We start from the raw sequence: 72,089 nt of genomic DNA on the forward strand, positions 1-72,089 counted from the left end.
CTTCAAGTAGGGTAACTGTTTTGTGTATAGGCCTCTCTAGATATGTTGGCTTGGTGAGGCGCTTTCCTTGGTCATCTAATGCAGAGTCACTGATCAACAATTGAATCTTTCTCACACAACCATCTTCACCAGGGAACACCTTGGTGACCTTGGCCAGTTTCCATTGATTCCTTGGTGCAGTGTCGTCTTTTATAATCACTATGTCGTTGATCTGCGCATTTCTGCGTGTCTTATGCCATTTTTGTCTTTGTTGCAGATTTAACAAGTATTCCTTCTTCCACCTACACCAGAATTCATTGGCTAAATGTTGTACTTTACGCCATCTTTTGCGAAGATAAAGGTCTTCTCTTACAAAATCTCCAGGAGGTGGCAAGATTACTGAAGATTTCATCGTCAAAATGTGATTCGGTGTAAGTGGCTGTGGCCCAGCTGGATCATTGAGCAAGTGTGCAGTTAAAGGTCTGCTGTTTATGATCGCCATGACTTCATAAAGGTAGGTTCGTAAGGATGAACCATCAAGTCTCCGGGAAGACTGATCCAAAATGGATGTCAGTACACTCCTTATCGTCCTGATTTGCCTTTCCCAGGCTCCACCCATATGGCTGGCAGATGGAGTGTTCATAACAAATTCGCAGCCTAGTTGCTTTAAACTTTCTTGATCCATTTCCTTGACAGCTTCCAGAAATTCACGTCTCGCACCTATAAAGTTAGTGCCCTGATCTGACCGAAGTTGTCGAACATTTCCACGAAGGGCAATGAAAGCACGAAGGGCATTAATAAAGGCATCGGTTGTCATATCTTCAAGCAGTTCAATGTGCACAGCACGAGAACACAAGCATGTAAATAGCAGACCATAGCGCTTCAGCTCTCTCCTCCCCTCCTTGATGTAGAATGGACCAAAACAGTCCATCCCACAATATGTGAAAGGAGGAGTTGGTTCCATGCGTTCTCTGGGTAAGTCTGCCATTTTTTGTTCTTCTGTATACCTTCTGTACTTTCTGCATTTCACACATCTGTAGATGTAAGAAGACACAGCCTGACTGCTTCCGAGGATCCAGATGCCGTTTGATCGTAGCTCATTCATTGTCATGCCACGCCCTTGATGTTGTACTTGCTGATGATAATGTTTGATCAGTAGCTGCGAAATGTGGCTGATCTTTGGCAAGATTGTTGGATGCTTTATGTGCGGATGCAAAAAAGCATGCTCCAGTCGACCTCCAACTCTGAGGATGCCTTGCTCATCTAAGAAAGGATTTAATCTGTGTAGCCTGCTGGCCTTATCTTTGATTGCTATCTCCTTCTTACATTGAAGACCTTGAATTTCCTCAGAGAAAGCTGCCCTTTGAACAATACGTATGATAGCCAGTTCTGCATCCTTTCTCTCTTCGAGGCAAGTAGCTTCATTGGTTCTTGATGCAAAACCCTTAACCTCCTTGATCCGTCGTCTGAGTCTGCCAATTGCTTTAACTAACCTTGACCAACTGGAAAACCTTTGGAAGCGGTTAAGAAGTGAGCCTTCTGTTGTCAAGGTCTTGAATGCATAGGCCTTGCGAACTTCTGAGTCTTCAACTACAGTGCCTTCCACATTGATATCTCCGCTGAGAGGCTCATCATGCCAGAGAAAGTCTGGACCAGTAAACCAGTTGGAAGCAATAAGCTCCTTCACCTTGAGACCCCTTGACGCGTGGTCGGCAGGATTTTCTTCCGATGTCACGTATTTCCATTGACTAGACTTGCTACTTTCCTTGATGCGTTGAATGCGGTTTGCCACAAACACATGAAAACGTCTGGCATCATTGTTGACATATCCCAGGACTACCTTTGAGTCTGTCCAAAAGAATTCCTGGGCATCTAGTTCCAATTCCTTTCTTAGAAAGTCACTTGTACGGACAGCAATAACCGCTGCTGACAACTCAAGTCTTGGTACTGTGGTGATTTTCGTGGGGGCCACTCTGGCCTTCCCCATCACGAAAGAACAGTGTACTTGTCTTGATGTACTGATCACTCTCAGGTATGTACATGCTCCATACCCTGTGACACTTGCATCTGAAAAATGATGGAGTTCGTATCCTTGTACTTCTTCACAGTTCGATGGAAGATAACATCGCTGAATCTTTACCCCAGCTAAGCTCCGTAAGTCCAAGAGCCAGGACTCCCATTGTGACCGAAGATCATCCGATAGTGGATCATCCCATGCCAACCTTTCTCTGCACATTTGCTGAAGTATCTGTTTCCCAGCTAGAATGTAAGGTGCTACGAACCCGAGTGGGTCATAGATAGAGGCTACCGTTGATAAAACTCCTCTCCTGGAGAACGGGTGTTCACTGACTACTACCTTGAACCTGAACTGATCTGAAGCAACACACCATTTAACCCCTAGTGCTCTCTCCATTTGTGGTTCACCCAGGGCTAAGTCTTGGCTTCTTACTGTTTCAGCGCATTCCTCTTTAGGAATCGATGCAAGTACATTTTGGCTGTTAGAAACAAACTTGTGAATGTGCAGCTTGCCAGTGCTGCAGAGCTGCCTTGCCTCACTGATTAACTGTATGGCCTTATCTTCCGTTGATACACTAGTCAGGCCATCATCCACATAAAAGTTTCTTTCAATGAAGTGGATTGTCGCATCATTGAAGAGTCCTCGTCCTTGAGCAGCAATGTATTTGAGGCCGTAGTTCGCACAGCCAGGTGATGAAGCTGCCCCAAACAAGTGCACCCTCATTCGATAGACTGATGGTTGGGATTCAATGTCACCATTCTCCCACCATAAGAATCTTAAATAGGTTTGATCTTCTGCTCTTACATGGAATTGATGGAACATGCGTTCAATATCACACATTATTGCTATTGGCTCCTTGCGAAATCTGCAGAGAACGCCCACCAAGGTGTTTGTCAGCTCTGGTCCTGTAAGCAGATGGTCATTCAATGACACTCCTTGAAATTTTGCTGAGCAGTCGAACACGACTCGTATTTTACCTGGCTTCTGTGGGTGATAAACCCCATGGTGAGGGATATACCAGGCAGGGCTCTTGTCAATGTCTTCTAACTGCATCTTCTCAGCATCTCTGCGAATTATCGTTTCATTCATGAAGGCGGTGTAATCCTTACGATAATGTCTGTCCCTTTCAAATCTCTTTCTTAAGCACTCAAGTCGGTGATTCACACATCTCCTATTGTCTGGCGGACATGGCCTGTCTTCCTTAAATGGCAAAGGCATTTCACAATGGCCGTCAGCATTGATCCTAATTCCATCCTCCATTATCGCTATGAAACGCAGATCTTCCTGAGAGAGGTTAATATCCTCTACTGTTCTCTCGCTGAAGTCCGATTCAAGCACTTTTAGCACATCTAATGAGGTGACTAACTCCTTGACTTGTGTTCGACATATGTATCGAACTTCACTTGTTAGATCAGTGTTCACCTGTACATCTGGTGACACTTGCCTCACCACAATCCTATGACTGCTTCCAATAGCATCACCATAGTCAACGCCGGAATTGACGCAGCCAACTACACTCCAGCCAAGATCTGTTCTTTGTGCGAATGGCTCATTATCTTTACCTGCCACAACCTCTCTGGGTAGCAGGGCTTGAGAACAGTTATAACCTATGAGCAACCCAACATCACATTCAATTAATGGAGCAATCTCTTCAGCAATGTGCTCTAGGTGAGGCCATGCCCTTGCTGTCTTGGGTGTAGGAATGTGACTTAAATTGGCAGGAATAAATTCTCTTGAATACGTTACTGGGAGAGCAATTTTCATAGATGAATAAAACCCTCTGACCTGCAGCCCAGTTAACTTCAGACTTGGAATGATTGTGCCTCTGGATGACAATGTGGAGAGCTTTAACTGCACAGCTTCCTTCTGAGTATCCAGAGTTTCTGCCTTTTCTTGTATGATGAATGTGGTATCACTTTGGCTGTCAATGAGTGCATACGTGAGAATTTCATTCTCTGGATGCCTTGTTGTGGACAACCATACTGGAACAACTGTAGATGTATAGGTACTGCTTATGTCTTGCACCACTCTGTTAGATGTCACTTCATTAATTGGTTGAGACTCTGTTTGTTCATTTGATAGTTCTTTCCTTTTGCCTTCTTTGGGGCGATCTTCATGTAAACATGTTGGATGCCTTCCCTTACATAAATTACAGGCACTCCTTCCATCACAGTTCTTCGAATGATGTCCTGGTTTCAAACAACCGAAACACAATTTGTTGGTTTGCACAAACTTGACTCTTTCTGCAATCGATTTGTCCATGAACTTTCTACATGTGTGAATGTCATGATTTGACTTCTCGCAATAAATGCACCCTTTAGAATGTGGCTTTTCTTCGGTGATGCTTGCCAATGTCTTAGCACCAACACTTCGAGTCTTTGGTGTCTTACTTCTTTCATCATCACCAGACTTTAGAGCATGAAGAGAAGTCACCGGATTACAAGCTATTTTAGCTTCCCTTGTGACAAACTCAACAAACTGACTGAAACTAGGAAATGCACCTGTTGCTTCTTCGATATCAACCACCTTTCTGTTCCATTGGGCTGTTAGCCAATCAGGAAGCTTGGTGAGTATCCTTTGATTTTCACTACAGTCATTCAAGACTTCAAGACCAGTAATCTGAGACATTGCTGATTGACAACCTCGAAGGAAATCTGTGAACTCTCTCAATTCTATACTTTCTTTAGGTCCAATTTTGGGCCATGAGATGAGCTTATCCCTGAAGGCCTTAGCAATCACGAAGGAACTTCCATATCTTTCATCCAGGATGTCCCATGCTGCATGATAGGCTGCATCTGTGCCTAACAAGAAATAACTCTCAATAGCTTTCTTTGCAGGTCCACCAACATATTTGCGGAGATAGTAGACCTTCTCATTTACTGGAATATTCTTCCTATCTATTAAAGTCTGAAAGGACATTTTCCAGTCTTTAAACCTTAGAGGGTCTCCACTGAATACACAAGGCTCTGGTATTGGGACACGGCTTGCACTGATGGACTCTGCTATTTCTTTAGCAAGTTCTTTAATGCTATCATCTTGCTGATTACCAGTAACAGGTTGCACACTTGTAGTTACTTGTGGCATAGTAGCAGACTGCACATGTGTGACATACTGCGATGGTGCCGTGCGTTGCACTAGGTGTTTTCTTGGTTTAGGTACAGGTGTCTCTCGCCTAAACTCACAATTGTGGAGCATTTCTGATACCTCTTCATCTGAGCTCACATCTTGTTCATAGGCTTGAAGACGTGCCTTTGCAGCATTTATCTTCTTAACTGTTTCTAAGCGCTCTATTTGCCTACGCTTCTCTTCCAATGCATTTTGTCTTGCAGCATTTTCCGCTTCTTGTAGTGCAAGTCTCTCTCTGTTCTCAGCTTCCAGATTCTCAAGCTCTTCTCTTTCATGCTCCATCTCTTGTAAAACCTTAAGAGTGGCCATGGATGCAGCTAGCTCTGCTACAGCTTCTTGCTTCTTTAGAGATGACAGGCTGGAATGTCTTGACTTTATACTTGATCTGGTTTCAGACCTTGGACCTTTAGAGCTTAAACAAGACATCCTAGATGAAGTTGATGAGAACACTGACTCAGTCTCAATCCAGTGTGCTTGTTCCTTATCTTCACACCTTTCATTCTCTTCCAAACGATTCCACCCATATTCCAAGATGTGACTTGAGACAGCATCACAAGTGTCTACTCTGCGGCGGATTTCTCCATCAGGGCTAATGTACTGACGTAAGTCTTCATAAGCTTGTTTTACATGTGTTGATGCGCAGCGAGTCTCATTCATAAGATCTTGTAAGATCTCGTTGGAGAGAGGTCTTTTGAATGATTTCTTAATTTCTTTAGCAAGAGCCTTCCATTTGGTATAAGAAACTGTGAAGCGATGCTGAAGCCTTCTAGACTTAACCTCTTGGAGCTCTTGACCCTTTTCTGTCAGCCTTCTGGATCTCTGGCTTCTTCTTAGTCCTTCTTCAGCAGCATGAGTCTTCTTATCTATCTCAGTCTCCCATAATGGGTTAATGTCTGAAAGTTTGTCATCACTGTCTTTAAACTGCTGCTGTAACTCTGCAGTTTCATTGTTACTGTCTGGGTCCTGTTTAGCTTCATACTCAGCCATTCTTGGTATTGCTTTGATAACTATTTTAGTTAAATGCACTGACCTTAATGAGTGTAATATATGATTTGCAACTGAAGTGCTATTGTAGCCAAAACTACCTTTAGTTTAAACTGGCTATGTTTAAACAATGTGTGTCATATGTGATTAACTGCCTTTAACAATACAGGTGAACTTTTTTAAATTTTAAAAAAATTTTAAAAAACCACCTCTTTTAAAAAACAATTTTAAAAAACCACCTCTCTTTAGAACATAACAAAGTGCGTTATTAATGGTTATATTAAGTTAATCCAAGTAAACATCATTTAAACTATGTTATCCAGATTATTTGAGCTAAGTATATGTACATAACAACCAAACACTTTACTGCTTTAGCACTTATAGAGTCCCCTTAATGCAGATCACGAGGCTACTCCAAACCTTAACATTTAACTTGCTTAAACGTCTTGCTTTGCTTGTCGTTGGCTTAACCAAGCGATGCTCTCGGACTCCGCTTGCTACTGCTCTAGTTGCTGGTGTATGCACAGTCTTATCTGTTTGACGCTAGAGTTCGATGAAACTCCGGTAAAGTTGCTTGCAGTTCTTATGACAGCAGATGCAGGCTCATCACCTCGCGTCGAACAAGCTCTGAGTTCTCACTGTAACTCCCTCCAAGTTGAAATAACGGACACAAGGCGTTCCTGATTTACTGGCATTTAATTCGGACACAGGTGTAACCAACGATGCCGTGAGAACTGTACAAACATACAATAATAGATTTTCATACAGTAAGGGATTCTCATAGAGAATAGACAATAAGAATATGATTCAACAACATAAATATTCACAAATCAGTAGATTGGCTTACAAACAACATCAGTAAATTCGGAATAGTCCTTGAGACTAAATAACTAACTGAAACTTAACAATCCTTCATAGATAAACATCTTATTTCCCATACACATATTAAATACAAATTACATACCTCATTGGCCGCATTAACTTGAAAGGGTTAACTTGAAACAAAACCACATCTTCTTTAAACATCTGCCGGACGGTTATTTCCGTTACTGTTTAAATCAACGCCGTCGTGTAGAGAGCGGCGCGCGACCAAAATATAGCTCTATCCCAAACAACTAATTAAACATTAATTACACCCTGGAAACATTTGTAGAACCTTTAAACGTGCATTTTAAACAATACATATTACAATCAGATTTAATAAACAAATGATTTTACCTTACCTTAACTTATTTATTGTCACTTCAATCATGAAAATAACAAACTGCATGACTGCCACTGACGGCAGCCACACCCCTCAAACAATTAGTAAGACCTTTCAGTTATACTGCTATTACTATTACTGTTGTTATTATATTTTGAACATTATCTGTTTTGCTTGAGAAGGTGTTTGTGGTTTTGTTGCATATAACACTAACAGCTTGTTGCGTCTACCTATTGTCTAATAAAAAAGCCCTAGTTAATGTTCATTTAATCTGTGATACAAACTTGTACTGAAGATTTATTATCATTATATTATACATTTCAGGGCAATCCAACTTGTCACCCCCATTAAACACTTCTCAAGCAACAGTTGGTAAGTATATTGCTAATAAAACATGAATGACTTGGTTACACTTATACATTCATCCTATCTCTGATAAGAGATAAGAGACATGCACAATAATATTGTACTATTTAATCATTCTACAACTGTCATTTACCAAAAGTAAGGTAATAATTATTAAATTATTTTATATTTGCAGTAGAAATAAGTCAACAGAAAGAGCAAGCTTCAGAAGAAGAAAGGGTATTTTAGATTTAATTATAAATGTACAGTAACGGTGGTATTGTCTTTGATTATACTGATATGATTTACATATAATCATGAAATAAAATAAAATTTCACACAGACGCACATTGGTGAAGGAATTTACATCAATACAAATCAGTGGAAGAGAGTCCAAGGAAACAGCAAGGACAGCTTGTTTGTGAAGGAGCTGGCAGTGTGCATTTGGGGCACAAACATTTTGGCCAACCGGAGTCTGGAGGGTAAAAGTTGTCCAACAACAAAGACAACCCCCAGGCCCCCTCTAACCCCTCACAAATTAAGAGCACTAAAAAGTAAGTAAGAATGTTGATAAAGAATACTAATCTGAAAATGATGGAGGATATTACTGCTGCATGAAATATTACATGTGTCTCTTTTGGACCAGGACACTTGAATTTTATTAAAATTTCTCAATGACCTGCTAATAATCTTATACATATCTTCTGTGCAAAATGTTGACATTTAATAAAACTGTTCATAATAATAGTCATGTGGCCTTTGAGCAGGTTATCTAGTCTTCATATAGGCTAGAAGTTTATACCTCACATTTAGGAGTTTAGCTCCTCTGAGAAGGCCTATACATGCAAGTAAATGATTTGTACTTTGTTTCAAGTAAATAGTTTTTGAAGTCTTTAGAAAACTATATGATTTTATTGTTGTGCAGTAACATGCATATTTTATGCATATTAAAGTTTTCTCATGACATTTTGCTTTATTTTGTTTTGTTAAAGATTGCTTCCAAAAGTGGCTCGAGACAAAAAACCTGGAAGAGTTCGAGCTAAGGACCAGGGGTGGGTTTCCCGAAATGTTCGTAGCGCTAAGTACTTCTTAACCTCGTACGTTTCATACGAGGTTACGAAGTACTTGGCGCTACGAACGTTTCGGGAAACCCACCCCAGAGCAGGAAAATTTGGACGTTATGTTACAGAAAAAATCCAAGACATCAACAAAAAACAAAAAAAACAAAATCAATAAGTACATGATTTGTTATTTGATAAAATTATATTACTTGTTTAAAATGTCGTTTGTACAAATAGCATTTTATTAAAGCAGCTGTTATAATAATTTCTCAGTAAATTAAGAAAAATAAATATTTTTGAGTTGTCTTTTAAAATTGTCTTTGTTTCTTGCCTATTTTGCAAACTGGTCTATTAACAGTAAAGCATAGGTGTTAGGGCAGGTGTGCACATGTTTAAACATTCCCTGCTTGTTTTAGTGTTGCTCTCCTCCAGCATGCCTAATTTAATTGTCATTTAGGAAAACATCAAAATGTTCCAGACAGAAAATCCACGACCATGGTTGAGGCACATTGTATAATATTCTGGTCACTTGACAGTTCTGCAACAAGCTATCAAAGGTTAATTGTAAATTTAAAATACTAGTTATTTTACAGAATACCAGGTACAAGCTGGTTTTGGACAGTAAAACCACCCACCAGCAACAAGATGGTTTAAGATGGTGTAACCAGCTATAAACCAGCTACCACCTATGAACCAGCTAACAGCTGGTTTTGAATGGTTTAACCAGCTACCAGCTACAAACCAGCTACCAGGTTCCAAAACACAGCTTAAGCTGGTCAAGCTGGTTAACCAGCTTGACCAGCTTAAGATGGTATGAGCTGGTTTTTCCAGCAGGGCAGACTTTAAGCTGGTTTATACTTGAAGCCTGGTTTATACTTGACGCGCCGCGAGCGGCGCGAGGGTCCGCGCGGCGAAAATGACGTAATCGCTGAGGCTCCGCCCGTGCGCGTGTGCCTCGCGCGCTGTCGCTGCACGAGGTCGTGCACCTCTCGAATTTTTCAACTTCGCGCGCGCGCCGCGCTTCAGCGCGATCGACAAAGTCATGTTTGCAGGGTTCATACACCTATACAAGGTGGAATTAAAGCACTTGTACGGCACTTTCAAGGTCCATTTCAATATTTTCCAGCATGATAAACATAATTAAGTTAAATATTGACACGCCGCGAGCGGCGCGAGGGTCCGCGCGGCGAAAATTACGTAATCGCTGAGGCTCCGCCCGTGCGCGAGTGCCTCGCGCGGTCGTGCACCTCTAGAATTTTGTAACTTCGCGCGCGCGCTGCGCTTCAGCGCGATCGACAAAGTCATGTTTGCAGGGTTCATACACCTATACAAGGTGGAATTAAAGCACTTGTACGGCACTTTCAAGGTCCATTTCAATATTTTCCAGCATGATAAACATAATTAAGTTAAATATTGACGCGCCGCGAGCGGCGAGGGTCCGCGCGGCGAAAATGACGTAATTGCTGAGGCTCCGCCCGTGCGCGAGTGCCTCGCGCGCTGTCGCTGCGCGAGGTCGTGCACCTCTCTAATTTTGCAACTTCCGCGCGCGCGCCGCGCTTCAGCGCCATCGACAAAGTCATGTTTGCAGGGTTCATACACCTATACAAGGTGGAATTAAAGCATTTGTACGGCACTTTCCCACTGCGCAAAGATACGTTGAAACGACGTCTTTTCCAAGTCATTTTTGCACGTCGGATTTTGGTCCCCTGAAGGTGCAGACTGTGACGCCAGATGACGTCTTTTTTCCGACGTCTTCTGGACGTCGTGTATCGACGACCCCGGGACGTCCGGATAAGGGCCATTTCTAGTCCAAATGAAGTCTTGTGTAGGTCTTTTTTGCGTAAAACGTTGACTCCTTTTAGACATCGTTTTTATAAGCCTACCAACAGCTATTTCTAAATAGAGCTGTAATATCGAAGGAAATGCTTTCTTAAAACACAATTTCCATGGGGATTCATAGTTTCTGTGCACAACTAGTGCCATTTTAGAAGGTAGCATTTTGTCCTGGTAAATTTTCCTAGCTTCCTTTCCGTCGCAGCAGATAACTGGAAACGTATACAAAAGTGTAAGGTTCAAATCTGCTGAGCCTAACGAACTTCAGAAAGATGAACGGGAACAATAAACAGGTCCGCCACCTTCTGGCACCAGTTACACACGTTACAATTGTATATGCTTTACAAATAAATCACATGAATGGCATTTCCAATTTCTTTCCACCTTCATTTTTATTGATCACTGGCCAAAACGCCAACTTATAAAAGTAGTAATGTCTGTGGTAAATTCCATCCAATACGTGAGTAGCTAGCTAGCCTTTTGGCTAACGTTAAAACGTAACAAACCTTACAAAAATCCATTACAAAAGTACAAGGTAATGTGATTATATCTATTGATCTGTTACTACAACATATAAACATTTTAGGTTAATATTTTGAGGTTTGTTAAAGACCAGTTGTTAATGTTACCTTGAAATCGCCAGTAAATAACTGTAAAAAGTAACGGATTTCTTTTTAATTTAAACTCCTAAATGCGCGAGGCAACTCGCTCGAGCTTTTTATGTAGGCTCACTTTTGTATCATAGTCAATTGATTGTATTTAACATAATAGTTATACATAAATATTATATATAAACAAATATTTTGATAATACATACATTTTCTTATACGTGTCTACATTAAATAATGTATAATAATATGGATTTATTACAGTTCACAGGCTGCACCATTGAGGACATGGAGTTTTAGGTTGACGGAGTCGAGCAAAAGTGTTTATCGCCCAAAAGACAAATTTTCTCATACCGCTTTACTCAACATTTAGAAATGTTCATTAATATAAAAAAACAAATATTATGTATCATGTACATTTCTGTACCCTTCTTAGACGTCTCCGTGACGTTGAAATTCCGACGTTCAAGTGTTTAACTGCATATCGACGTCCAAGTGGGGTCATAGTTAGACGTCCAAATAACGGACCTAGTTTGCACGTCGAGTAGAAGTCCAGAATTGGTCTTGGACCGACGGACGCAATATAGACTTGATCTGCACGTCCATAAGACGTCTAATGTTTAGTGGGTTCAAGGTCCATTTCAATATTTTCCAGCTTGATAAACATAATTCAGTTAAATATTGACACGCCGCGAGCGGCGCGAGGGTCCGCGCGGCGAAAATTACGTAATCGCTGAGGCTCCGCCCGTGCGCGAGTGCCTCGCGCGGTCGTGCACCTGTCGAATTTTGTAACTTCGCGCGTGCGCTGCGCTTCAGCGCGATCGACAAAGTCATGTTTGCAGGGTTCATACACCTATACAAGGTGGAATTAAAGCACTTGTACGGCACTTTCAAGGTCCATTTCAATATTTTCCAGCATGATAAACATAATTAAGTTAAATATTAATACATATACTCGAAATGATTCAAAATAATTCGCTTTTTTATCACATTATTTGATGGTTGTTTATTTTCAAAACGCTCAATCTTAACGTCTTCACGTTCTCTCATGTTTCGTCCTGGAATTACAAGAGGCTCGTATTTGTTAACGTAATTTCAACATTTTAATGTACTTTAGCCTAAATTCCAGCACTTTTCAAACCTGAAACTCAAAGCAACATTAAAATGCGTCAGGTAAATGTTCATGAATATATATACAGATAAAAACGGTCTGCAAGCGAGTTAAATTTAATTAGTGGTCGGCCGTTATCGGCGTTAACGGCCCACCACTAATATATATACACATATTCACACGCACGCACACACACACAGCATAATTATATATGTATGTGTCTGTGTGTCCTCATTATTGCTGGCTATAAAATCGCATCACCGTGTCATACTTTAATGTCCTGCACTGATGAGCTGCGCGAGCCTCAGAATTGTTCGAATGGAGGCTGCGTTCGAATACCATTACAAGTTTGTTAGCCACCTAGCTCTCTCATATTTTTCCTTGTTCTTTCCTTAAGATTTTTTCGCATTAATAAAATGTTTGCCTACGTACAATACATCGAAGACGGAGTAAAAAATATTGTACATATTAAAGACATCAAAAACTTTGACCCAAAAAATACAGAAGACTATTCTGCAGTACACGCATACTGGATTCTGTGGAAAGGGGAGTTATTCGCTGGCCAAATCTTGATGCTAAAAGGTAAGTAGCTAACGTTTTTATAATACAGAATAATAGTATATCGTATAATAATAACAATTCAACATTTTGTTTGACGTACGACGTGAGTTAAACTTGTCGCTATCTGATACAATTTGGCTACAAGTTACCCGAACCGGGATCTACAAAACATTACCTGTCGCAGCGATCAAAATCGTCCGTGGTCTGTTCATTAAATGTTACTTTGATCTGTCTGTATGAAGCTGTCTACACTGTCAAGACTGGATATTAGTTAGCAGGTTGTGCTACTCGTGTTACCATTAAGAGGGTTACTCAGCAACATCATCTACGAACCTAATAAGACCTAATAAGCCTTTATATAGTTAGTTGTGTCGCGTGCGGTAGCCTGGCGACCATGGACCACCTTGCTCGTTAAAATATATTTATAAAACAAAAGACTTACCTTCTGCACCAACAGCCGATGCAACATCCCATGCGTTGTCTTTCATTTTTTACATTCTTATAATTAGTCTGGTCTGAGAATCATATTAGTTGATCAAGTTTAAAAGGGCACGATTTAACCGAAAGGCTGCCTTCTACCTGTTCTTGGGTAATACTTAACTGAGAATGTTGGTGGAGAACTTTTCACTTCCCTTTTGAGGACCAAAATGCCGCAAGCGCACTGACAATATCTGCTCTTTAATTATAATTAAACACGGAGGTCTGTAAACTGTGATTTTCATGTTTTAGCTGAGCCATTTGTATAAGACAAATACTGAACATTCAATGATTAAACTATCATTCTGGGTTCGACATTCAGCATGAAAAAGAAACTGAGCATAATATAAATGTTTGTATTAATTTTTTGTATATAAATTTTATATAATCATATATAAAAATTATAAGAGGGAAGACTTGAGTGTGCCTGACCAGTATTACGGTTTAAAGTGTTACATATTTTTCTTCACAGACACTTCTGAAGAAATAGAGGACATTCTAGGTGCAGGGAAAAGGATTCGGGTTCCAAAGTTACTGGAGAGAAATCCTGTGGAGAGCCAGAGAAACTCAGAAAGGAAAGAAATTGAAGATACTGCTGTAAGTATATATGTGCATGCATATATATATATATATATATATATATATATATATATATATATATATATATATATATATATATATATATATATATATATATATATATATATATATATGATAAGAGCAAGTGAGATGTTATGTGCTATTATTATTTGCAGATGTCACAAAAGGCAAGCATTATTGAGGGAAAGCGGGCCTCACTAATAGAAATTTTAAAAGAGCGGCAAAGCCAGAAAAGAATCCAGCCACTGTGTGCCTCTAATAGTCAATCAAAGAGGCAGAGGATTCTGCTGGATGATGAAACATCTAGTGGCAGTGATGATGAATTAATTGCCAAATCTGAATTTGATGAATTAAAGAAGAAGCACACAGTACTTGGGCATAAATATCAAGAAGCCATTAGTGAACTGGAACAACTGAGAAAATTGAACACTGAACTCCAAAAGTGTTTGGTCTCCAAAATCCTTCCTGGTAAGTTTGTAACACTCACCCTTCTTTCCTAAAAGGCTGCCTCACAAAACACAAAACAATCGTTATCATTTTATCTAAACTGGAATTTAAAGCTGTACTATTTATTGAATGTAATGACAGTGAATTACATTTAAGGTCTCATTTATGTTATAGAGAATAACAGCCTTCCTGATTTTATGGACACCCCTCAAACAATTAGTAAGACCTTTCAGTTATACTGCTATTACTATTACTGTTGTTATTATATTTTGAACATTATCTGTTTTGCTTGAGAAGGTGTTTGTGGTTTTGTTGCATATAACACTAACAGCTTGTTGCGTCTACCTATTGTCTAATAAAAAAGCCCTAGTTAATGTTCATTTAATCTGTGATACAAACTTGTACTGAAGATTTATTATCATTATATTATACATTTCAGGGCAATCCAACTTGTCACCCCCATTAAACACTTCTCAAGCAACAGTTGGTAAGTATATTGCTAATAAAACATGAATGACTTGGTTACACTTATACATTCATCCTATCTCTGATAAGAGATAAGAGACATGCACAATAATATTGTACTATTTAATCATTCTACAACTGTCATTTACCAAAAGTAAGGTAATAATTATTAAATTATTTTATATTTGCAGTAGAAATAAGTCAACAGAAAGAGCAAGCTTCAGAAGAAGAAAGGGTATTTTAGATTTAATTATAAATGTACAGTAACGGTGGTATTGTCTTTGATTATACTGATATGATTTACATATAATCATGAAATAAAATAAAATTTCACACAGACGCACATTGGTGAAGGAATTTACATCAATACAAATCAGTGGAAGAGAGTCCAAGGAAACAGCAAGGACAGCTTGTTTGTGAAGGAGCTGGCAGTGTGCATTTGGGGCACAAACATTTTGGCCAACCGGAGTCTGGAGGGTAAAAGTTGTCCAACAACAAAGACAACCCCCAGGCCCCCTCTAACCCCTCACAAATTAAGAGCACTAAAAAGTAAGTAAGAATGTTGATAAAGAATACTAATCTGAAAATGATGGAGGATATTACTGCTGCATGAAATATTACATGTGTCTCTTTTGGACCAGGACACTTGAATTTTATTAAAATTTCTCAATGACCTGCTAATAATCTTATACATATCTTCTGTGCAAAATGTTGACATTTAATAAAACTGTTCATAATAATAGTCATGTGGCCTTTGAGCAGGTTATCTAGTCTTCATATAGGCTAGAAGTTTATACCTCACATTTAGGAGTTTAGCTCCTCTGAGAAGGCCTATACATGCAAGTAAATGATTTGTACTTTGTTTCAAGTAAATAGTTTTTGAAGTCTTTAGAAAACTATATGATTTTATTGTTGTGCAGTAACATGCATATTTTATGCATATTAAAGTTTTCTCATGACATTTTGCTTTATTTTGTTTTGTTAAAGATTGCTTCCAAAAGTGGCTCGAGACAAAAAACCTGGAAGAGTTCGAGCTAAGGACCAGGGGTGGGTTTCCCGAAATGTTCGTAGCGCTAAGTACTTCTTAACCTCGTACGTTTCATACGAGGTTACGAAGTACTTGGCGCTACGAACGTTTCGGGAAACCCACCCCAGAGCAGGAAAATTTGGACGTTATGTTACAGAAAAAATCCAAGACATCAACAAAAAACAAAAAAAACAAAATCAATAAGTACATGATTTGTTATTTGATAAAATTATATTACTTGTTTAAAATGTCGTTTGTACAAATAGCATTTTATTAAAGCAGCTGTTATAATAATTTCTCAGTAAATTAAGAAAAATAAATATTTTTGAGTTGTCTTTTAAAATTGTCTTTGTTTCTTGCCTATTTTGCAAACTGGTCTATTAACAGTAAAGCATAGGTGTTAGGGCAGGTGTGCACATGTTTAAACATTCCCTGCTTGTTTTAGTGTTGCTCTCCTCCAGCATGCCTAATTTAATTGTCATTTAGGAAAACATCAAAATGTTCCAGACAGAAAATCCACGACCATGGTTGAGGCACATTGTATAATATTCTGGTCACTTGACAGTTCTGCAACAAGCTATCAAAGGTTAATTGTAAATTTAAAATACTAGTTATTTTACAGAATACCAGGTACAAGCTGGTTTTGGACAGTAAAACCACCCACCAGCAACAAGATGGTTTAAGATGGTGTAACCAGCTATAAACCAGCTACCACCTATGAACCAGCTAACAGCTGGTTTTGAATGGTTTAACCAGCTACCAGCTACAAACCAGCTACCAGGTTCCAAAACACAGCTTAAGCTGGTCAAGCTGGTTAACCAGCTTGACCAGCTTAAGATGGTATGAGCTGGTTTTTCCAGCAGGGCAGACTTTAAGCTGGTTTATACTTGAAGCCTGGTTTATACTTGACGCGCCGCGAGCGGCGCGAGGGTCCGCGCGGCGAAAATGACGTAATCGCTGAGGCTCCGCCCGTGCGCGTGTGCCTCGCGCGCTGTCGCTGCACGAGGTCGTGCACCTCTCGAATTTTTCAACTTCGCGCGCGCGCCGCGCTTCAGCGCGATCGACAAAGTCATGTTTGCAGGGTTCATACACCTATACAAGGTGGAATTAAAGCACTTGTACGGCACTTTCAAGGTCCATTTCAATATTTTCCAGCATGATAAACATAATTAAGTTAAATATTGACACGCCGCGAGCGGCGCGAGGGTCCGCGCGGCGAAAATTACGTAATCGCTGAGGCTCCGCCCGTGCGCGAGTGCCTCGCGCGGTCGTGCACCTCTAGAATTTTGTAACTTCGCGCGCGCGCTGCGCTTCAGCGCGATCGACAAAGTCATGTTTGCAGGGTTCATACACCTATACAAGGTGGAATTAAAGCACTTGTACGGCACTTTCAAGGTCCATTTCAATATTTTCCAGCATGATAAACATAATTAAGTTAAATATTGACGCGCCGCGAGCGGCGAGGGTCCGCGCGGCGAAAATGACGTAATTGCTGAGGCTCCGCCCGTGCGCGAGTGCCTCGCGCGCTGTCGCTGCGCGAGGTCGTGCACCTCTCTAATTTTGCAACTTCCGCGCGCGCGCCGCGCTTCAGCGCCATCGACAAAGTCATGTTTGCAGGGTTCATACACCTATACAAGGTGGAATTAAAGCATTTGTACGGCACTTTCCCACTGCGCAAAGATACGTTGAAACGACGTCTTTTCCAAGTCATTTTTGCACGTCGGATTTTGGTCCCCTGAAGGTGCAGACTGTGACGCCAGATGACGTCTTTTTTCCGACGTCTTCTGCACGTCGTGTATCGACGACCCCGGGACGTCCGGATAAGGGCCATTTCTAGTCCAAATGAAGTCTTGTGTAGGTCTTTTTTGCGTAAAACGTTGACTCCTTTTAGACATCGTTTTTATAAGCCTACCAACAGCTATTTCTAAATAGAGCTGTAATATCGAAGGAAATGCTTTCTTAAAACACAATTTCCATGGGGATTCATAGTTTCTGTGCACAACTAGTGCCATTTTAGAAGGTAGCATTTTGTCCTGGTAAATTTTCCTAGCTTCCTTTCCGTCGCAGCAGATAACTGGAAACGTATACAAAAGTGTAAGGTTCAAATCTGCTGAGCCTAACGAACTTCAGAAAGATGAACGGGAACAATAAACAGGTCCGCCACCTTCTGGCACCAGTTACACACGTTACAATTGTATATGCTTTACAAATAAATCACATGAATGGCATTTCCAATTTCTTTCCACCTTCATTTTTATTGATCACTGGCCAAAACGCCAACTTATAAAAGTAGTAATGTCTGTGGTAAATTCCATCCAATACGTGAGTAGCTAGCTAGCCTTTTGGCTAACGTTAAAACGTAACAAACCTTACAAAAATCCATTACAAAAGTACAAGGTAATGTGATTATATCTATTGATCTGTTACTACAACATATAAACATTTTAGGTTAATATTTTGAGGTTTGTTAAAGACCAGTTGTTAATGTTACCTTGAAATCGCCAGTAAATAACTGTAAAAAGTAACGGATTTCTTTTTAATTTAAACTCCTAAATGCGCGAGGCAACTCGCTCGAGCTTTTTATGTAGGCTCACTTTTGTATCATAGTCAATTGATTGTATTTAACATAATAGTTATACATAAATATTATATATAAACAAATATTTTGATAATACATACATTTTCTTATACGTGTCTACATTAAATAATGTATAATAATATGGATTTATTACAGTTCACAGGCTGCACCATTGAGGACATGGAGTTTTAGGTTGACGGAGTCGAGCAAAAGTGTTTATCGCCCAAAAGACAAATTTTCTCATACCGCTTTACTCAACATTTAGAAATGTTCATTAATATAAAAAAAACAAATATTATGTATCATGTACATTTCTGTACCCTTCTTAGACGTCTCCGTGACGTTGAAATTCCGACGTTCAAGTGTTTAACTGCATATCGACGTCCAAGTGGGGTCATAGTTAGACGTCCAAATAACGGACCTAGTTTGCACGTCGAGTAGAAGTCCAGAATTGGTCTTGGACCGACGGACGCAATATAGACTTGATCTGCACGTCCATAAGACGTCTAATGTTTAGTGGGTTCAAGGTCCATTTCAATATTTTCCAGCTTGATAAACATAATTCAGTTAAATATTGACACGCCGCGAGCGGCGCGAGGGTCCGCGCGGCGAAAATTACGTAATCGCTGAGGCTCCGCCCGTGCGCGAGTGCCTCGCGCGGTCGTGCACCTGTCGAATTTTGTAACTTCGCGCGTGCGCTGCGCTTCAGCGCGATCGACAAAGTCATGTTTGCAGGGTTCATACACCTATACAAGGTGGAATTAAAGCACTTGTACGGCACTTTCAAGGTCCATTTCAATATTTTCCAGCATGATAAACATAATTAAGTTAAATATTAATACATATACTCGAAATGATTCAAAATAATTCGCTTTTTTATCACATTATTTGATGGTTGTTTATTTTCAAAACGCTCAATCTTAACGTCTTCACGTTCTCTCATGTTTCGTCCTGGAATTACAAGAGGCTCGTATTTGTTAACGTAATTTCAACATTTTAATGTACTTTAGCCTAAATTCCAGCACTTTTCAAACCTGAAACACAAAGCAACATTAAAATGCGTCAGGTAAATGTTCATGAATATATATACAGATAAAAACGGTCTGCAAGCGAGTTAAATTTAATTAGTGGTCGGCCGTTATCGGCGTTAACGGCCCACCACTAATATATATACACATATTCACACGCACGCACACACACACAGCATAATTATATATGTATGTGTCTGTGTGTCCTCATTATTGCTGGCTATAAAATCGCATCACCGTGTCATACTTTAATGTCCTGCACTGATGAGCTGCGCGAGCCTCAGAATTGTTCGAATGGAGGCTGCGTTCGAATACCATTACAAGTTTGTTAGCCACCTAGCTCTCTCATATTTTTCCTTGTTCTTTCCTTAAGATTTTTTCGCATTAATAAAATGTTTGCCTACGTACAATACATCGAAGACGGAGTAAAAAATATTGTACATATTAAAGACATCAAAAACTTTGACCCAAAAAATACAGAAGACTATTCTGCAGTACACGCATACTGGATTCTGTGGAAAGGGGAGTTATTCGCTGGCCAAATCTTGATGCTAAAAGGTAAGTAGCTAACGTTTTTATAATACAGAATAATAGTATATCGTATAATAATAACAATTCAACATTTTGTTTGACGTACGACGTGAGTTAAACTTGTCGCTATCTGATACAATTTGGCTACAAGTTACCCGAACCGGGATCTACAAAACATTACCTGTCGCAGCGATCAAAATCGTCCGTGGTCTGTTCATTAAATGTTACTTTGATCTGTCTGTATGAAGCTGTCTACACTGTCAAGACTGGATATTAGTTAGCAGGTTGTGCTACTCGTGTTACCATTAAGAGGGTTACTCAGCAACATCATCTACGAACCTAATAAGACCTAATAAGCCTTTATATAGTTAGTTGTGTCGCGTGCGGTAGCCTGGCGACCATGGACCACCTTGCTCGTTAAAATATATTTATAAAACAAAAGACTTACCTTCTGCACCAACAGCCGATGCAACATCCCATGCGTTGTCTTTCATTTTTTACATTCTTATAATTAGTCTGGTCTGAGAATCATATTAGTTGATCAAGTTTAAAAGGGCACGATTTAACCGAAAGGCTGCCTTCTACCTGTTCTTGGGTAATACTTAACTGAGAATGTTGGTGGAGAACTTTTCACTTCCCTTTTGAGGACCAAAATGCCGCAAGCGCACTGACAATATCTGCTCTTTAATTATAATTAAACACGGAGGTCTGTAAACTGTGATTTTCATGTTTTAGCTGAGCCATTTGTATAAGACAAATACTGAACATTCAATGATTAAACTATCATTCTGGGTTCGACATTCAGCATGAAAAAGAAACTGAGCATAATATAAATGTTTGTATTAATTTTTTGTATATAAATTTTATATAATCATATATAAAAATTATAAGAGGGAAGACTTGAGTGTGCCTGACCAGTATTACGGTTTAAAGTGTTACATATTTTTCTTCACAGACACTTCTGAAGAAATAGAGGACATTCTAGGTGCAGGGAAAAGGATTCGGGTTCCAAAGTTACTGGAGAGAAATCCTGTGGAGAGCCAGAGAAACTCAGAAAGGAAAGAAATTGAAGATACTGCTGTAAGTATATATGTGCATGCATATATATATATATATATGATAAGAGCAAGTGAGATGTTATGTGCTATTATTATTTGCAGATGTCACAAAAGGCAAGCATTATTGAGGGAAAGCGGGCCTCACTAATAGAAATTTTAAAAGAGCGGCAAAGCCAGAAAAGAATCCAGCCACTGTGTGCCTCTAATAGTCAATCAAAGAGGCAGAGGATTCTGCTGGATGATGAAACATCTAGTGGCAGTGATGATGAATTAATTGCCAAATCTGAATTTGATGAATTAAAGAAGAAGCACACAGTACTTGGGCATAAATATCAAGAAGCCATTAGTGAACTGGAACAACTGAGAAAATTGAACACTGAACTCCAAAAGTGTTTGGTCTCCAAAATCCTTCCTGGTAAGTTTGTAACACTCACCCTTCTTTCCTAAAAGGCTGCCTCACAAAACACAAAACAATCGTTATCATTTTATCTAAACTGGAATTTAAAGCTGTACTATTTATTGAATGTAATGACAGTGAATTACATTTAAGGTCTCATTTATGTTATAGAGAATAACAGCCTTCCTGATTTTATGGACACCCCTCAAACAATTAGTAAGACCTTTCAGTTATACTGCTATTACTATTACTGTTGTTATTATATTTTGAACATTATCTGTTTTGCTTGAGAAGGTGTTTGTGATTTTGTTGCATATAACACTAACAGCTTGTTGCGTCTACCTATTGTCTAATAAAAAAGCCCTAGTTAATGTTCATTTAATCTGTGATACAAACTTGTACTGAAGATTTATTATCATTATATTATACATTTCAGGGCAATCCAACTTGTCACCCCCATTAAACACTTCTCAAGCAACAGTTGGTAAGTATATTGCTAATAAAACATGAATGACTTGGTTACACTTATACATTCATCCTATCTCTGATAAGAGATAAGAGACATGCACAATAATATTGTACTATTTAATCATTCTACAACTGTCATTTACCAAAAGTAAGGTAATAATTATTAAATTATTTTATATTTGCAGTAGAAATAAGCCAACAGAAAGAGCAAGCTTCAGAAGAAGAAAGGGTATTTTAGATTTAATTATAAATGTACAGTAATGGTGGTATTGTCTTTGATTATACTGATATGATTTACATATAATCGTGAAATAAAATAAAATTTCACACAGACGCACATTGGTGAAGGAATTTACATCAATACAAATCAGTGGAAGAGAGTCCAAGGAAACAGCAAGGACAGCTTGTTTGTGAAGGAGCTGGCAGTGTGCATTTGGGGCACAAACATTTTGGCCAACCGGAGTCTGGAGGGTAAAAGTTGTCCAACAACAAAGACAACCCCCAGGCCCCCTCTAACCCCTCACAAATTAAGAGCACTAAAAAGTAAGTAAGAATGTTGATAAAGAATACTAATCTGAAAATGATGGAGGATATTACTGCTGCATGAAATATTACATGTGTCTCTTTTGGACCAGGACACTTGAATTTTATTAAAATTTCTCAATGACCTGCTAATAATCTTATACATATCTTCTGTGCAAAATGTTGACATTTAATAAAACTGTTCATAATAATAGTCATGTGGCCTTTGAGCAGGTTATCTAGTCTTCATATAGGCTAGAAGTTTATACCTCACATTTAGGAGTTTAGCTCCTCTGAGAAGGCCTATACATGCAAGTAAATGATTTGTACTTTGTTTCAAGTAAATAGTTTTTGAAGTCTTTAGAAAACTATATGATTTTATTGTTGTGCAGTAACATGCATATTTTATGCATATTAAAGTTTTCTCATGACATTTTGCTTTATTTTGTTTTGTTAAAGATTGCTTCCAAAAGTGGCTCGAGACAAAAAACCTGGAAGAGTTCGAGCTAAGGACCAGAGCAGGAAAATTTGGACGTTATGTTACAGAAAAAATCCAAGACATCAACAAAAAACAAAAAAAACAAAATCAATAAGTACATGATTTGTTATTTGATAAAATTATATTACTTGTTTAAAATGTCGTTTGTACAAATAGCATTTTATTAAAGCAGCTGTTATAATAATTTCTCAGTAAATTAAGAAAAATAAATATTTTTGAGTTGTCTTTTAAAATTGTCTTTGTTTCTTGCCTATTTTGCAAACTGGTCTATTAACAGTAAAGCATAGGTGTTAGGGCAGGTGTGCACATGTTTAAACATTCCCTGCTTGTTTTAGTGTTGCTCTCCTCCAGCATGCCTAATTTAATTGTCATTTAGGAAAACATCAAAATGTTCCAGACAGAAAATCCACGACCATGGTTGAGGCACATTGTATAATATTCTGGTCACTTGACAGTTCTGCAACAAGCTATCAAAGGTTAATTGTAAATTTAAAATACTAGTTATTTTACAGAATACCAGGTACAAGCTGGTTTTGGACAGTAAAACCACCCACCAGCAACAAGATGGTTTAAGATGGTGTAACCAGCTATAAACCAGCTACCACCTATGAACCAGCTAACAGCTGGTTTTGAATGGTTTAACCAGCTACCAGCTACAAACCAGCTACCAGGTTCCAAAACACAGCTTAAGCTGGTCAAGCTGGTTAACCAGCTTGACCAGCTTAAGATGGTATGAGCTGGTTTTTCCAGCAGGGCAGACTTTAAGCTGGTTTATACTTGAAGCCTGGTTTATACTTGACGCGCCGCGAGCGGCGCGAGGGTCCGCGCGGCGAAAATGACGTAATCGCTGAGGCTCCGCCCGTGCGCGTGTGCCTCGCGCGCTGTCGCTGCACGAGGTCGTGCACCTCTCGAATTTTTCAACTTCGCGCGCGCACCGCGCTTCAGCGCGATCGACAAAGTCATGTTTGCAGGGTTCATACACCTATACAAGGTGGAATTAAAGCACTTGTACGGCACTTTCAAGGTCCATTTCAATATTTTCCAGCATGATAAACATAATTAAGTTAAATATTGACACGCCGCGAGCGGCGCGAGGGTCCGCGCGGCGAAAATTACGTAATCGCTGAGGCTCCGCCCGTGCGCGAGTGCCTCGCGCGGTCGTGCACCTCTAGAATTTTGTAACTTCGCGCGCGCGCTGCGCTTCAGCGCGATCGACAAAGTCATGTTTGCAGGGTTCATACACCTATACAAGGTGGAATTAAAGCACTTGTACGGCACTTTCAAGGTCCATTTCAATATTTTCCAGCATGATAAACATAATTAAGTTAAATATTGACGCGCCGCGAGCGGCGAGGGTCCGCGCGGCGAAAATGACGTAATTGCTGAGGCTCCGCCCGTGCGCGAGTGCCTCGCGCGCTGTCGCTGCGCGAGGTCGTGCACCTCTCTAATTTTGCAACTTCCGCGCGCGCGCCGCGCTTCAGCGCCATCGACAAAGTCATGTTTGCAGGGTTCATACACCTATACAAGGTGGAATTAAAGCATTTGTACGGCACTTTCCCACTGCGCAAAGATACGTTGAAACGACGTCTTTTCCAAGTCATTTTTGCACGTCGGATTTTGGTCCCCTGAAGGTGCAGACTGTGACGCCAGATGACGTCTTTTTTCCGACGTCTTCTGCACGTCGTGTATCGACGACCCCGGGACGTCCGGATAAGGGCCATTTCTAGTCCAAATGAAGTCTTGTGTAGGTCTTTTTTGCGTAAAACGTTGACTCCTTTTAGACATCGTTTTTATAAGCCTACCAACAGCTATTTCTAAATAGAGCTGTAATATCGAAGGAAATGCTTTCTTAAAACACAATTTCCATGGGGATTCATAGTTTCTGTGCACAACTAGTGCCATTTTAGAAGGTAGCATTTTGTCCTGGTAAATTTTCCTAGCTTCCTTTCTGTTAAAAAGGCTGCCGAAAACTGTTGTACTGGACCTTTAAGGGGCGGAGCTTAAAGCACATGTGAGCCACATGCAGAGCACATGTGAGCTGCAGGCAGATGAGAAAGGAGCTGCACTGAATCACAGTTCTAAGTTGTTGTCGCTGTTTTACAGTTCGTTGCCACCCCGTCGTGATTGTGTGCGTGGATATGAAAGTAGGTAATATTAAAGTTCAAATTATAGTCTATTTCGCTGAATATACCTATTTTCACTCCCCTTTATGCTAGGTTCTGCTCGTGTGAACATTTAAATGCGGGCTACCTGTGGGGAATTTGTGTTACATCCGTTTAGGGACAGAGTATTTAGAAATGTTAATATTGCAGTCATTTTATAATGTAATTGTGATATTACTTTAGTTAGTTAATTTGTCATTATTCAGACACTGATTTATTTATTTATCTGTTCTAGAACCACACATGTCACTTAAAGTGAGAATAAACAGCAAACGCAAGTTAAACCCACTGGAGTGCGACTAAACCTTTCTTTGGAGTTCTAACCGGACTCACAACAGCGATTTGAACCTCCCAACTAGCACATCACGAATTATAATATTTTTTAATGGTCCTTCGAGCCGGATAAGCAAATTGCTGTTTAAAGATGCAGAATCAAGAGTCAGCAGTAGCAGACGCTCGACCCAAACGAAATCTATCAGTACCTTCCTACCTATCACATTATGACCTCAGTGGACCTGGAGCTCAGAGTCAATTTCGTTCACCATTTATAAATGAAAAGGGAGCATCTATGGATCAAATAAGGTCAGAGCCTCCAGCTACAAGATCTCCATCACCACCAATCAGTCAGAGCTCGATGAGCCTGGGGGAGAGTGAGGAGCAAGAATCTGAGTTTAGCCAATCTAGGGGACTAGTCACCGGAGAGCAGCAAACCCACCACGTTTCTGAAGTCAGTGCTGCTCTCAGAGAGATCCGTCAAGAAAATGCTGAACTCCGTAAACAGTTCCAAAACCTGATGGTTGCTTTACAGCCCCAGCCAGCAGCCCATCACTCTCAATTCCTGCCTCCTCCACCTCAAAGTGTGTACAGTGGTAGTTATGGGCTCTACCAGCAGCAACAATATCCAACACTCAGCAACCAAGGAAATCTGTTACAAGACTTAACTCAACTTCGAGTTACCCAACCATCAAGAGGTCTGCCCTATAACTATACAGCTACACCCCAGCAGAGTGCACCTTTCTTTCCAGGTGGAGATTCTTCATTTTTCCAATCACCCTGCCTAGATGAACCACTGAGAGAGACTACATACAGGGGGCCTAAACCCACCATACCCAGCCTTACATCACCAGACCCCAGAGAGTTTGCACGCATGAAGATTGCATTGGATAATCTGTTACCAGTCAATGGCACTGAAAGATACAAGTACCAAATCCTGACAGATCACCTCCAATGTGAAGAAGCTTCACTTGTAGCTGACTCCTACTGCAACTCAAGGCAACCTTACACGGATACAATGATGGCTCTCACTAAGATGTATGGACAGCCTCACAAGCTTGCAGTGCAACGGATCGCAGAGTTAATGGATAGTCCAAATATACGCAGCGGCGATGTTAAGAGCTTCCGTCTGTTTGCCCTCAACGTGCGATCACTGGTAGGCATGTTAGAACAACTGGGACAAAGAGGGCAAGTAGAGTTAAGTTGCGGCTCTCACGTTTCAAGGCTCTTAAGTAAACTTCCCTATGACCTCAACACTAGCTTTAAGAGATATATCCATCCTCTAAGAGTGGCCATTCCCACCCTCGTTGATTTTGCTGAGTGGCTAGAATACGAGCTGGAAGTGCAGGAAGACCACATGAAGCCCCCCAGAAGAGAGGAGTCGTTCACCAAGAAGCCTGATACCAAGCGCACTCCTAAACATTCTAATAAGACTGCTACTATCCTCCTGGGTACTGAGAAGGTCTCAGGATCAGAGAGTGTAGCAACACCAGGCGTACCTGAACATCCTTCCAACAAGTCAAAGGGAGTAGGAAAGGTAACAGCCTATTGTCCTTATTGTGACAATGACAAGCATTTCCTGAACAACTGTTCCAACTTTAAGAGCCTGAGCAAAGAACAAAGGGTGACATGGATCAAAGTAAACAATAAGTGTTGGCGTTGCGGACGTAATCACCAAGCTGCAAAATGTACACTCAAAGCTCCCTGTAAGACCTGTGGCAGAAGACATCTGCTTGTGCTGCACGAGGTGAACGAGAGGCCAGACGAGGAACAAACATCACCTACATCTTCAGCAGAAAACTGCCTTGTTAACACTGCCAACAAAGTTATGTACGTTGACCGTCCAGCCTACAACTGCAAGGTGCTACTGAAGATCAGTAAGGTACTCCTGAGGAATGGTGACAAGTCCCTTGAGACATATGCAGTCTTAGACGACGGATCTGAGAGGACTATTCTGCTCCAGCCAGCCGCTAAACTGTTGGGCCTTAGGGGAAGTAAAGAGGTGTTAGCTCTTCGTACAGTCAGACAAGAAGTGGAGAAGCTCCAAGGAACCGCCGTGTCTTTCACAATTTCTCCAGCAGCCAATCCTGACAAGATGTACAATATTCAGAGTGCCTTCACAGCCGAGCAATTGAGTTTAGCTGAACATTCCCATCCAGTTGTCTCACTCCAGCAGAAATATAGACATCTGTCAGGCTTGCCCCTCCCTCCTCTAAACAGAGTTCATCCCATGTTACTGATCGGCGCCGACTATACACACCTCATTACACCTATAGAGCCAGTCAGATTAGGACCACCTGGAGGACCAGCAGCTGTGAAGACGCTCCTTGGATGGACGCTACAGGGACCAGCTCAAGCCATTGAATCCTCCACTAATGTAAGTCACTGCCTCTTTACATCTACACCATCACCCACAGAGCTGTTCTCATGTGTAGAGAAGCTATGGCAGATGGATGTGCTCCCCTATCGCAGTGAGAAGTTAGCGGTTAGGTCACGACAAGACCAAGAGGCAGTTAGGCTCCTGCAAGAACAAACAGTGAGAGTTAATGTCAATGGCGTTGAGCGTTATGCCACACCCCTCCTTCGAATCAAGAACGCACCTCTCCTGAAAGCTACTCCAGAATCAGTGTTGCCATTCCTGAGAAGCACAGAGAAGCGTCTAACCAAATCACCAGAAAAGGCTGCTGCCTATCAGCAGGAGATCGACAAGCTAGTTGAAGCTGGCTATGTAGTGAAGTTGGCAGACCACCATCTGGAGACTAGTGCTGAAGCTTGGTACATACCCCACCACATGGTCCAATATAATGGGAAGAACCGTGTAGTGTACAACTGCTCATTCCAATACCAAGGCAACAACCTTAACCAGCTCCTCTTACCAGGTCCCACTCTGGGCCCTGCCTTGCTAGCGGTGTTATTGCGTTTCAGAGAACATTCTGTGGCCTTCAGCAGCGATATCCGTGGCATGTTTCATCAGGTGAGGCTCCTACCTGCAGATCGACCCCTGTTGCGGTTTGTATGGCGAGACATGAAGTGAGACAACCCTCCTGAGGTATACGAGTGGCAGGTACTTCCCTTCGGAACTACTTGTAGCCCCTGTTGCGCAACATTCGCATTGCAGAAACATGTCACAGACCACAGCCAACCGGAAGAAGACATACATGTTGCCATTAACAAATCTTTCTACGTGGACAACTGTTTACAGAGTCTCACATGCCCAGCAGCTGCCAAGACACTTATAGACAAACTGCACTCACTTTTAGCCGAAGGAGGATTTGAGCTGAGGCAGTGGGCAAGTAATAAACCAGATATCATTCAGCATCTCCCTTCGGACCTCAAGTCATCCAGCTGTGAGTTGTGGCTAAACCAAGATCAGTCTGACATCCAAGAACCAGCTCTTGGACTACAGTGGAACTGTAAGTCTGACACCCTTACTTACAAACACCGACACATCGATTGCTCAATGACTACTATGAGGAATATTTATAGAGTTTTAGCCAGTCAGTATGACCCTCTTGGCTACATAGCGCCCTATACCACCCGAGCCAAGGTTATTGTACGCCACCTGTGGGAAAAGAGAAGGGATTGGGATGACCCACAACTCCCTGAGGAGCTATTACAAAAGTGGCACGCATGGGAAGCAGAGCTCGCACAGTTGCACAAGATCACACTGCCTAGGTGCTACACCAGTCCCAGCCTGGACCAACCCAACAGTAGGAGAGACATTCATGTGTTCTGTGATGCCTCCGAACAGGCATATGGATCAGTAGCTTATCTAAGGACAGAGAGTCCAGGGGGGGAAGTTGAGGTTGCCTTCCTCGCAGCACGGTCTCGTGTTGCCCCAAAGAAGCAACAATCTGTTCCTCGGCTAGAGTTGTGTGCTGCCTTAACGGGCGCCCAGCTCTACAAGGTTATCAGCACTGAGTTAACCCTTCCCATACGCAACTGCATCTTGTGGTCTGACTCTGCCACAGTCCTAACCTGGTTGGGTTCAGATTCCTGCAGATACAAAGTCTTCGTGGGTACTCGTGTGGCGGAAATACAAGAGTTAACCGAAGTGGCCACATGGAGGTACGTGCCCTCACGAGACAACCCGGCGGACGACATCACTCGTGGCCTCACTATCCAAGACATCAGCAAAGGTAGTAGATGGACAGACGGACCTGAATTCCTGAAACTGACTCCAAATGACTGGCCCAATCTACCACCCCCACCTCAGAGTGATCCTGAAGGTGAGCTGAAACGACAAGTCGTCTGTTTAACTATGTCTAGCTCTAGTGTTCCAGACCCACATCAGTACCAGACTTGGGACAGCTTCTTAAAAGCCATCGCAAATCAACTTCATGGGGCGGCCGACCCTAACGACCCTCTCACTGCTGAGTCCTATGCTGCTGCCGAACTAGAAGCTCTACAACAGGCCCAAAGAGAGTCATTCCTAGAGGAAATCGCACAGTTAAAGGCAGGTAAACCCATTGCTAAGTCTAGTCGTCTCCTCCTACTTGCACCTGAGTTCGATGAGGAGATAGGGCTCATCAGAGTGGGAGGCCGTTTACGTCGTAATCCTGACATGACTGTGGATGAAGTGCATCCCATTGTTCTAGACCCCAGACATGCCCTGACCCAACTCATCATCCAGGATTATGACGAGAGGCTCCAACATCCTGGACCAGAAAGAGTGTTTGCTGAGATCAGAAGGAGATATTGGGTGTTACGTGGACGTGAAGCCGTACGTCGCCATCAGAAATCCTGTGTTGAGTGCAAGAGGTGGAAAGGTCACCCTAATCCACCCAGAATGGCGGACCTCCCTCCAGCCAGACTGCGTCTGTTCAAGCCGGCATTCTATTCCACTGGTGTGGATTGTTTTGGGCCGTACAACATCAAGATCCGACGCAGTAATGAGAAAAGGTGGGGGATATTGTTTAAATGTCTAACTACGAGAGCAGTCCACCTTGATTTAATTCCCAGTATTGACACAAATGCATTTCTAATGGCTCTGAGACGTTTTATATCCAGGCGCGGGAAACCTAAGGAGATTCTCTGTGACCAGGGGACGAACTTCCGAGGAGGAGAACGTGAATTGCAGGAAGCATTTCAAACACTTCATCCTGAACTCAAAGAGCAGCTGGCTTGCCAGCAAATCAAGTTTGCCTTCAATCCTCCTGGATCCCCACACTTCGGAGGTTGCTGGGAGCGTGAAATTCGTTCGCTGAAGACTGCTCTTCAAGTCATCATTGGATCCCAAACCATCACCGAAGAGGTGTTGCGCACAGTGCTTATTGAAATTGAGGGGATGCTCAATTCAAAACCCCTGGGCTACACCTCATCTGAAGTAGCAGACCCTGACCCAGTAACCCCTAACTATCTCCTTATGGGGCGGCGGGATGCCTCGCTGCCGCAAGTCGTCTATGACAACTCAGAGATTCTCGGGCGAAGAAGGTGGAGGCACAGTCAAATTCTGGCCGACCAATTCTGGAGAACTTTCCTGAAGCACTACCTGCCAGGACTCCAAGCCCGCCTGAAGTGGAAAACTGAATCCGCCAATCTACAAGTAGGAGATGTGGTCATGATTGTGGATAATCAGCTTCCACGAGCTCTTTGGCCTGTAGGGAAAGTCTTTCAAGTTTTCGCTGGACCAGACAAACGGATCAGATCAGCTGAAGTGTCAGTGAAGGGAAGAACCTACATTCGACCCGTGGCAAGACTTGTCAGCCTACCCGCCTTACCTGAGGAAGACTAATTACCCCCTTTATTCAGCCTTTTTTAGTTGTTCGTATTCACAGGTGAATACGGGGGCGGCTGTTAAAAAGGCTGCCGAAAACTGTTGTACTGGACCTTTAAGGGGCGGAGCTTAAAGCACATGTGAGCCACATGCAGAGCACATGTGAGCTGCAGGCAGATGAGAAAGGAGCTGCACTGAATCACAGTTCTAAGTTGTTGTCGCTGTTTTACAGTTCGTTGCCACCCCGTCGTGATTGTGTGCGTGGATATGAAAGTAGGTAATATTAAAGTTCAAATTATAGTCTATTTCGCTGAATATACCTATTTTCACTCCCCTTTATGCTAGGTTCTGCTCGTGTGAACATTTAAATGCGGGCTACCTGTGGGGAATTTGTGTTACATCCGTTTAGGGACAGAGTATTTAGAAATGTTAATATTGCAGTCATTTTATAATGTAATTGTGATATTACTTTAGTTAGTTAATTTGTCATTATTCAGACACTGATTTATTTATTTATCTGTTCTAGAACCACACATGTCACTTAAAGTGAGAATAAACAGCAAACGCAAGTTAAACCCACTGGAGTGCGACTAAACCTTTCTTTGGAGTTCTAACCGGACTCACAACAGCGATTTGAACCTCCCAACTAGCACATCACGAATTATAATATTTTTTACTTTCCGTCGCAGCAGATAACTGGAAACGTATACAAAAGTGTAAGGTTCAAATCTGCTGAGCCTAACGAACTTCAGAAAGATGAACGGGAACAATAAACAGGTCCGCCACCTTCTGGCACCAGTTACACACGTTACAATTGTATATGCTTTACAAATAAATCACATGAATGGCATTTCCAATTTCTTTCCACCTTCATTTTTATTGATCACTGGCCAAAACGCCAACTTATAAAAGTAGTAATGTCTGTGGTAAATTCCATCCAATACGTGAGTAGCTAGCTAGCCTTTTGGCTAACGTTAAAACGTAACAAACCTTACAAAAATCCATTACAAAAGTACAAGGTAATGTGATTATATCTATTGATCTGTTACTACAACATATAAACATTTTAGGTTAATATTTTGAGGTTTGTTAAAGACCAGTTGTTAATGTTACCTTGAAATCGCCAGTAAATAACTGTAAAAAGTAACGGATTTCTTTTTAATTTAAACTCCTAAATGCGCGAGGCAACTCGCTCGAGCTTTTTATGTAGGCTCACTTTTGTATCATAGTCAATTGATTGTATTTAACATAATAGTTATACATAAATATTATATATAAACAAATATTTTGATAATACATACATTTTCTTATACGTGTCTACATTAAATAATGTATAATAATATGGATTTATTACAGTTCACAGGCTGCACCATTGAGGACATGGAGTTTTAGGTTGACGGAGTCGAGCAAAAGTGTTTATCGCCCAAAAGACAAATTTTCTCATACCGCTTTACTCAACATTTAGAAATGTTCATTAATATAAAAAAAACAAATATTATGTATCATGTACATTTCTGTACCCTTCTTAGACGTCTCCGTGACGTTGAAATTCCGACGTTCAAGTGTTTAACTGCATATCGACGTCCAAGTGGGGTCATAGTTAGACGTCCAAATAACGGACCTAGTTTGCACGTCGAGTAGAAGTCCAGAATTGGTCTTGGACCGACGGACGCAATATAGACTTGATCTGCACGTCCATAAGACGTCTAATGTTTAGTGGGTTCAAGGTCCATTTCAATATTTTCCAGCTTGATAAACATAATTCAGTTAAATATTGACACGCCGCGAGCGGCGCGAGGGTCCGCGCGGCGAAAATTACGTAATCGCTGAGGCTCCGCCCGTGCGCGAGTGCCTCGCGCGGTCGTGCACCTGTCGAATTTTGTAACTTCGCGCGTGCGCTGCGCTTCAGCGCGATCGACAAAGTCATGTTTGCAGGGTTCATACACCTATACAAGGTGGAATTAAAGCACTTGTACGGCACTTTCAAGGTCCATTTCAATATTTTCCAGCATGATAAACATAATTAAGTTAAATATTAATACATATACTCGAAATGATTCAAAATAATTCGCTTTTTTATCACATTATTTGATGGTTGTTTATTTTCAAAACGCTCAATCTTAACGTCTTCACGTTCTCTCATGTTTCGTCCTGGAATTACAAGAGGCTCGTATTTGTTAACGTAATTTCAACATTTTAATGTACTTTAGCCTAAATTCCAGCACTTTTCAAACCTGAAACACAAAGCAACATTAAAATGCGTCAGGTAAATGTTCATGAATATATATACAGATAAAAACGGTCTGCAAGCGAGTTAAATTTAATTAGTGGTCGGCCGTTATCGGCGTTAACGGCCCACCACTAATATATATACACATATTCACACGCACGCACACACACACAGCATAATTATATATGTATGTGTCTGTGTGTCCTCATTATTGCTGGCTATAAAATCGCATCACCGTGTCATACTTTAATGTCCTGCACTGATGAGCTGCGCGAGCCTCAGAATTGTTCGAATGGAGGCTGCGTTCGAATACCATTACAAGTTTGTTAGCCACCTAGCTCTCTCATATTTTTCCTTGTTCTTTCCTTAAGATTTTTTCGCATTAATAAAATGTTTGCCTACGTACAATACATCGAAGACGGAGTAAAAAATATTGTACATATTAAAGACATCAAAAACTTTGACCCAAAAAATACAGAAGACTATTCTGCAGTACACGCATACTGGATTCTGTGGAAAGGGGAGTTATTCGCTGGCCAAATCTTGATGCTAAAAGGTAAGTAGCTAACGTTTTTATAATACAGAATAATAGTATATCGTATAATAATAACAATTCAACATTTTGTTTGACGTACGACGTGAGTTAAACTTGTCGCTATCTGATACAATTTGGCTACAAGTTACCCGAACCGGGATCTACAAAACATTACCTGTCGCAGCGATCAAAATCGTCCGTGGTCTGTTCATTAAATGTTACTTTGATCTGTCTGTATGAAGCTGTCTACACTGTCAAGACTGGATATTAGTTAGCAGGTTGTGCTACTCGTGTTACCATTAAGAGGGTTACTCAGCAACATCATCTACGAACCTAATAAGACCTAATAAGCCTTTATATAGTTAGTTGTGTCGCGTGCGGTAGCCTGGCGACCATGGACCACCTTGCTCGTTAAAATATATTTATAAAACAAAAGACTTACCTTCTGCACCAACAGCCGATGCAACATCCCATGCGTTGTCTTTCATTTTTTACATTCTTATAATTAGTCTGGTCTGAGAATCATATTAGTTGATCAAGTTTAAAAGGGCACGATTTAACCGAAAGGCTGCCTTCTACCTGTTCTTGGGTAATACTTAACTGAGAATGTTGGTGGAGAACTTTTCACTTCCCTTTTGAGGACCAAAATGCCGCAAGCGCACTGACAATATCTGCTCTTTAATTATAATTAAACACGGAGGTCTGTAAACTGTGATTTTCATGTTTTAGCTGAGCCATTTGTATAAGACAAATACTGAACATTCAATGATTAAACTATCATTCTGGGTTCGACATTCAGCATGAAAAAGAAACTGAGCATAATATAAATGTTTGTATTAATTTTTTGTATATAAATTTTATATAATCATATATAAAAATTATAAGAGGGAAGACTTGAGTGTGCCTGACCAGTATTACGGTTTAAAGTGTTACATATTTTTCTTCACAGACACTTCTGAAGAAATAGAGGACATTCTAGGTGCAGGGAAAAGGATTCGGGTTCCAAAGTTACTGGAGAGAAATCCTGTGGAGAGCCAGAGAAACTCAGAAAGGAAAGAAATTGAAGATACTGCTGTAAGTATATATGTGCATGCATATATATATATATATATGATAAGAGCAAGTGAGATGTTATGTGCTATTATTATTTGCAGATGTCACAAAAGGCAAGCATTATTGAGGGAAAGCGGGCCTCACTAATAGAAATTTTAAAAGAGCGGCAAAGCCAGAAAAGAATCCAGCCACTGTGTGCCTCTAATAGTCAATCAAAGAGGCAGAGGATTCTGCTGGATGATGAAACATCTAGTGGCAGTGATGATGAATTAATTGCCAAATCTGAATTTGATGAATTAAAGAAGAAGCACACAGTACTTGGGCATAAATATCAAGAAGCCATTAGTGAACTGGAACAACTGAGAAAATTGAACACTGAACTCCAAAAGTGTTTGGTCTCCAAAATCCTTCCTGGTAAGTTTGTAACACTCACCCTTCTTTCCTAAAAGGCTGCCTCACAAAACACAAAACAATCGTTATCATTTTATCTAAACTGGAATTTAAAGCTGTACTATTTATTGAATGTAATGACAGTGAATTACATTTAAGGTCTCATTTATGTTATAGAGAATAACAGCCTTCCTGATTTTATGGACACCCCTCAAACAATTAGTAAGACCTTTCAGTTATACTGCTATTACTATTACTGTTGTTATTATATTTTGAACATTATCTGTTTTGCTTGAGAAGGTGTTTGTGATTTTGTTGCATATAACACTAACAGCTTGTTGCGTCTACCTATTGTCTAATAAAAAAGCCCTAGTTAATGTTCATTTAATCTGTGATACAAACTTGTACTGAAGATTTATTATCATTATATTATACATTTCAGGGCAATCCAACTTGTCACCCCCATTAAACACTTCTCAAGCAACAGTTGGTAAGTATATTGCTAATAAAACATGAATGACTTGGTTACACTTATACATTCATCCTATCTCTGATAAGAGATAAGAGACATGCACAATAATATTGTACTATTTAATCATTCTACAACTGTCATTTACCAAAAGTAAGGTAATAATTATTAAATTATTTTATATTTGCAGTAGAAATAAGCCAACAGAAAGAGCAAGCTTCAGAAGAAGAAAGGGTATTTTAGATTTAATTATAAATGTACAGTAATGGTGGTATTGTCTTTGATTATACTGATATGATTTACATATAATCGTGAAATAAAATAAAATTTCACACAGACGCACATTGGTGAAGGAATTTACATCAATACAAATCAGTGGAAGAGAGTCCAAGGAAACAGCAAGGACAGCTTGTTTGTGAAGGAGCTGGCAGTGTGCATTTGGGGCACAAACATTTTGGCCAACCGGAGTCTGGAGGGTAAAAGTTGTCCAACAACAAAGACAACCCCCAGGCCCCCTCTAACCCCTCACAAATTAAGAGCACTAAAAAGTAAGTAAGAATGTTGATAAAGAATACTAATCTGAAAATGATGGAGGATATTACTGCTGCATGAAATATTACATGTGTCTCTTTTGGACCAGGACACTTGAATTTTATTAAAATTTCTCAATGACCTGCTAATAATCTTATACATATCTTCTGTGCAAAATGTTGACATTTAATAAAACTGTTCATAATAATAGTCATGTGGCCTTTGAGCAGGTTATCTAGTCTTCATATAGGCTAGAAGTTTATACCTCACATTTAGGAGTTTAGCTCCTCTGAGAAGGCCTATACATGCAAGTAAATGATTTGTACTTTGTTTCAAGTAAATAGTTTTTGAAGTCTTTAGAAAACTATATGATTTTATTGTTGTGCAGTAACATGCATATTTTATGCATATTAAAGTTTTCTCATGACATTTTGCTTTATTTTGTTTTGTTAAAGATTGCTTCCAAAAGTGGCTCGAGACAAAAAACCTGGAAGAGTTCGAGCTAAGGACCAGAGCAGGAAAATTTGGACGTTATGTTACAGAAAAAATCCAAGACATCAACAAAAAACAAAAAAAACAAAATCAATAAGTACATGATTTGTTATTTGATAAAATTATATTACTTGTTTAAAATGTCGTTTGTACAAATAGCATTTTATTAAAGCAGCTGTTATAATAATTTCTCAGTAAATTAAGAAAAATAAATATTTTTGAGTTGTCTTTTAAAATTGTCTTTGTTTCTTGCCTATTTTGCAAACTGGTCTATTAACAGTAAAGCATAGGTGTTAGGGCAGGTGTGCACATGTTTAAACATTCCCTGCTTGTTTTAGTGTTGCTCTCCTCCAGCATGCCTAATTTAATTGTCATTTAGGAAAACATCAAAATGTTCCAGACAGAAAATCCACGACCATGGTTGAGGCACATTGTATAATATTCTGGTCACTTGACAGTTCTGCAACAAGCTATCAAAGGTTAATTGTAAATTTAAAATACTAGTTATTTTACAGAATACCAGGTACAAGCTGGTTTTGGACAGTAAAACCACCCACCAGCAACAAGATGGTTTAAGATGGTGTAACCAGCTATAAACCAGCTACCACCTATGAACCAGCTAACAGCTGGTTTTGAATGGTTTAACCAGCTACCAGCTACAAACCAGCTACCAGGTTCCAAAACACAGCTTAAGCTGGTCAAGCTGGTTAACCAGCTTGACCAGCTTAAGATGGTATGAGCTGGTTTTTCCAGCAGGGCAGACTTTAAGCTGGTTTATACTTGAAGCCTGGTTTATACTTGACGCGCCGCGAGCGGCGCGAGGGTCCGCGCGGCGAAAATGACGTAATCGCTGAGGCTCCGCCCGTGCGCGTGTGCCTCGCGCGCTGTCGCTGCACGAGGTCGTGCACCTCTCGAATTTTTCAACTTCGCGCGCGCGCCGCGCTTCAGCGCGATCGACAAAGTCATGTTTGCAGGGTTCATACACCTATACAAGGTGGAATTAAAGCACTTGTACGGCACTTTCAAGGTCCATTTCAATATTTTCCAGCATGATAAACATAATTAAGTTAAATATTGACACGCCGCGAGCGGCGCGAGGGTCCGCGCGGCGAAAATTACGTAATCGCTGAGGCTCCGCCCGTGCGCGAGTGCCTCGCGCGGTCGTGCACCTCTAGAATTTTGTAACTTCGCGCGCGCGCTGCGCTTCAGCGCGATCGACAAAGTCATGTTTGCAGGGTTCATACACCTATACAAGGTGGAATTAAAGCACTTGTACGGCACTTTCAAGGTCCATTTCAATATTTTCCAGCATGATAAACATAATTAAGTTAAATATTGACGCGCCGCGAGCGGCGAGGGTCCGCGCGGCGAAAATGACGTAATTGCTGAGGCTCCGCCCGTGCGCGAGTGCCTCGCGCGCTGTCGCTGCGCGAGGTCGTGCACCTCTCTAATTTTGCAACTTCCGCGCGCGCGCCGCGCTTCAGCGCCATCGACAAAGTCATGTTTGCAGGGTTCATACACCTATACAAGGTGGAATTAAAGCATTTGTACGGCACTTTCCCACTGCGCAAAGATACGTTGAAACGACGTCTTTTCCAAGTCATTTTTGCACGTCGGATTTTGGTCCCCTGAAGGTGCAGACTGTGACGCCAGATGACGTCTTTTTTCCGACGTCTTCTGCACGTCGTGTATCGACGACCCCGGGACGTCCGGATAAGGGCCATTTCTAGTCCAAATGAAGTCTTGTGTAGGTCTTTTTTGCGTAAAACGTTGACTCCTTTTAGACATCGTTTTTATAAGCCTACCAACAGCTATTTCTAAATAGAGCTGTAATATCGAAGGAAATGCTTTCTTAAAACACAATTTCCATGGGGATTCATAGTTTCTGTGCACAACTAGTGCCATTTTAGAAGGTAGCATTTTGTCCTGGTAAATTTTCCTAGCTTCCTTTCTGTTAAAAAGGCTGCCGAAAACTGTTGTACTGGACCTTTAAGGGGCGGAGCTTAAAGCACATGTGAGCCACATGCAGAGCACATGTGAGCTGCAGGCAGATGAGAAAGGAGCTGCACTGAATCACAGTTCTAAGTTGTTGTCGCTGTTTTACAGTTCGTTGCCACCCCGTCGTGATTGTGTGCGTGGATATGAAAGTAGGTAATATTAAAGTTCAAATTATAGTCTATTTCGCTGAATATACCTATTTTCACTCCCCTTTATGCTAGGTTCTGCTCGTGTGAACATTTAAATGCGGGCTACCTGTGGGGAATTTGTGTTACATCCGTTTAGGGACAGAGTATTTAGAAATGTTAATATTGCAGTCATTTTATAATGTAATTGTGATATTACTTTAGTTAGTTAATTTGTCATTATTCAGACACTGATTTATTTATTTATCTGTTCTAGAACCACACATGTCACTTAAAGTGAGAATAAACAGCAAACGCAAGTTAAACCCACTGGAGTGCGACTAAACCTTTCTTTGGAGTTCTAACCGGACTCACAACAGCGATTTGAACCTCCCAACTAGCACATCACGAATTATAATATTTTTTAATGGTCCTTCGAGCCGGATAAGCAAATTGCTGTTTAAAGATGCAGAATCAAGAGTCAGCAGTAGCAGACGCTCGACCCAAACGAAATCTATCAGTACCTTCCTACCTATCACATTATGACCTCAGTGGACCTGGAGCTCAGAGTCAATTTCGTTCACCATTTATAAATGAAAAGGGAGCATCTATGGATCAAATAAGGTCAGAGCCTCCAGCTACAAGATCTCCATCACCACCAATCAGTCAGAGCTCGATGAGCCTGGGGGAGAGTGAGGAGCAAGAATCTGAGTTTAGCCAATCTAGGGGACTAGTCACCGGAGAGCAGCAAACCCACCACGTTTCTGAAGTCAGTGCTGCTCTCAGAGAGATCCGTCAAGAAAATGCTGAACTCCGTAAACAGTTCCAAAACCTGATGGTTGCTTTACAGCCCCAGCCAGCAGCCCATCACTCTCAATTCCTGCCTCCTCCACCTCAAAGTGTGTACAGTGGTAGTTATGGGCTCTACCAGCAGCAACAATATCCAACACTCAGCAACCAAGGAAATCTGTTACAAGACTTAACTCAACTTCGAGTTACCCAACCATCAAGAGGTCTGCCCTATAACTATACAGCTACACCCCAGCAGAGTGCACCTTTCTTTCCAGGTGGAGATTCTTCATTTTTCCAATCACCCTGCCTAGATGAACCACTGAGAGAGACTACATACAGGGGGCCTAAACCCACCATACCCAGCCTTACATCACCAGACCCCAGAGAGTTTGCACGCATGAAGATTGCATTGGATAATCTGTTACCAGTCAATGGCACTGAAAGATACAAGTACCAAATCCTGACAGATCACCTCCAATGTGAAGAAGCTTCACTTGTAGCTGACTCCTACTGCAACTCAAGGCAACCTTACACGGATACAATGATGGCTCTCACTAAGATGTATGGACAGCCTCACAAGCTTGCAGTGCAACGGATCGCAGAGTTAATGGATAGTCCAAATATACGCAGCGGCGATGTTAAGAGCTTCCGTCTGTTTGCCCTCAACGTGCGATCACTGGTAGGCATGTTAGAACAACTGGGACAAAGAGGGCAAGTAGAGTTAAGTTGCGGCTCTCACGTTTCAAGGCTCTTAAGTAAACTTCCCTATGACCTCAACACTAGCTTTAAGAGATATATCCATCCTCTAAGAGTGGCCATTCCCACCCTCGTTGATTTTGCTGAGTGGCTAGAATACGAGCTGGAAGTGCAGGAAGACCACATGAAGCCCCCCAGAAGAGAGGAGTCGTTCACCAAGAAGCCTGATACCAAGCGCACTCCTAAACATTCTAATAAGACTGCTACTATCCTCCTGGGTACTGAGAAGGTCTCAGGATCAGAGAGTGTAGCAACACCAGGCGTACCTGAACATCCTTCCAACAAGTCAAAGGGAGTAGGAAAGGTAACAGCCTATTGTCCTTATTGTGACAATGACAAGCATTTCCTGAACAACTGTTCCAACTTTAAGAGCCTGAGCAAAGAACAAAGGGTGACATGGATCAAAGTAAACAATAAGTGTTGGCGTTGCGGACGTAATCACCAAGCTGCAAAATGTACACTCAAAGCTCCCTGTAAGACCTGTGGCAGAAGACATCTGCTTGTGCTGCACGAGGTGAACGAGAGGCCAGACGAGGAACAAACATCACCTACATCTTCAGCAGAAAACTGCCTTGTTAACACTGCCAACAAAGTTATGTACGTTGACCGTCCAGCCTACAACTGCAAGGTGCTACTGAAGATCAGTAAGGTACTCCTGAGGAATGGTGACAAGTCCCTTGAGACATATGCAGTCTTAGACGACGGATCTGAGAGGACTATTCTGCTCCAGCCAGCCGCTAAACTGTTGGGCCTTAGGGGAAGTAAAGAGGTGTTAGCTCTTCGTACAGTCAGACAAGAAGTGGAGAAGCTCCAAGGAACCGCCGTGTCTTTCACAATTTCTCCAGCAGCCAATCCTGACAAGATGTACAATATTCAGAGTGCCTTCACAGCCGAGCAATTGAGTTTAGCTGAACATTCCCATCCAGTTGTCTCACTCCAGCAGAAATATAGACATCTGTCAGGCTTGCCCCTCCCTCCTCTAAACAGAGTTCATCCCATGTTACTGATCGGCGCCGACTATACACACCTCATTACACCTATAGAGCCAGTCAGATTAGGACCACCTGGAGGACCAGCAGCTGTGAAGACGCTCCTTGGATGGACGCTACAGGGACCAGCTCAAGCCATTGAATCCTCCACTAATGTAAGTCACTGCCTCTTTACATCTACACCATCACCCACAGAGCTGTTCTCATGTGTAGAGAAGCTATGGCAGATGGATGTGCTCCCCTATCGCAGTGAGAAGTTAGCGGTTAGGTCACGACAAGACCAAGAGGCAGTTAGGCTCCTGCAAGAACAAACAGTGAGAGTTAATGTCAATGGCGTTGAGCGTTATGCCACACCCCTCCTTCGAATCAAGAACGCACCTCTCCTGAAAGCTACTCCAGAATCAGTGTTGCCATTCCTGAGAAGCACAGAGAAGCGTCTAACCAAATCACCAGAAAAGGCTGCTGCCTATCAGCAGGAGATCGACAAGCTAGTTGAAGCTGGCTATGTAGTGAAGTTGGCAGACCACCATCTGGAGACTAGTGCTGAAGCTTGGTACATACCCCACCACATGGTCCAATATAATGGGAAGAACCGTGTAGTGTACAACTGCTCATTCCAATACCAAGGCAACAACCTTAACCAGCTCCTCTTACCAGGTCCCACTCTGGGCCCTGCCTTGCTAGCGGTGTTATTGCGTTTCAGAGAACATTCTGTGGCCTTCAGCAGCGATATCCGTGGCATGTTTCATCAGGTGAGGCTCCTACCTGCAGATCGACCCCTGTTGCGGTTTGTATGGCGAGACATGAAGTGAGACAACCCTCCTGAGGTATACGAGTGGCAGGTACTTCCCTTCGGAACTACTTGTAGCCCCTGTTGCGCAACATTCGCATTGCAGAAACATGTCACAGACCACAGCCAACCGGAAGAAGACATACATGTTGCCATTAACAAATCTTTCTACGTGGACAACTGTTTACAGAGTCTCACATGCCCAGCAGCTGCCAAGACACTTATAGACAAACTGCACTCACTTTTAGCCGAAGGAGGATTTGAGCTGAGGCAGTGGGCAAGTAATAAACCAGATATCATTCAGCATCTCCCTTCGGACCTCAAGTCATCCAGCTGTGAGTTGTGGCTAAACCAAGATCAGTCTGACATCCAAGAACCAGCTCTTGGACTACAGTGGAACTGTAAGTCTGACACCCTTACTTACAAACACCGACACATCGATTGCTCAATGACTACTATGAGGAATATTTATAGAGTTTTAGCCAGTCAGTATGACCCTCTTGGCTACATAGCGCCCTATACCACCCGAGCCAAGGTTATTGTACGCCACCTGTGGGAAAAGAGAAGGGATTGGGATGACCCACAACTCCCTGAGGAGCTATTACAAAAGTGGCACGCATGGGAAGCAGAGCTCGCACAGTTGCACAAGATCACACTGCCTAGGTGCTACACCAGTCCCAGCCTGGACCAACCCAACAGTAGGAGAGACATTCATGTGTTCTGTGATGCCTCCGAACAGGCATATGGATCAGTAGCTTATCTAAGGACAGAGAGTCCAGGGGGGGAAGTTGAGGTTGCCTTCCTCGCAGCACGGTCTCGTGTTGCCCCAAAGAAGCAACAATCTGTTCCTCGGCTAGAGTTGTGTGCTGCCTTAACGGGCGCCCAGCTCTACAAGGTTATCAGCACTGAGTTAACCCTTCCCATACGCAACTGCATCTTGTGGTCTGACTCTGCCACAGTCCTAACCTGGTTGGGTTCAGATTCCTGCAGATACAAAGTCTTCGTGGGTACTCGTGTGGCGGAAATACAAGAGTTAACCGAAGTGGCCACATGGAGGTACGTGCCCTCACGAGACAACCCGGCGGACGACATCACTCGTGGCCTCACTATCCAAGACATCAGCAAAGGTAGTAGATGGACAGACGGACCTGAATTCCTGAAACTGACTCCAAATGACTGGCCCAATCTACCACCCCCACCTCAGAGTGATCCTGAAGGTGAGCTGAAACGACAAGTCGTCTGTTTAACTATGTCTAGCTCTAGTGTTCCAGACCCACATCAGTACCAGACTTGGGACAGCTTCTTAAAAGCCATCGCAAATCAACTTCATGGGGCGGCCGACCCTAACGACCCTCTCACTGCTGAGTCCTATGCTGCTGCCGAACTAGAAGCTCTACAACAGGCCCAAAGAGAGTCATTCCTAGAGGAAATCGCACAGTTAAAGGCAGGTAAACCCATTGCTAAGTCTAGTCGTCTCCTCCTACTTGCACCTGAGTTCGATGAGGAGATAGGGCTCATCAGAGTGGGAGGCCGTTTACGTCGTAATCCTGACATGACTGTGGATGAAGTGCATCCCATTGTTCTAGACCCCAGACATGCCCTGACCCAACTCATCATCCAGGATTATGACGAGAGGCTCCAACATCCTGGACCAGAAAGAGTGTTTGCTGAGATCAGAAGGAGATATTGGGTGTTACGTGGACGTGAAGCCGTACGTCGCCATCAGAAATCCTGTGTTGAGTGCAAGAGGTGGAAAGGTCACCCTAATCCACCCAGAATGGCGGACCTCCCTCCAGCCAGACTGCGTCTGTTCAAGCCGGCATTCTATTCCACTGGTGTGGATTGTTTTGGGCCGTACAACATCAAGATCCGACGCAGTAATGAGAAAAGGTGGGGGATATTGTTTAAATGTCTAACTACGAGAGCAGTCCACCTTGATTTAATTCCCAGTATTGACACAAATGCATTTCTAATGGCTCTGAGACGTTTTATATCCAGGCGCGGGAAACCTAAGGAGATTCTCTGTGACCAGGGGACGAACTTCCGAGGAGGAGAACGTGAATTGCAGGAAGCATTTCAAACACTTCATCCTGAACTCAAAGAGCAGCTGGCTTGCCAGCAAATCAAGTTTGCCTTCAATCCTCCTGGATCCCCACACTTCGGAGGTTGCTGGGAGCGTGAAATTCGTTCGCTGAAGACTGCTCTTCAAGTCATCATTGGATCCCAAACCATCACCGAAGAGGTGTTGCGCACAGTGCTTATTGAAATTGAGGGGATGCTCAATTCAAAACCCCTGGGCTACACCTCATCTGAAGTAGCAGACCCTGACCCAGTAACCCCTAACTATCTCCTTATGGGGCGGCGGGATGCCTCGCTGCCGCAAGTCGTCTATGACAACTCAGAGATTCTCGGGCGAAGAAGGTGGAGGCACAGTCAAATTCTGGCCGACCAATTCTGGAGAACTTTCCTGAAGCACTACCTGCCAGGACTCCAAGCCCGCCTGAAGTGGAAAACTGAATCCGCCAATCTACAAGTAGGAGATGTGGTCATGATTGTGGATAATCAGCTTCCACGAGCTCTTTGGCCTGTAGGGAAAGTCTTTCAAGTTTTCGCTGGACCAGACAAACGGATCAGATCAGCTGAAGTGTCAGTGAAGGGAAGAACCTACATTCGACCCGTGGCAAGACTTGTCAGCCTACCCGCCTTACCTGAGGAAGACTAATTACCCCCTTTATTCAGCCTTTTTTAGTTGTTCGTATTCACAGGTGAATACGGGGGCGGCTGTTAAAAAGGCTGCCGAAAACTGTTGTACTGGACCTTTAAGGGGCGGAGCTTAAAGCACATGTGAGCCACATGCAGAGCACATGTGAGCTGCAGGCAGATGAGAAAGGAGCTGCACTGAATCACAGTTCTAAGTTGTTGTCGCTGTTTTACAGTTCGTTGCCACCCCGTCGTGATTGTGTGCGTGGATATGAAAGTAGGTAATATTAAAGTTCAAATTATAGTCTATTTCGCTGAATATACCTATTTTCACTCCCCTTTATGCTAGGTTCTGCTCGTGTGAACATTTAAATGCGGGCTACCTGTGGGGAATTTGTGTTACATCCGTTTAGGGACAGAGTATTTAGAAATGTTAATATTGCAGTCATTTTATAATGTAATTGTGATATTACTTTAGTTAGTTAATTTGTCATTATTCAGACACTGATTTATTTATTTATCTGTTCTAGAACCACACATGTCACTTAAAGTGAGAATAAACAGCAAACGCAAGTTAAACCCACTGGAGTGCGACTAAACCTTTCTTTGGAGTTCTAACCGGACTCACAACAGCGATTTGAACCTCCCAACTAGCACATCACGAATTATAATATTTTTTACTTTCCGTCGCAGCAGATAACTGGAAACGTATACAAAAGTGTAAGGTTCAAATCTGCTGAGCCTAACGAACTTCAGAAAGATGAACGGGAACAATAAACAGGTCCGCCACCTTCTGGCACCAGTTACACACGTTACAATTGTATATGCTTTACAAATAAATCACATGAATGGCATTTCCAATTTCTTTCCACCTTCATTTTTATTGATCACTGGCCAAAACGCCAACTTATAAAAGTAGTAATGTCTGTGGTAAATTCCATCCAATACGTGAGTAGCTAGCTAGCCTTTTGGCTAACGTTAAAACGTAACAAACCTTACAAAAATCCATTACAAAAGTACAAGGTAATGTGATTATATCTATTGATCTGTTACTACAACATATAAACATTTTAGGTTAATATTTTGAGGTTTGTTAAAGACCAGTTGTTAATGTTACCTTGAAATCGCCAGTAAATAACTGTAAAAAGTAACGGATTTCTTTTTAATTTAAACTCCTAAATGCGCGAGGCAACTCGCTCGAGCTTTTTATGTAGGCTCACTTTTGTATCATAGTCAATTGATTGTATTTAACATAATAGTTATACATAAATATTATATATAAACAAATATTTTGATAATACATACATTTTCTTATACGTGTCTACATTAAATAATGTATAATAATATGGATTTATTACAGTTCACAGGCTGCACCATTGAGGACATGGAGTTTTAGGTTGACGGAGTCGAGCAAAAGTGTTTATCGCCCAAAAGACAAATTTTCTCATACCGCTTTACTCAACATTTAGAAATGTTCATTAATATAAAAAAAACAAATATTATGTATCATGTACATTTCTGTACCCTTCTTAGACGTCTCCGTGACGTTGAAATTCCGACGTTCAAGTGTTTAACTGCATATCGACGTCCAAGTGGGGTCATAGTTAGACGTCCAAATAACGGACCTAGTTTGCACGTCGAGTAGAAGTCCAGAATTGGTCTTGGACCGACGGACGCAATATAGACTTGATCTGCACGTCCATAAGACGTCTAATGTTTAGTGGGTTCAAGGTCCATTTCAATATTTTCCAGCTTGATAAACATAATTCAGTTAAATATTGACACGCCGCGAGCGGCGCGAGGGTCCGCGCGGCGAAAATTACGTAATCGCTGAGGCTCCGCCCGTGCGCGAGTGCCTCGCGCGGTCGTGCACCTGTCGAATTTTGTAACTTCGCGCGTGCGCTGCGCTTCAGCGCGATCGACAAAGTCATGTTTGCAGGGTTCATACACCTATACAAGGTGGAATTAAAGCACTTGTACGGCACTTTCAAGGTCCATTTCAATATTTTCCAGCATGATAAACATAATTAAGTTAAATATTAATACATATACTCGAAATGATTCAAAATAATTCGCTTTTTTATCACATTATTTGATGGTTGTTTATTTTCAAAACGCTCAATCTTAACGTCTTCACGTTCTCTCATGTTTCGTCCTGGAATTACAAGAGGCTCGTATTTGTTAACGTAATTTCAACATTTTAATGTACTTTAGCCTAAATTCCAGCACTTTTCAAACCTGAAACACAAAGCAACATTAAAATGCGTCAGGTAAATGTTCATGAATATATATACAGATAAAAACGGTCTGCAAGCGAGTTAAATTTAATTAGTGGTCGGCCGTTATCGGCGTTAACGGCCCACCACTAATATATATACACATATTCACACGCACGCACACACACACAGCATAATTATATATGTATGTGTCTGTGTGTCCTCATTATTGCTGGCTATAAAATCGCATCACCGTGTCATACTTTAATGTCCTGCACTGATGAGCTGCGCGAGCCTCAGAATTGTTCGAATGGAGGCTGCGTTCGAATACCATTACAAGTTTGTTAGCCACCTAGCTCTCTCATATTTTTCCTTGTTCTTTCCTTAAGATTTTTTCGCATTAATAAAATGTTTGCCTACGTACAATACATCGAAGACGGAGTAAAAAATATTGTACATATTAAAGACATCAAAAACTTTGACCCAAAAAATACAGAAGACTATTCTGCAGTACACGCATACTGGATTCTGTGGAAAGGGGAGTTATTCGCTGGCCAAATCTTGATGCTAAAAGGTAAGTAGCTAACGTTTTTATAATACAGAATAATAGTATATCGTATAATAATAACAATTCAACATTTTGTTTGACGTACGACGTGAGTTAAACTTGTCGCTATCTGATACAATTTGGCTACAAGTTACCCGAACCGGGATCTACAAAACATTACCTGTCGCAGCGATCAAAATCGTCCGTGGTCTGTTCATTAAATGTTACTTTGATCTGTCTGTATGAAGCTGTCTACACTGTCAAGACTGGATATTAGTTAGCAGGTTGTGCTACTCGTGTTACCATTAAGAGGGTTACTCAGCAACATCATCTACGAACCTAATAAGACCTAATAAGCCTTTATATAGTTAGTTGTGTCGCGTGCGGTAGCCTGGCGACCATGGACCACCTTGCTCGTTAAAATATATTTATAAAACAAAAGACTTACCTTCTGCACCAACAGCCGATGCAACATCCCATGCGTTGTCTTTCATTTTTTACATTCTTATAATTAGTCTGGTCTGAGAATCATATTAGTTGATCAAGTTTAAAAGGGCACGATTTAACCGAAAGGCTGCCTTCTACCTGTTCTTGGGTAATACTTAACTGAGAATGTTGGTGGAGAACTTTTCACTTCCCTTTTGAGGACCAAAATGCCGCAAGCGCACTGACAATATCTGCTCTTTAATTATAATTAAACACGGAGGTCTGTAAACTGTGATTTTCATGTTTTAGCTGAGCCATTTGTATAAGACAAATACTGAACATTCAATGATTAAACTATCATTCTGGGTTCGACATTCAGCATGAAAAAGAAACTGAGCATAATATAAATGTTTGTATTAATTTTTTGTATATAAATTTTATATAATCATATATAAAAATTATAAGAGGGAAGACTTGAGTGTGCCTGACCAGTATTACGGTTTAAAGTGTTACATATTTTTCTTCACAGACACTTCTGAAGAAATAGAGGACATTCTAGGTGCAGGGAAAAGGATTCGGGTTCCAAAGTTACTGGAGAGAAATCCTGTGGAGAGCCAGAGAAACTCAGAAAGGAAAGAAATTGAAGATACTGCTGTAAGTATATATGTGCATGCATATATATATATATATATATATATATATATATATATATATATATATATATATATATATATATATATATATATATATATATATATATATGATAAGAGCAAGTGAGATGTTATGTGCTATTATTATTTGCAGATGTCACAAAAGGCAAGCATTATTGAGGGAAAGCGGGCCTCACTAATAGAAATTTTAAAAGAGCGGCAAAGCCAGAAAAGAATCCAGCCACTGTGTGCCTCTAATAGTCAATCAAAGAGGCAGAGGATTCTGCTGGATGATGAAACATCTAGTGGCAGTGATGATGAATTAATTGCCAAATCTGAATTTGATGAATTAAAGAAGAAGCACACAGTACTTGGGCATAAATATCAAGAAGCCATTAGTGAACTGGAACAACTGAGAAAATTGAACACTGAACTCCAAAAGTGTTTGGTCTCCAAAATCCTTCCTGGTAAGTTTGTAACACTCACCCTTCTTTCCTAAAAGGCTGCCTCACAAAACACAAAACAATCGTTATCATTTTATCTAAACTGGAATTTAAAGCTGTACTATTTATTGAATGTAATGACAGTGAATTACATTTAAGGTCTCATTTATGTTATAGAGAATAACAGCCTTCCTGATTTTATGGACACCCCTCAAACAATTAGTAAGACCTTTCAGTTATACTGCTATTACTATTACTGTTGTTATTATATTTTGAACATTATCTGTTTTGCTTGAGAAGGTGTTTGTGGTTTTGTTGCATATAACACTAACAGCTTGTTGCGTCTACCTATTGTCTAATAAAAAAGCCCTAGTTAATGTTCATTTAATCTGTGATACAAACTTGTACTGAAGATTTATTATCATTATATTATACATTTCAGGGCAATCCAACTTGTCACCCCCATTAAACACTTCTCAAGCAACAGTTGGTAAGTATATTGCTAATAAAACATGAATGACTTGGTTACACTTATACATTCATCCTATCTCTGATAAGAGATAAGAGACATGCACAATAATATTGTACTATTTAATCATTCTACAACTGTCATTTACCAAAAGTAAGGTAATAATTATTAAATTATTTTATATTTGCAGTAGAAATAAGCCAACAGAAAGAGCAAGCTTCAGAAGAAGAAAGGGTATTTTAGATTTAATTATAAATGTACAGTAACGGTGGTATTGTCTTTGATTATACTGATATGATTTACATATAATCGTGAAATAAAATAAAATTTCACACAGACGCACATTGGTGAAGGAATTTACATCAATACAAATCAGTGGAAGAGAGTCCAAGGAAACAGCAAGGACAGCTTGTTTGTGAAGGAGCTGGCAGTGTGCATTTGGGGCACAAACATTTTGGCCAACCGGAGTCTGGAGGGTAAAAGTTGTCCAACAACAAAGACAACCCCCAGGCCCCCTCTAACCCCTCACAAATTAAGAGCACTAAAAAGTAAGTAAGAATGTTGATAAAGAATACTAATCTGAAAATGATGGAGGATATTACTGCTGCATGAAATATTACATGTGTCTCTTTTGGACCAGGACACTTGAATTTTATTAAAATTTCTCAATGACCTGCTAATAATCTTATACATATCTTCTGTGCAAAATGTTGACATTTAATAAAACTGTTCATAATAATAGTCATGTGGCCTTTGAGCAGGTTATCTAGTCTTCATATAGGCTAGAAGTTTATACCTCACATTTAGGAGTTTAGCTCCTCTGAGAAGGCCTATACATGCAAGTAAATGATTTGTACTTTGTTTCAAGTAAATAGTTTTTGAAGTCTTTAGAAAACTATATGATTTTATTGTTGTGCAGTAACATGCATATTTTATGCATATTAAAGTTTTCTCATGACATTTTGCTTTATTTTGTTTTGTTAAAGATTGCTTCCAAAAGTGGCTCGAGACAAAAAACCTGGAAGAGTTCGAGCTAAGGACCAGGGGTGGGTTTCCCGAAATGTTCGTAGCGCTAAGTACTTCTTAACCTCGTACGTTTCATACGAGGTTACGAAGTACTTGGCGCTACGAACGTTTCGGGAAACCCACCCCAGAGCAGGAAAATTTGGACGTTATGTTACAGAAAAAATCCAAGACATCAACAAAAAACAAAAAAAACAAAATCAATAAGTACATGATTTGTTATTTGATAAAATTATATTACTTGTTTAAAATGTCGTTTGTACAAATAGCATTTTATTAAAGCAGCTGTTATAATAATTTCTCAGTAAATTAAGAAAAATAAATATTTTTGAGTTGTCTTTTAAAATTGTCTTTGTTTCTTGCCTATTTTGCAAACTGGTCTATTAACAGTAAAGCATAGGTGTTAGGGCAGGTGTGCACATGTTTAAACATTCCCTGCTTGTTTTAGTGTTGCTCTCCTCCAGCATGCCTAATTTAATTGTCATTTAGGAAAACATCAAAATGTTCCAGACAGAAAATCCACGACCATGGTTGAGGCACATTGTATAATATTCTGGTCACTTGACAGTTCTGCAACAAGCTATCAAAGGATAATTGTAAATTTAAAATACTAGTTATTTTACAGAATACCAGGTACAAGCTGGTTTTGGACAGTAAAACCACCCACCAGCAACAAGATGGTTTAAGATGGTGTAACCAGCTATAAACCAGCTACCACCTATGAACCAGCTAACAGCTGGTTTTGAATGGTTTAACCAGCTACCAGCTACAAACCAGCTACCAGGTTCCAAAACACAGCTTAAGCTGGTCAAGCTGGTTAACCAGCTTGACCAGCTTAAGATGGTATGAGCTGGTTTTTCCAGCAGGGCAGGCTTTAAGCTGGTTTATACTTGAAGCCTGGTTTATACTTGACGCGCCGCGAGCGGCGCGAGGGTCCGCGCGGCGAAAATGACGTAATCGCTGAGGCTCCGCCCGTGCGCGAGTGCCTCGCGCGCTGTCGCTGCACGAGGTCGTGCACCTCTCGAATTTTGCAACTTCGCGCGCGCGCCGCGCTTCAGCGCGATCGACAAAGTCATGTTTGCAGGGTTCATACACCTATACAAGGTGGAATTAAAGCACTTGTACGGCACTTTCAAGGTCCATTTCAATATTTTCCAGCATGATAAACATAATTAAGTTAAATATTGACACGCCGCGAGCGGCGCGAGGGTCCGCGCGGCGAAAATTACGTAATCGCTGAGGCTCCGCCCGTGCGCGAGTGCCTCGCGCGGTCGTGCACCTCTAGAATTTTGTAACTTCGCGCGCGCTGCGCTTCAGCGCGATCGACAAAGTCATGTTTGCAGGGTTCATACACCTATACAAGGTGGAATTAAAGCACTTGTACGGCACTTTCAAGGTCCATTTCAATATTTTCCAGCATGATAAACATAATTAAGTTAAATATTGACGCGCCGCGAGCGGCGAGGGTCCGCGCGGCGAAAATGACGTAATTGCTGAGGCTCCGCCCGTGCGCGAGTGCCTCGCGCGCTGTCGCTGCGCGAGGTCGTGCACCTCTCTAATTTTGCAACTTCGCGCGCGCGCCGCGCTTCAGCGCCATCGACAAAGTCATGTTTGCAGGGTTCATACACCTATACAAGGTGGAATTAAAGCACTTGTACGGCACTTTTAAGGTCCATTTAAATATTTTCCAGCATGATAAACATAATTAAGTTAAATATTGACACGCCGCGAGCGGCGCGAGGGTCCGCGCGGCGAAAATTACGTAATCGCTGAGGCTCCGCCCGTGCGCGAGTGCCTCGCGCGGTCGTGCACCTCTAGAATTTTGTAACTTCGCGCGCTGCGCTTCAGCGCGATCGACAAAGTCATGTTTGCAGGGTTCATACACCTATACAAGGTGGAATTAAAGCACTTGTACGGCACTTTCAAGGTCCATTTCAATATTTTCCAGCATGATAAACATAATTAAGTTAAATATTGACGCGCCGCGAGCGGCGAGGGTCCGCGCGGCGAAAATGACGTAATTGCTGAGGCTCCGCCCGTGCGCGAGTGCCTCGCGCGCTGTCGCTGCGCGAGGTCGTGCACCTCTCTAATTTTGCAACTTCGCGCGCGCGCCGCGCTTCAGCGCCATCGACAAAGTCATGTTTGCAGGGTTCATACACCTATACAAGGTGGAATTAAAGCATTTGTACGGCACTTTCCCACTGCGCAAAGATACGTTGAAACGACGTCTTTTCCAAGTCATTTTTGCACGTCGGATTTTGGTCCCCTGAAGGTGCAGACTGTGACGCCAGATGACGTCTTTTTTCCGACGTCTTCTGCACGTCGTGTATCGACGACCCCGGGACGTCCGGATAAGGGCCATTTCTAGTCCAAATGAAGTCTTGTGTAGGTCTTTTTTGCGTAAAACGTTGACTCCTTTTAGACATCGTTTTTATAAGCCTACCAACAGCTATTTCTAAATAGAGCTGTAATATCGAAGGAAATGCTTTCTTAAAACACAATTTCCATGGGGATTCATAGTTTCTGTGCACAACTAGTGCCATTTTAGAAGGTAGCATTTTGTCCTGGTAAATTTTCCTAGCTTCCTTTCCGTCGCAGCAGATAACTGGAAACGTATACAAAAGTGTAAGGTTCAAATCTGCTGAGCCTAACGAACTTCAGAAAGATGAACGGGAACAATAAACAGGTCCGCCACCTTCTGGCACCAGTTACACACGTTACAATTGTATATGCTTTACAAATAAATCACATGAATGGCATTTCCAATTTCTTTCCACCTTCATTTTTATTGATCACTGGCCAAAACGCCAACTTATAAAAGTAGTAATGTCTGTGGTAAATTCCATCCAATACGTGAGTAGCTAGCTAGCCTTTTGGCTAACGTTAAAACGTAACAAACCTTACAAAAATCCATTACAAAAGTACAAGGTAATGTGATTATATCTATTGATCTGTTACTACAACATATAAACATTTTAGGTTAATATTTTGAGGTTTGTTAAAGACCAGTTGTTAATGTTACCTTGAAATCGCCAGTAAATAACTGTAAAAAGTAACGGATTTCTTTTTAATTTAAACTCCTAAATGCGCGAGGCAACTCGCTCGAGCTTTTTATGTAGGCTCACTTTTGTATCATAGTCAATTGATTGTATTTAACATAATAGTTATACATAAATATTATATATAAACAAATATTTTGATAATACATACATTTTCTTATACGTGTCTACATTAAATAATGTATAATAATATGGATTTATTACAGTTCACAGGCTGCACCATTGAGGACATGGAGTTTTAGGTTGACGGAGTCGAGCAAAAGTGTTTATCGCCCAAAAGACAAATTTTCTCATACCGCTTTACTCAACATTTAGAAATGTTCATTAATATAAAAAAAACAAATATTATGTATCATGTACATTTCTGTACCCTTCTTAGACGTCTCCGTGACGTTGAAATTCCGACGTTCAAGTGTTTAACTGCATATCGACGTCCAAGTGGGGTCATAGTTAGACGTCCAAATAACGGACCTAGTTTGCACGTCGAGTAGAAGTCCAGAATTGGTCTTGGACCGACGGACGCAATATAGACTTGATCTGCACGTCCATAAGACGTCTAATGTTTAGTGGGTTCAAGGTCCATTTCAATATTTTCCAGCTTGATAAACATAATTCAGTTAAATATTGACACGCCGCGAGCGGCGCGAGGGTCCGCGCGGCGAAAATTACGTAATCGCTGAGGCTCCGCCCGTGCGCGAGTGCCTCGCGCGGTCGTGCACCTGTCGAATTTTGTAACTTCGCGCGTGCGCTGCGCTTCAGCGCGATCGACAAAGTCATGTTTGCAGGGTTCATACACCTATACAAGGTGGAATTAAAGCACTTGTACGGCACTTTCAAGGTCCATTTCAATATTTTCCAGCATGATAAACATAATTAAGTTAAATATTAATACATATACTCGAAATGATTCAAAATAATTCGCTTTTTTATCACATTATTTGATGGTTGTTTATTTTCAAAACGCTCAATCTTAACGTCTTCACGTTCTCTCATGTTTCGTCCTGGAATTACAAGAGGCTCGTATTTGTTAACGTAATTTCAACATTTTAATGTACTTTAGCCTAAATTCCAGCACTTTTCAAACCTGAAACACAAAGCAACATTAAAATGCGTCAGGTAAATGTTCATGAATATATATACAGATAAAAACGGTCTGCAAGCGAGTTAAATTTAATTAGTGGTCGGCCGTTATCGGCGTTAACGGCCCACCACTAATATATATACACATATTCACACGCACGCACACACACACAGCATAATTATATATGTATGTGTCTGTGTGTCCTCATTATTGCTGGCTATAAAATCGCATCACCGTGTCATACTTTAATGTCCTGCACTGATGAGCTGCGCGAGCCTCAGAATTGTTCGAATGGAGGCTGCGTTCGAATACCATTACAAGTTTGTTAGCCACCTAGCTCTCTCATATTTTTCCTTGTTCTTTCCTTAAGATTTTTTCGCATTAATAAAATGTTTGCCTACGTACAATACATCGAAGACGGAGTAAAAAATATTGTACATATTAAAGACATCAAAAACTTTGACCCAAAAAATACAGAAGACTATTCTGCAGTACACGCATACTGGATTCTGTGGAAAGGGGAGTTATTCGCTGGCCAAATCTTGATGCTAAAAGGTAAGTAGCTAACGTTTTTATAATACAGAATAATAGTATATCGTATAATAATAACAATTCAACATTTTGTTTGACGTACGACGTGAGTTAAACTTGTCGCTATCTGATACAATTTGGCTACAAGTTACCCGAACCGGGATCTACAAAACATTACCTGTCGCAGCGATCAAAATCGTCCGTGGTCTGTTCATTAAATGTTACTTTGATCTGTCTGTATGAAGCTGTCTACACTGTCAAGACTGGATATTAGTTAGCAGGTTGTGCTACTCGTGTTACCATTAAGAGGGTTACTCAGCAACATCATCTACGAACCTAATAAGACCTAATAAGCCTTTATATAGTTAGTTGTGTCGCGTGCGGTAGCCTGGCGACCATGGACCACCTTGCTCGTTAAAATATATTTATAAAACAAAAGACTTACCTTCTGCACCAACAGCCGATGCAACATCCCATGCGTTGTCTTTCATTTTTTACATTCTTATAATTAGTCTGGTCTGAGAATCATATTAGTTGATCAAGTTTAAAAGGGCACGATTTAACCGAAAGGCTGCCTTCTACCTGTTCTTGGGTAATACTTAACTGAGAATGTTGGTGGAGAACTTTTCACTTCCCTTTTGAGGACCAAAATGCCGCAAGCGCACTGACAATATCTGCTCTTTAATTATAATTAAACACGGAGGTCTGTAAACTGTGATTTTCATGTTTTAGCTGAGCCATTTGTATAAGACAAATACTGAACATTCAATGATTAAACTATCATTCTGGGTTCGACATTCAGCATGAAAAAGAAACTGAGCATAATATAAATGTTTGTATTAATTTTTTGTATATAAATTTTATATAATCATATATAAAAATTATAAGAGGGAAGACTTGAGTGTGCCTGACCAGTATTACGGTTTAAAGTGTTACATATTTTTCTTCACAGACACTTCTGAAGAAATAGAGGACATTCTAGGTGCAGGGAAAAGGATTCGGGTTCCAAAGTTACTGGAGAGAAATCCTGTGGAGAGCCAGAGAAACTCAGAAAGGAAAGAAATTGAAGATACTGCTGTAAGTATATATGTGCATGCATATATATATATATATATATATATATATATATATATATATATATATATATATATATATATATGATAAGAGCAAGTGAGATGTTATGTGCTATTATTATTTGCAGATGTCACAAAAGGCAAGCATTATTGAGGGAAAGCGGGCCTCACTAATAGAAATTTTAAAAGAGCGGCAAAGCCAGAAAAGAATCCAGCCACTGTGTGCCTCTAATAGTCAATCAAAGAGGCAGAGGATTCTGCTGGATGATGAAACATCTAGTGGCAGTGATGATGAATTAATTGCCAAATCTGAATTTGATGAATTAAAGAAGAAGCACACAGTACTTGGGCATAAATATCAAGAAGCCATTAGTGAACTGGAACAACTGAGAAAATTGAACACTGAACTCCAAAAGTGTTTGGTCTCCAAAATCCTTCCTGGTAAGTTTGTAACACTCACCCTTCTTTCCTAAAAGGCTGCCTCACAAAACACAAAACAATCGTTATCATTTTATCTAAACTGGAATTTAAAGCTGTACTATTTATTGAATGTAATGACAGTGAATTACATTTAAGGTCTCATTTATGTTATAGAGAATAACAGCCTTCCTGATTTTATGGACACCCCTCAAACAATTAGTAAGACCTTTCAGTTATACTGCTATTACTATTACTGTTGTTATTATATTTTGAACATTATCTGTTTTGCTTGAGAAGGTGTTTGTGGTTTTGTTGCATATAACACTAACAGCTTGTTGCGTCTACCTATTGTCTAATAAAAAAGCCCTAGTTAATGTTCATTTAATCTGTGATACAAACTTGTACTGAAGATTTATTATCATTATATTATACATTTCAGGGCAATCCAACTTGTCACCCCCATTAAACACTTCTCAAGCAACAGTTGGTAAGTATATTGCTAATAAAACATGAATGACTTGGTTACACTTATACATTCATCCTATCTCTGATAAGAGATAAGAGACATGCACAATAATATTGTACTATTTAATCATTCTACAACTGTCATTTACCAAAAGTAAGGTAATAATTATTAAATTATTTTATATTTGCAGTAGAAATAAGTCAACAGAAAGAGCAAGCTTCAGAAGAAGAAAGGGTATTTTAGATTTAATTATAAATGTACAGTAACGGTGGTATTGTCTTTGATTATACTGATATGATTTACATATAATCATGAAATAAAATAAAATTTCACACAGACGCACATTGGTGAAGGAATTTACATCAATACAAATCAGTGGAAGAGAGTCCAAGGAAACAGCAAGGACAGCTTGTTTGTGAAGGAGCTGGCAGTGTGCATTTGGGGCACAAACATTTTGGCCAACCGGAGTCTGGAGGGTAAAAGTTGTCCAACAACAAAGACAACCCCCAGGCCCCCTCTAACCCCTCACAAATTAAGAGCACTAAAAAGTAAGTAAGAATGTTGATAAAGAATACTAATCTGAAAATGATGGAGGATATTACTGCTGCATGAAATATTACATGTGTCTCTTTTGGACCAGGACACTTGAATTTTATTAAAATTTCTCAATGACCTGCTAATAATCTTATACATATCTTCTGTGCAAAATGTTGACATTTAATAAAACTGTTCATAATAATAGTCATGTGGCCTTTGAGCAGGTTATCTAGTCTTCATATAGGCTAGAAGTTTATACCTCACATTTAGGAGTTTAGCTCCTCTGAGAAGGCCTATACATGCAAGTAAATGATTTGTACTTTGTTTCAAGTAAATAGTTTTTGAAGTCTTTAGAAAACTATATGATTTTATTGTTGTGCAGTAACATGCATATTTTATGCATATTAAAGTTTTCTCATGACATTTTGCTTTATTTTGTTTTGTTAAAGATTGCTTCCAAAAGTGGCTCGAGACAAAAAACCTGGAAGAGTTCGAGCTAAGGACCAGGGGTGGGTTTCCCGAAATGTTCGTAGCGCTAAGTACTTCTTAACCTCGTACGTTTCATACGAGGTTACGAAGTACTTGGCGCTACGAACGTTTCGGGAAACCCACCCCAGAGCAGGAAAATTTGGACGTTATGTTACAGAAAAAATCCAAGACATCAACAAAAAACAAAAAAAACAAAATCAATAAGTACATGATTTGTTATTTGATAAAATTATATTACTTGTTTAAAATGTCGTTTGTACAAATAGCATTTTATTAAAGCAGCTGTTATAATAATTTCTCAGTAAATTAAGAAAAATAAATATTTTTGAGTTGTCTTTTAAAATTGTCTTTGTTTCTTGCCTATTTTGCAAACTGGTCTATTAACAGTAAAGCATAGGTGTTAGGGCAGGTGTGCACATGTTTAAACATTCCCTGCTTGTTTTAGTGTTGCTCTCCTCCAGCATGCCTAATTTAATTGTCATTTAGGAAAACATCAAAATGTTCCAGACAGAAAATCCACGACCATGGTTGAGGCACATTGTATAATATTCTGGTCACTTGACAGTTCTGCAACAAGCTATCAAAGGTTAATTGTAAATTTAAAATACTAGTTATTTTACAGAATACCAGGTACAAGCTGGTTTTGGACAGTAAAACCACCCACCAGCAACAAGATGGTTTAAGATGGTGTAACCAGCTATAAACCAGCTACCACCTATGAACCAGCTAACAGCTGGTTTTGAATGGTTTAACCAGCTACCAGCTACAAACCAGCTACCAGGTTCCAAAACACAGCTTAAGCTGGTCAAGCTGGTTAACCAGCTTGACCAGCTTAAGATGGTATGAGCTGGTTTTTCCAGCAGGGCAGGCTTTAAGCTGGTTTATACTTGAAGCCTGGTTTATACTTGACGCGCCGCGAGCGGCGCGAGGGTCCGCGCGGCGAAAATGACGTAATCGCTGAGGCTCCGCCCGTGCGCGAGTGCCTCGCGCGCTGTCGCTGCACGAGGTCGTGCACCTCTCGAATTTTGCAACTTCGCGCGCGCGATCGACAAAGTCATGTTTGCAGGGTTCATACACCTATACAAGGTGGAATTAAAGCACTTGTACGGCACTTTCAAGGTCCATTTCAATATTTTCCAGCATGATAAACATAATTAAGTTAAATATTGACACGCCGCGAGCGGCGCGAGGGTCCGCGCGGCGAAAATTACGTAATCGCTGAGGCTCCGCCCGTGCGCGAGTGCCTCGCGCGGTCGTGCACCTCTAGAATTTTGTAACTTCGCGCGCGCTGCGCTTCAGCGCGATCGACAAAGTCATGTTTGCAGGGTTCATACACCTATACAAGGTGGAATTAAAGCACTTGTACGGCACTTTCAAGGTCCATTTCAATATTTTCCAGCATGATAAACATAATTAAGTTAAATATTGACGCGCCGCGAGCGGCGAGGGTCCGCGCGGCGAAAATGACGTAATTGCTGAGGCTCCGCCCGTGCGCGAGTGCCTCGCGCGCTGTCGCTGCGCGAGGTCGTGCACCTCTCTAATTTTGCAACTTCGCGCGCGCGCCGCGCTTCAGCGCCATCGACAAAGTCATGTTTGCAGGGTTCATACACCTATACAAGGTGGAATTAAAGCATTTGTACGGCACTTTCCCACTGCGCAAAGATACGTTGAAACGACGTCTTTTCCAAGTCATTTTTGCACGTCGGATTTTGGTCCCCTGAAGGTGCAGACTGTGACGCCAGATGACGTCTTTTTTCCGACGTCTTCTGCACGTCGTGTATCGACGACCCCGGGACGTCCGGATAAGGGCCATTTCTAGTCCAAATGAAGTCTTGTGTAGGTCTTTTTTGCGTAAAACGTTGACTCCTTTTAGACATCGTTTTTATAAGCCTACCAACAGCTATTTCTAAATAGAGCTGTAATATCGAAGGAAATGCTTTCTTAAAACACAATTTCCATGGGGATTCATAGTTTCTGTGCACAACTAGTGCCATTTTAGAAGGTAGCATTTTGTCCTGGTAAATTTTCCTAGCTTCCTTTCCGTCGCAGCAGATAACTGGAAACGTATACAAAAGTGTAAGGTTCAAATCTGCTGAGCCTAACGAACTTCAGAAAGATGAACGGGAACAATAAACAGGTCCGCCACCTTCTGGCACCAGTTACACACGTTACAATTGTATATGCTTTACAAATAAATCACATGAATGGCATTTCCAATTTCTTTCCACCTTCATTTTTATTGATCACTGGCCAAAACGCCAACTTATAAAAGTAGTAATGTCTGTGGTAAATTCCATCCAATACGTGAGTAGCTAGCTAGCCTTTTGGCTAACGTTAAAACGTAACAAACCTTACAAAAATCCATTACAAAAGTACAAGGTAATGTGATTATATCTATTGATCTGTTACTACAACATATAAACATTTTAGGTTAATATTTTGAGGTTTGTTAAAGACCAGTTGTTAATGTTACCTTGAAATCGCCAGTAAATAACTGTAAAAAGTAACGGATTTCTTTTTAATTTAAACTCCTAAATGCGCGAGGCAACTCGCTCGAGCTTTTTATGTAGGCTCACTTTTGTATCATAGTCAATTGATTGTATTTAACATAATAGTTATACATAAATATTATATATAAACAAATATTTTGATAATACATACATTTTCTTATACGTGTCTACATTAAATAATGTATAATAATATGGATTTATTACAGTTCACAGGCTGCACCATTGAGGACATGGAGTTTTAGGTTGACGGAGTCGAGCAAAAGTGTTTATCGCCCAAAAGACAAATTTTCTCATACCGCTTTACTCAACATTTAGAAATGTTCATTAATATAAAAAAAACAAATATTATGTATCATGTACATTTCTGTACCCTTCTTAGACGTCTCCGTGACGTTGAAATTCCGACGTTCAAGTGTTTAACTGCATATCGACGTCCAAGTGGGGTCATAGTTAGACGTCCAAATAACGGACCTAGTTTGCACGTCGAGTAGAAGTCCAGAATTGGTCTTGGACCGACGGACGCAATATAGACTTGATCTGCACGTCCATAAGACGTCTAATGTTTAGTGGGTTCAAGGTCCATTTCAATATTTTCCAGCTTGATAAACATAATTCAGTTAAATATTGACACGCCGCGAGCGGCGCGAGGGTCCGCGCGGCGAAAATTACGTAATCGCTGAGGCTCCGCCCGTGCGCGAGTGCCTCGCGCGGTCGTGCACCTGTCGAATTTTGTAACTTCGCGCGTGCGCTGCGCTTCAGCGCGATCGACAAAGTCATGTTTGCAGGGTTCATACACCTATACAAGGTGGAATTAAAGCACTTGTACGGCACTTTCAAGGTCCATTTCAATATTTTCCAGCATGATAAACATAATTAAGTTAAATATTAATACATATACTCGAAATGATTCAAAATAATTCGCTTTTTTATCACATTATTTGATGGTTGTTTATTTTCAAAACGCTCAATCTTAACGTCTTCACGTTCTCTCATGTTTCGTCCTGGAATTACAAGAGGCTCGTATTTGTTAACGTAATTTCAACATTTTAATGTACTTTAGCCTAAATTCCAGCACTTTTCAAACCTGAAACACAAAGCAACATTAAAATGCGTCAGGTAAATGTTCATGAATATATATACAGATAAAAACGGTCTGCAAGCGAGTTAAATTTAATTAGTGGTCGGCCGTTATCGGCGTTAACGGCCCACCACTAATATATATACACATATTCACACGCACGCACACACACACAGCATAATTATATATGTATGTGTCTGTGTGTCCTCATTATTGCTGGCTATAAAATCGCATCACCGTGTCATACTTTAATGTCCTGCACTGATGAGCTGCGCGAGCCTCAGAATTGTTCGAATGGAGGCTGCGTTCGAATACCATTACAAGTTTGTTAGCCACCTAGCTCTCTCATATTTTTCCTTGTTCTTTCCTTAAGATTTTTTCGCATTAATAAAATGTTTGCCTACGTACAATACATCGAAGACGGAGTAAAAAATATTGTACATATTAAAGACATCAAAAACTTTGACCCAAAAAATACAGAAGACTATTCTGCAGTACACGCATACTGGATTCTGTGGAAAGGGGAGTTATTCGCTGGCCAAATCTTGATGCTAAAAGGTAAGTAGCTAACGTTTTTATAATACAGAATAATAGTATATCGTATAATAATAACAATTCAACATTTTGTTTGACGTACGACGTGAGTTAAACTTGTCGCTATCTGATACAATTTGGCTACAAGTTACCCGAACCGGGATCTACAAAACATTACCTGTCGCAGCGATCAAAATCGTCCGTGGTCTGTTCATTAAATGTTACTTTGATCTGTCTGTATGAAGCTGTCTACACTGTCAAGACTGGATATTAGTTAGCAGGTTGTGCTACTCGTGTTACCATTAAGAGGGTTACTCAGCAACATCATCTACGAACCTAATAAGACCTAATAAGCCTTTATATAGTTAGTTGTGTCGCGTGCGGTAGCCTGGCGACCATGGACCACCTTGCTCGTTAAAATATATTTATAAAACAAAAGACTTACCTTCTGCACCAACAGCCGATGCAACATCCCATGCGTTGTCTTTCATTTTTTACATTCTTATAATTAGTCTGGTCTGAGAATCATATTAGTTGATCAAGTTTAAAAGGGCACGATTTAACCGAAAGGCTGCCTTCTACCTGTTCTTGGGTAATACTTAACTGAGAATGTTGGTGGAGAACTTTTCACTTCCCTTTTGAGGACCAAAATGCCGCAAGCGCACTGACAATATCTGCTCTTTAATTATAATTAAACACGGAGGTCTGTAAACTGTGATTTTCATGTTTTAGCTGAGCCATTTGTATAAGACAAATACTGAACATTCAATGATTAAACTATCATTCTGGGTTCGACATTCAGCATGAAAAAGAAACTGAGCATAATATAAATGTTTGTATTAATTTTTTGTATATAAATTTTATATAATCATATATAAAAATTATAAGAGGGAAGACTTGAGTGTGCCTGACCAGTATTACGGTTTAAAGTGTTACATATTTTTCTTCACAGACACTTCTGAAGAAATAGAGGACATTCTAGGTGCAGGGAAAAGGATTCGGGTTCCAAAGTTACTGGAGAGAAATCCTGTGGAGAGCCAGAGAAACTCAGAAAGGAAAGAAATTGAAGATACTGCTGTAAGTATATATGTGCATGCATATATATATATATATATATATATATATATATATATATATATATATATATATATGATAAGAGCAAGTGAGATGTTATGTGCTATTATTATTTGCAGATGTCACAAAAGGCAAGCATTATTGAGGGAAAGCGGGCCTCACTAATAGAAATTTTAAAAGAGCGGCAAAGCCAGAAAAGAATCCAGCCACTGTGTGCCTCTAATAGTCAATCAAAGAGGCAGAGGATTCTGCTGGATGATGAAACATCTAGTGGCAGTGATGATGAATTAATTGCCAAATCTGAATTTGATGAATTAAAGAAGAAGCACACAGTACTTGGGCATAAATATCAAGAAGCCATTAGTGAACTGGAACAACTGAGAAAATTGAACACTGAACTCCAAAAGTGTTTGGTCTCCAAAATCCTTCCTGGTAAGTTTGTAACACTCACCCTTCTTTCCTAAAAGGCTGCCTCACAAAACACAAAACAATCGTTATCATTTTATCTAAACTGGAATTTAAAGCTGTACTATTTATTGAATGTAATGACAGTGAATTACATTTAAGGTCTCATTTATGTTATAGAGAATAACAGCCTTCCTGATTTTATGGACACCCCTCAAACAATTAGTAAGACCTTTCAGTTATACTGCTATTACTATTACTGTTGTTATTATATTTTGAACATTATCTGTTTTGCTTGAGAAGGTGTTTGTGGTTTTGTTGCATATAACACTAACAGCTTGTTGCGTCTACCTATTGTCTAATAAAAAAGCCCTAGTTAATGTTCATTTAATCTGTGATACAAACTTGTACTGAAGATTTATTATCATTATATTATACATTTCAGGGCAATCCAACTTGTCACCCCCATTAAACACTTCTCAAGCAACAGTTGGTAAGTATATTGCTAATAAAACATGAATGACTTGGTTACACTTATACATTCATCCTATCTCTGATAAGAGATAAGAGACATGCACAATAATATTGTACTATTTAATCATTCTACAACTGTCATTTACCAAAAGTAAGGTAATAATTATTAAATTATTTTATATTTGCAGTAGAAATAAGCCAACAGAAAGAGCAAGCTTCAGAAGAAGAAAGGGTATTTTAGATTTAATTATAAATGTACAGTAACGGTGGTATTGTCTTTGATTATACTGATATGATTTACATATAATCGTGAAATAAAATAAAATTTCACACAGACGCACATTGGTGAAGGAATTTACATCAATACAAATCAGTGGAAGAGAGTCCAAGGAAACAGCAAGGACAGCTTGTTTGTGAAGGAGCTGGCAGTGTGCATTTGGGGCACAAACATTTTGGCCAACCGGAGTCTGGAGGGTAAAAGTTGTCCAACAACAAAGACAACCCCCAGGCCCCCTCTAACCCCTCACAAATTAAGAGCACTAAAAAGTAAGTAAGAATGTTGATAAAGAATACTAATCTGAAAATGATGGAGGATATTACTGCTGCATGAAATATTACATGTGTCTCTTTTGGACCAGGACACTTGAATTTTATTAAAATTTCTCAATGACCTGCTAATAATCTTATACATATCTTCTGTGCAAAATGTTGACATTTAATAAAACTGTTCATAATAATAGTCATGTGGCCTTTGAGCAGGTTATCTAGTCTTCATATAGGCTAGAAGTTTATACCTCACATTTAGGAGTTTAGCTCCTCTGAGAAGGCCTATACATGCAAGTAAATGATTTGTACTTTGTTTCAAGTAAATAGTTTTTGAAGTCTTTAGAAAACTATATGATTTTATTGTTGTGCAGTAACATGCATATTTTATGCATATTAAAGTTTTCTCATGACATTTTGCTTTATTTTGTTTTGTTAAAGATTGCTTCCAAAAGTGGCTCGAGACAAAAAACCTGGAAGAGTTCGAGCTAAGGACCAGGGGTGGGTTTCCCGAAATGTTCGTAGCGCTAAGTACTTCTTAACCTCGTACGTTTCATACGAGGTTACGAAGTACTTGGCGCTACGAACGTTTCGGGAAACCCACCCCAGAGCAGGAAAATTTGGACGTTATGTTACAGAAAAAATCCAAGACATCAACAAAAAACAAAAAAAACAAAATCAATAAGTACATGATTTGTTATTTGATAAAATTATATTACTTGTTTAAAATGTCGTTTGTACAAATAGCATTTTATTAAAGCAGCTGTTATAATAATTTCTCAGTAAATTAAGAAAAATAAATATTTTTGAGTTGTCTTTTAAAATTGTCTTTGTTTCTTGCCTATTTTGCAAACTGGTCTATTAACAGTAAAGCATAGGTGTTAGGGCAGGTGTGCACATGTTTAAACATTCCCTGCTTGTTTTAGTGTTGCTCTCCTCCAGCATGCCTAATTTAATTGTCATTTAGGAAAACATCAAAATGTTCCAGACAGAAAATCCACGACCATGGTTGAGGCACATTGTATAATATTCTGGTCACTTGACAGTTCTGCAACAAGCTATCAAAGGTTAATTGTAAATTTAAAATACTAGTTATTTTACAGAATACCAGGTACAAGCTGGTTTTGGACAGTAAAACCACCCACCAGCAACAAGATGGTTTAAGATGGTGTAACCAGCTATAAACCAGCTACCACCTATGAACCAGCTAACAGCTGGTTTTGAATGGTTTAACCAGCTACCAGCTACAAACCAGCTACCAGGTTCCAAAACACAGCTTAAGCTGGTCAAGCTGGTTAACCAGCTTGACCAGCTTAAGATGGTATGAGCTGGTTTTTCCAGCAGGGCAGGCTTTAAGCTGGTTTATACTTGAAGCCTGGTTTATACTTGACGCGCCGCGAGCGGCGCGAGGGTCCGCGCGGCGAAAATGACGTAATCGCTGAGGCTCCGCCCGTGCGCGAGTGCCTCGCGCGCTGTCGCTGCACGAGGTCGTGCACCTCTCGAATTTTGCAACTTCGCGCGCGCGCCGCGCTTCAGCGCGATCGACAAAGTCATGTTTGCAGGGTTCATACACCTATACAAGGTGGAATTAAAGCACTTGTACGGCACTTTCAAGGTCCATTTCAATATTTTCCAGCATGATAAACATAATTAAGTTAAATATTGACACGCCGCGAGCGGCGCGAGGGTCCGCGCGGCGAAAATTACGTAATCGCTGAGGCTCCGCCCGTGCGCGAGTGCCTCGCGCGGTCGTGCACCTCTAGAATTTTGTAACTTCGCGCGCGCTGCGCTTCAGCGCGATCGACAAAGTCATGTTTGCAGGGTTCATACACCTATACAAGGTGGAATTAAAGCACTTGTACGGCACTTTCAAGGTCCATTTCAATATTTTCCAGCATGATAAACATAATTAAGTTAAATATTGACGCGCCGCGAGCGGCGAGGGTCCGCGCGGCGAAAATGACGTAATTGCTGAGGCTCCGCCCGTGCACGAGTGCCTCGCGCGCTGTCGCTGCGCGAGGTCGTGCACCTCTCTAATTTTGCAACTTCGCGCGCGCGCCGCGCTTCAGCGCCATCGACAAAGTCATGTTTGCAGGGTTCATACACCTATACAAGGTGGAATTAAAGCACTTGTACGGCACTTTCAAGGTCCATTTCAATATTTTCCAGCATGATAAACATAATTAAGTTAAATATTGACACGCCGCGAGCGGCGCGAGGGTCCGCGCGGCGAAAATTACGTAATCGCTGAGGCTCCGCCCGTGCGCGAGTGCCTCGCGCGGTCGTGCACCTCTAGAATTTTGTAACTTCGCGCGCTGCGCTTCAGCGCGATCGACAAAGTCATGTTTGCAGGGTTCATACACCTATACAAGGTGGAATTAAAGCACTTGTACGGCACTTTCAAGGTCCATTTCAATATTTTCCAGCATGATAAACATAATTAAGTTAAATATTGACGCGCCGCGAGCGGCGAGGGTCCACGCGGCGAAAATGACAATTGCTGAGGCTCCGCCCGTGCGCGAGTGCCTCCCGCGCTGTCGCTGCGCGAGGTCGTGCACCTCTCTAATTTTGCAACTTCGCGCGCGCGCCGCGCTTCAGCGCCATCGACAAAGTCATGTTTGCAGGGTTCATACACCTATACAAGGTGGAATTAAAGCATTTGTACGGCACTTTCCCACTGCGCAAAGATACGTTGAAACGACGTCTTTTCCAAGTCATTTTTGCACGTCGGATTTTGGTCCCCTGAAGGTGCAGACTGTGACGCCAGATGACGTCTTTTTTCCGACGTCTTCTGCACGTCGTGTATCGACGACCCCGGGACGTCCGGATAAGGGCCATTTCTAGTCCAAATGAAGTCTTGTGTAGGTCTTTTTTGCGTAAAACGTTGACTCCTTTTAGACATCGTTTTTATAAGCCTACCAACAGCTATTTCTAAATAGAGCTGTAATATCGAAGGAAATGCTTTCTTAAAACACAATTTCCATGGGGATTCATAGTTTCTGTGCACAACTAGTGCCATTTTAGAAGGTAGCATTTTGTCCTGGTAAATTTTCCTAGCTTCCTTTCCGTCGCAGCAGATAACTGGAAACGTATACAAAAGTGTAAGGTTCAAATCTGCTGAGCCTAACGAACTTCAGAAAGATGAACGGGAACAATAAACAGGTCCGCCACCTTCTGGCACCAGTTACACACGTTACAATTGTATATGCTTTACAAATAAATCACATGAATGGCATTTCCAATTTCTTTCCACCTTCATTTTTATTGATCACTGGCCAAAACGCCAACTTATAAAAGTAGTAATGTCTGTGGTAAATTCCATCCAATACGTGAGTAGCTAGCTAGCCTTTTGGCTAACGTTAAAACGTAACAAACCTTACAAAAATCCATTACAAAAGTACAAGGTAATGTGATTATATCTATTGATCTGTTACTACAACATATAAACATTTTAGGTTAATATTTTGAGGTTTGTTAAAGACCAGTTGTTAATGTTACCTTGAAATCGCCAGTAAATAACTGTAAAAAGTAACGGATTTCTTTTTAATTTAAACTCCAAATGCGCGAGGCAACTCGCTCGAGCTTTTTATGTAGGCTCACTTTTGTATCATAGTCAATTGATTGTATTTAACATAATAGTTATACATAAATATTATATATAAACAAATATTTTGATAATACATACATTTTCTTATACGTGTCTACATTAAATAATGTATAATAATATGGATTTATTACAGTTCACAGGCTGCACCATTGAGGACATGGAGTTTTAGGTTGACGGAGTCGAGCAAAAGTGTTTATCGCCCAAAAGACAAATTTTCTCATACCGCTTTACTCAACATTTAGAAATGTTCATTAATATAAAAAAAACAAATATTATGTATCATGTACATTTCTGTACCCTTCTTAGACGTCTCCGTGACGTTGAAATTCCGACGTTCAAGTGTTTAACTGCATATCGACGTCCAAGTGGGGTCATAGTTAGACGTCCAAATAACGGACCTAGTTTGCACGTCGAGTAGAAGTCCAGAATTGGTCTTGGACCGACGGACGCAATATAGACTTGATCTGCACGTCCATAAGACGTCTAATGTTTAGTGGGTTCAAGGTCCATTTCAATATTTTCCAGCTTGATAAACATAATTCAGTTAAATATTGACACGCCGCGAGCGGCGCGAGGGTCCGCGCGGCGAAAATTACGTAATCGCTGAGGCTCCGCCCGTGCGCGAGTGCCTCGCGCGGTCGTGCACCTGTCGAATTTTGTAACTTCGCGCGTGCGCTGCGCTTCAGCGCGATCGACAAAGTCATGTTTGCAGGGTTCATACACCTATACAAGGTGGAATTAAAGCACTTGTACGGCACTTTCAAGGTCCATTTCAATATTTTCCAGCATGATAAACATAATTAAGTTAAATATTAATACATATACTCGAAATGATTCAAAATAATTCGCTTTTTTATCACATTATTTGATGGTTGTTTATTTTCAAAACGCTCAATCTTAACGTCTTCACGTTCTCTCATGTTTCGTCCTGGAATTACAAGAGGCTCGTATTTGTTAACGTAATTTCAACATTTTAATGTACTTTAGCCTAAATTCCAGCACTTTTCAAACCTGAAACACAAAGCAACATTAAAATGCGTCAGGTAAATGTTCATGAATATATATACAGATAAAAACGGTCTGCAAGCGAGTTAAATTTAATTAGTGGTCGGCCGTTATCGGCGTTAACGGCCCACCACTAATATATATACACATATTCACACGCACGCACACACACACAGCATAATTATATATGTATGTGTCTGTGTGTCCTCATTATTGCTGGCTATAAAATCGCATCACCGTGTCATACTTTAATGTCCTGCACTGATGAGCTGCGCGAGCCTCAGAATTGTTCGAATGGAGGCTGCGTTCGAATACCATTACAAGTTTGTTAGCCACCTAGCTCTCTCATATTTTTCCTTGTTCTTTCCTTAAGATTTTTTCGCATTAATAAAATGTTTGCCTACGTACAATACATCGAAGACGGAGTAAAAAATATTGTACATATTAAAGACATCAAAAACTTTGACCCAAAAAATACAGAAGACTATTCTGCAGTACACGCATACTGGATTCTGTGGAAAGGGGAGTTATTCGCTGGCCAAATCTTGATGCTAAAAGGTAAGTAGCTAACGTTTTTATAATACAGAATAATAGTATATCGTATAATAATAACAATTCAACATTTTGTTTGACGTACGACGTGAGTTAAACTTGTCGCTATCTGATACAATTTGGCTACAAGTTACCCGAACCGGGATCTACAAAACATTACCTGTCGCAGCGATCAAAATCGTCCGTGGTCTGTTCATTAAATGTTACTTTGATCTGTCTGTATGAAGCTGTCTACACTGTCAAGACTGGATATTAGTTAGCAGGTTGTGCTACTCGTGTTACCATTAAGAGGGTTACTCAGCAACATCATCTACGAACCTAATAAGACCTAATAAGCCTTTATATAGTTAGTTGTGTCGCGTGCGGTAGCCTGGCGACCATGGACCACCTTGCTCGTTAAAATATATTTATAAAACAAAAGACTTACCTTCTGCACCAACAGCCGATGCAACATCCCATGCGTTGTCTTTCATTTTTTACATTCTTATAATTAGTCTGGTCTGAGAATCATATTAGTTGATCAAGTTTAAAAGGGCACGATTTAACCGAAAGGCTGCCTTCTACCTGTTCTTGGGTAATACTTAACTGAGAATGTTGGTGGAGAACTTTTCACTTCCCTTTTGAGGACCAAAATGCCGCAAGCGCACTGACAATATCTGCTCTTTAATTATAATTAAACACGGAGGTCTGTAAACTGTGATTTTCATGTTTTAGCTGAGCCATTTGTATAAGACAAATACTGAACATTCAATGATTAAACTATCATTCTGGGTTCGACATTCAGCATGAAAAAGAAACTGAGCATAATATAAATGTTTGTATTAATTTTTTGTATATAAATTTTATATAATCATATATAAAAATTATAAGAGGGAAGACTTGAGTGTGCCTGACCAGTATTACGGTTTAAAGTGTTACATATTTTTCTTCACAGACACTTCTGAAGAAATAGAGGACATTCTAGGTGCAGGGAAAAGGATTCGGGTTCCAAAGTTACTGGAGAGAAATCCTGTGGAGAGCCAGAGAAACTCAGAAAGGAAAGAAATTGAAGATACTGCTGTAAGTATATATGTGCATGCATATATATATATATATATATATATATATATATATATATATATATATATATATATATATATATATATATGATAAGAGCAAGTGAGATGTTATGTGCTATTATTATTTGCAGATGTCACAAAAGGCAAGCATTATTGAGGGAAAGCGGGCCTCACTAATAGAAATTTTAAAAGAGCGGCAAAGCCAGAAAAGAATCCAGCCACTGTGTGCCTCTAATAGTCAATCAAAGAGGCAGAGGATTCTGCTGGATGATGAAACATCTAGTGGCAGTGATGATGAATTAATTGCCAAATCTGAATTTGATGAATTAAAGAAGAAGCACACAGTACTTGGGCATAAATATCAAGAAGCCATTAGTGAACTGGAACAACTGAGAAAATTGAACACTGAACTCCAAAAGTGTTTGGTCTCCAAAATCCTTCCTGGTAAGTTTGTAACACTCACCCTTCTTTCCTAAAAGGCTGCCTCACAAAACACAAAACAATCGTTATCATTTTATCTAAACTGGAATTTAAAGCTGTACTATTTATTGAATGTAATGACAGTGAATTACATTTAAGGTCTCATTTATGTTATAGAGAATAACAGCCTTCCTGATTTTATGGACACCCCTCAAACAATTAGTAAGACCTTTCAGTTATACTGCTATTACTATTACTGTTGTTATTATATTTTGAACATTATCTGTTTTGCTTGAGAAGGTGTTTGTGGTTTTGTTGCATATAACACTAACAGCTTGTTGCGTCTACCTATTGTCTAATAAAAAAGCCCTAGTTAATGTTCATTTAATCTGTGATACAAACTTGTACTGAAGATTTATTATCATTATATTATACATTTCAGGGCAATCCAACTTGTCACCCCCATTAAACA

General features: G+C 40.5%; 2 protein-coding genes across 2 annotated transcripts; both read left to right on the top strand.

The window, feature by feature from the left end:
- Positions 1-24,882: 24,882 nt before the first annotated feature.
- Positions 24,883-30,346, top strand: LOC143481535 (uncharacterized). The gene is made up of 4 exons (XM_076979568.1): positions 24,883-25,074; positions 25,324-28,335; positions 28,480-30,208; positions 30,324-30,346. The coding sequence occupies exons 2-4, from the start codon at positions 25,513-25,515 to the stop codon at positions 30,344-30,346; spliced, it is 4,575 nt and encodes a 1,524-aa protein (XP_076835683.1). The 5' UTR covers positions 24,883-25,074; positions 25,324-25,512.
- An 8,390-nt stretch (positions 30,347-38,736) lies between these two features.
- LOC143481536 (uncharacterized) lies at positions 38,737-44,200 on the top strand. The gene is made up of 4 exons (XM_076979569.1): positions 38,737-38,928; positions 39,178-42,189; positions 42,334-44,062; positions 44,178-44,200. The coding sequence occupies exons 2-4, from the start codon at positions 39,367-39,369 to the stop codon at positions 44,198-44,200; spliced, it is 4,575 nt and encodes a 1,524-aa protein (XP_076835684.1). The 5' UTR covers positions 38,737-38,928; positions 39,178-39,366.
- Positions 44,201-72,089: the final 27,889 nt, after the last annotated feature.

This window comes from Brachyhypopomus gauderio, chromosome 18 (genome assembly GCF_052324685.1).
Source record: "Brachyhypopomus gauderio isolate BG-103 chromosome 18, BGAUD_0.2, whole genome shotgun sequence".
NCBI lineage: Eukaryota > Metazoa > Chordata > Actinopteri > Gymnotiformes > Hypopomidae > Brachyhypopomus > Brachyhypopomus gauderio.

What these genes read in the sequence shown, in the direction of transcription:
- LOC143481536 (XM_076979569.1), top strand. Translation starts at nt 39,367, where the DNA reads ATGCAGAATCAAGAGTCAGCAGTAGCAGACGCTCGACCCAAACGAAAT. An exon ending in TCCGTGGCATGTTTCATCAG is followed by an intron (nt 42,190 to 42,333) that starts GTGAGGCTCCTA and finishes TTCGCATTGCAG; the next exon opens with AAACATGTCACAGACCACAG. An exon ending in GCCGGCATTCTATTCCACTG is followed by an intron (nt 44,063 to 44,177) that starts GTGTGGATTGTT and finishes TTTAATTCCCAG; the next exon opens with TATTGACACAAATGCATTTC.
- LOC143481535 (XM_076979568.1), top strand. Translation starts at nt 25,513, where the DNA reads ATGCAGAATCAAGAGTCAGCAGTAGCAGACGCTCGACCCAAACGAAAT. An exon ending in TCCGTGGCATGTTTCATCAG is followed by an intron (nt 28,336 to 28,479) that starts GTGAGGCTCCTA and finishes TTCGCATTGCAG; the next exon opens with AAACATGTCACAGACCACAG. An exon ending in GCCGGCATTCTATTCCACTG is followed by an intron (nt 30,209 to 30,323) that starts GTGTGGATTGTT and finishes TTTAATTCCCAG; the next exon opens with TATTGACACAAATGCATTTC.